The 71,738-nt window shown below is 48.8% G+C and overlaps 1 protein-coding gene and 3 long non-coding RNA genes across 4 annotated transcripts; 2 read left to right on the top strand and 2 right to left on the bottom strand.

Moving 5' to 3' along the window:
* Positions 1 to 2,709: 2,709 nt before the first annotated feature.
* LOC144130296 (uncharacterized) lies at positions 2,710 to 6,867 on the top strand. Its single transcript, XR_013314057.1, has 5 exons — positions 2,710 to 2,848; positions 5,783 to 5,914; positions 6,052 to 6,123; positions 6,245 to 6,312; positions 6,451 to 6,867. It is a non-coding gene; the product is annotated as an uncharacterized LOC144130296 (long non-coding RNA).
* A 9,541-nt stretch (positions 6,868 to 16,408) lies between these two features.
* LOC144109393 (uncharacterized) lies at positions 16,409 to 23,644 on the top strand. The gene is made up of 2 exons (XM_077642178.1): positions 16,409 to 17,139; positions 23,237 to 23,644. The coding sequence occupies exons 1-2, from the start codon at positions 16,984 to 16,986 to the stop codon at positions 23,642 to 23,644; spliced, it is 564 nt and encodes a 187-aa protein (XP_077498304.1). The 5' UTR covers positions 16,409 to 16,983.
* An 18,086-nt stretch (positions 23,645 to 41,730) lies between these two features.
* On the bottom strand, positions 41,731 to 45,019 carry LOC144130287 (uncharacterized). Its single transcript, XR_013314050.1, has 3 exons — positions 44,977 to 45,019; positions 44,005 to 44,275; positions 41,731 to 41,986 (listed from the first exon to the last, which is right to left on the bottom strand). It is a non-coding gene; the product is annotated as an uncharacterized LOC144130287 (long non-coding RNA).
* Positions 45,020 to 47,163: 2,144 nt separating this feature from the next.
* On the bottom strand, positions 47,164 to 50,253 carry LOC144130276 (uncharacterized). Its single transcript, XR_013314043.1, has 2 exons — positions 49,664 to 50,253; positions 47,164 to 47,430 (listed from the first exon to the last, which is right to left on the bottom strand). It is a non-coding gene; the product is annotated as an uncharacterized LOC144130276 (long non-coding RNA).
* Positions 50,254 to 71,738: the final 21,485 nt, after the last annotated feature.

The raw sequence follows: 71,738 nt of genomic DNA, 5'->3' as shown, positions 1-71,738 counted from the left end.
ACACAAGACAGAGGACAAGATCAAGGCAGTGATACGTGCCCCTACACCCAAGTCCACGTCTGAGTTGAGGTCATTTCTTGGCCTTGTGAACTATTACGGGAAGTTTATTCCAGACAGTGCTAATCTTCTCAGACCACTGCATGCACTTCTGGAGAAATCATCACCATGGAAGTGGACAAAAGAATGTGAGGTGGCATTTCAGCAAGCAAAGAAGATTATAGCCTCAGAAACTGTCCTTGTGTACTACAACCCGAACCTGGAAGTACGTCTAGCATGTGATGCTGGCCCCCACGGACTCGGAGCAGTCCTTTCGCACAAAATGCCTAATGGGAGTGAAAGACCCATCGCATTTGCATCTCGAACCTTGAAGGCTTCGGAAAAGCAGTACTCTCAGATAGATAAAGAAGCACTAGCCATTGTCTGGGGTATACAAAACTTCTATGCATACCTGTATGGAAGACACTTCAAGCTGATCACAGATCATCAGCCTCTGACACATATCTTTGGCCCAACCAGCAGTGTTCCTGCGATGCAAGCTGCACGCATTCAACGTTATGCCTTGTTTCTAGCGGGGCTCGACTACGAGATTCAGTACCGCAAGTCATCGGATAATGCCAATGCAGATACATTGTCACGCCTTCCTCTTCCGGACAGTCCTGAAGACAAACCAGATGAAGCTGAACTTTTCTACCTGAACCAAATGGAGCAACTACCTGTAACAGCTCATCAAGTTAGACAAGCCACAGAGCGTGACCGTCTGCTATCGAGAGTCCGCTACCATGTTTTGAACGGGTGGGACTCGTGCAAACAAGACAACGAAATCCTTCCATTCTACAGGCGTAGAGATGAACTCTCTTTACACCACGGCATCATCGTTTGGGGCATAAGAACTGTCATTCCAGCTGTATTGCGAGAAACAGTCCTCAACGACCTGCACTCTGGACATCAAGGCACTGTGAAAATGAAAGCGCTTGCACGTTCGTTTGTGTGGTGGCCATCTGTTGACACCGATATCGAAGCCATCACTAAGAAATGTGCAGGGTGCTCCAGCGAGAGCAACATGCCACCAAAGGTCTCTCTGCACCCGTGGGAAGTGACGAGTGGACCATGGCGCCGAGTTCATTTAGACTTTGCAGGGCCATTCCTGGGCAAAATGTTTCTTATTGCTGTTGACTCATTCTCAAAATGGCCTGAAATACATGTGATGAGTTCAACTACGGCAGAGTGCACCGTGGATGCACTGCGCGTTATGTTTGCATCTCACGGCATTCCAGAACGCATTGTCACGGACAATGGTCCTCAATTCACATCGGAAGAGCTTCGGACCTTTCTCATGCAGAATGGTGTGCGACACACATTTAGCGCGCCATATCACCCGGCGACGAACGGTCTTGCAGAAAGGTTCGTGCAGTCCTTCAAGCACAGTATGAAGGCCATGAAAGGAGAGGGATCCATCATCAAGAAGTTGACAAACTTCCTTTTGGCATACCGTACGACACCCCACTGTGCTACTGGTGAGACACCAGCAAACCTTTATCTCGGGCGCGAGCTACGCACTCGACTGGCACTATTACGCCCACAACCCGGTGGACGTACGTATGAGAAGCAAGGGTCATCTCAACCAAGTAAGCCTCAGCGCTCCTTTTCTGAGGGGGAAGAAGTTTCTGTGCGCTCCTATAGGGGTACAAGTAAATGGGTGCCCGGAACAATCGCAACCAGAACAGGGCCTCTATCATATGAAGTGGAAGTTGGGGGAACAACCTGGAAACGTCACACTGATCAACTGCGCAAGGGTCACACCGACAACAAACGCCATCTGGATTCGGAACCTGAATTCCTACCCAGTATGCAAACCTCCCCGGACAGCGAGACATCACCTGCTTGTGTTCCAGATGAAAACAAATCTGCATCACCTCGACGTGATCCATGTGTGAGTGCACCAGAAGACAAACTTAATACTCCTCGGGTAGCAGTTCCCGTGAGCCTCCCTGATCCTATCACAGGTCGCCCAGTGAGGGTACGTCGACCACCATCGAAACTGGACTTGTAAAAAAAAATTACAAGGGAGGAAGTGTTGTGTGCCAGAAGCAGCGGCGTACCGTGCGTGTGTTGGCAACTGTGGACACAAGCTGCATGCGTGGTATTGACGCTGTGTGTGTATGTGTGGTGCCGGCGGCATGGCTTTAATGTTGTGTGTCAGTATTGTACCATGTTCTTAGTTGTGCAATAAATGAAGTGCAGACACAACAGATACCAGCCCCCGTGAAGGCATCCGGAGCTTGCGGCCATGCTGGTCTAAAAAAGTCTCGTTGCCTTGTGGCGGCGCATTAGTAGCAGAGAACCCAATGTACTTCTGTGGCGTAGGAGAGTCAAGGGAAGGTGTCGAACCGGTTTTTTAAAGGGACACTGAGGAGAAATTGAAGTTGGCTTGTATCCATAGAATACCAGCTCCTGATCACAAAAACGCCACTCTTCCTGAAAACAAAGCTCTTGTAATGTAGAAAATAGCACGAACCAAAATACAGGTATCGCCGCCACAGGCCAATCTCGCAAGTACAAGCGTGATGACTTCCTAGGACAAGAGGCGCCACATTGGAGGAATTATCCTTACTTCGCGGCGGGGCTTGCTCCGGCCGTCCCATTCAGCGCGCACCCCATTGGAGAGGTGTAATCGGAGAAGTTCCCTCGCGCGCCGCGGAGCGGCGCTGTTCGCCCACTCCTGCCGACGGCGTGGCGGCACGGCACATGTTTGGAGAATCGCATGCATCGGAAGGTGCACGTGTGCAATCTGGCGTCAGCTTCGCTCTGAAATGTGTTGACAGTCAGAGGAAACCGCAAGGAAATCAAGGTAAGTCTCTGTATATCCTTACATCAGGTTTACACAGTGCACGTTGTTTTTTTGTAGCATAATACGATCGAGACGCAGCTAAGGCTGCGTTGATGCATAACTTGATGTGCCGCATTGCCCGTGTCTTGAAATATCTATTCTGGCGAGTGAGCTGCCGCTGCGCCTAAACGCTGCCCCTACAACGCTCGTCTTCCTTTCTTTTTATCTCTTTTCCCTTGAAAAAAAAAAACATTACTCTTTCCGAGCTTTCCTTTCATCGTGGCCTCTGACTGCATTCTGGGTTTGTCTTTTGAGGTACATTTTCTCAAGCCTCGTGCTGGCCAAATAATAACATACTCGGGGCCCTTCCACGCATGGCTTTTATTTTTTTACATTGTGTAGCTTCAAGCGAACTTGAGTGGTGTTGGGAGTAGGCTTCCCAGCCCTCAAGTGCTGCGGCTGAAGGGGCAATGCTGCTATCAACCATGTATTATGTATTATCGCGTTGTTCGAGTCACTTCGATTCAGACAAAACATTATTTTGATAATCAGGGACTTTGACCTCATGGACAATTTCCTGTATTTTCAGGAACATGCCACATTGCTGCGTGCCGTGTTGCAAATCCAGCACAAAAAAAAAGCTTGGCTTAAGCTTCCATCAATTCCCAGCAGATGAAACTCTCCGGCACGCTTGGCTGAAAACTATTTCGAGGAAAGACTTTACTCCAAATGATAAGTTCGCCAGCAGTGTCGTCTGCTCTTTGCACTTTTCGAGCCATGACTACACTTCTGAATCCGCAAAGATCCGGCGTCTGAAGCGGACTGCTGTACCCAGTATTTTTCCTGGATACCCGAGCTATATGCAGCCGCAGATAGCAAAAAAAACGGCGAAAGTTGGAGCGGGAGCAACCACCTTGCGCAGTTCCTAAACAAATGATGCTTTCAGTCCAATGAACTGCATTAGTGAGGAAAATTGGAAAACAACCGAGGGCCATGAAGAAAGCAGCCATCTGCTCTTACCTGCTGTAAACAGCCAAACACTGAATTGTGTTCTTCAGGCTAATCCTCAAGACTTTGAAAATCATCGCCCAGCTACTTCAATACTTGAATGTGCTACTCAAACAAGTGATGATATTGTCCCCCATAAACATTCAGATGTAAGAGAAATAAATCGGTTGAGGGTGCAGCTTTTCAGGAAAAATAAAGCAATTCGAAAACTTCGCACAGAAAATGAAAGGTTGAAGAAAAAACTGAGTGATTTTAAGTCGAATACAGTGCAGTCTGCATTGAGGAAATGCTTGCAAAAAGTGGGCACAGCAAAGTTTTGCCTGGAAGACTGTATTGTTGAGCAGTAAGCAAACGCTTCAAGGCAGCGTCCTTCTTGGTCATCGGATTTTGTGAAGGAGTGTGTAGTCCTATACTACCTATCGCCAAAGACCTACCGTTACATACGTAACCGTGGCCTTCTGAAGCAACCCTCAAAAAATGCTTTGCTCCGGTATGTTGGGAAGTCCAACAATAAAAGTGGAGTCACACCGCTGATGAAAGAGCGTCTCATGCAAGAAGTCAAGCAGCTAAAAGAGCAAGCAAAGATGTGTTCAGTAATTATTGACGAAATGGCCATAAGCTCAAAATACATATATGACCGCAAAATGGACTGTTTCTTTGGTCATGAAACAACAAAGCCGGACGCCATCAGCCAAGAAAATGTAAGCAATGTTGTAGTTGCTAATAAGGTGTTGTGCTTTGTGGCTGCAGGGCTGTCAACATCTTACAAAATTCCATGCGGCTTCTTCTTCACGAACCGGCTAAGTGGTAAAATGCTGCACAAACTGACAAAGCATGTGATCGAAGAAGTCGAAAAGTGTGGTCTTCATGTTGTACGAATCGTTACAGACAACCACAAAATTAATGTGGCTATGATGCGCCATTTTGGAAATGGATCGCTGAAGCCAGCTGTTAGTCACCCATGTGACCCAAGCAGGCCACTATTTTTGTCCTTCGACCAATGTCACATCATAAAAAATGTGCGAAATCTCTTTCTTGAAGGTGAAATGACTGATGGAAGCCTTCCAATAACGGGATTATTCATAAAAAAGCTCTATGAACTCCAGCAGAATGAGATTGTGAAGCCTGTTCGTTTTCTAACTCAAAAGCACGTGGAGCCGAGCAATTTCGAGAAAATGAATGTTGGGAGGGCAGTGCAGCTTTTCTCGGATGAGGTGATTGCTGCAGTTTCCTTTCTTATGGAGCTCCCCACTTATCACCCAAGAGCTGAGCCCTTCAGAAATGCTGGTGCAACTGTGCAGTTCATGAAGGCAATCCAAAAGTGGTTTGCTATCCATAATGTGGCCAACAAAAGAGCCCACGTGCACTTAAACAAGCCCGACCAGATGCATTTCTTCTCTGCGACAGATGGACGCTTGAACTGGCTTGAGGACGAATTCCCGCAGTACCTTGAGAGACTCCACAGTGCCTGCAAATCAAGTGGAAAAAAATTCCTAAGTGCAGAAACTTACGAGGCACTGCTGCTCACAAGCAAGTCTTCTGTTCTTTGTATTAAGTACTTGCTGGACAGTGGGTTCTTTTATGTCCTCACGAGAAATCTGTCAAGTGATCCGGTTGAGGTCCTCTTCAGTGCTTTGCGTCAAATGGCTGGTTGCAATGACTGTCTAGACGCTAGAGCTGTCGCCTTCGGCCTTGAAAAGTTACTGCGGACTGGCATCCTGTGTGCATCGCAGGCATCAAATGTGGGAAATGGTCAGAGTTTTATGAGGTAAGCACGCAAGTTTTGCTGCAAAATTAAGTGTATTTCGCTGTATGTCAAGTTCTTGTGGTTTATTTTCACTTGTTCACTAATGGTACTCTGTGCTGACCATGCAAGAAAATTTTCCTGGCATTTTCTCCTTCGGATGTCATTTCTGTCGTATTCGTTCTTTTTTTTTTGTTCTCCAGCATGTACAGTCCTTCTACATCAACCCAATTGAGCAGAGTTGATCCAGCTGTGTCGAGCGGGACATCTTCAGGACTGAACACATCGAGCATTCCTCAGAACACCTCGGCTACAACCAGTAGTGCACTACTCAGGTATGCACATCCGCTGCAGCACCATTTATGTGATGTCAGTTTTTCAAAAAGGATGCCCACTTCCTTTGATTCTTTTACCTCTGTACACCACATATAGTGGTAACCAACTTCTAGTTTTTGCACTGTTTGTTTTTCAGCTTGTCTGAACCACCCGATATTGCGGATGATCAAAGCAGTGTATCAGCAGCAACTAACGATTCCCTACCTAGGTATGTATAAGCCCCAGCTCCGTTTAAAAATGTTTTTGAAGCTGGTGCTGTTTCCCCGTGCTTTTGTACCTTTGTCGTGCCGGTCAGTAATATATAGTTTCTGTACCGTCTTGTTTTCTAGCATTTGTGAACCACCGAGTTTCGTGGATGATGTCAACAGTTTGTTGGCGCCCTTGAAAGTGATGCCTTGTAAGTAGGCGGACTAAATGTATTGCGCATGCAGTTTAATAGCCTTTCAAGCTTATTACTTTTTCAAGCCGGGATTGGAGCTCCATATTCTTTAATTAGTCCTGATATGAGCACTTTGTTCTTACCTTTATTTTTCAGTGCAGCGGCCACCTTCAACAGTAGAAACCGCTGCAGTAGCATACGTCGCTGGCTTTGTTGTGAAAGCGATAGAAGAACAAAGGATATGCAGTGCCTGCCCAAGACTGAATGATTCGGGACCATCTATATCACCAGTGATGGGACTTATTAACCACCAAAATAGAGGGGGTTTGGTGTTCCCAAAGGCCGAGTTTGTGGCTGTTCTCGTAAAAGTTAAGAAGGCCATCGACATCGCAGTGCCACATATTGGCAGAAACGATGTGTGCAAGACGATCACGGCAATGATTTTGCCGCATCTGGAGAGATGCCCTCTTTTTATATGCGACGCAAGACAAGACCATGCCTCGATCACATCCTCAATAGTGGCAAAAAAATTCATCAAGCCCCTCCTATCAAACATTGCGGCTGTTGTTACGGACAGAGTGGCTTATCGAAAAAAATTAATCTTCAAGCCACTCAGTCGAAAGGTTTTGCGTGTTTGGACAGCTTGAGCACGCGCGAGCTGACTATTTATTGCAAATAAATTCCTGCATACACTGACTCTGTGATGCTTGTAATTTTTACCATGAATACAGCCATGATATTCAGGTATACAGATTAATCAGAGCCACTGGACGTTCCTCTCCACGGCTGTCGACTCAGGTGAGCAGATTCTCTCGTACAGGAGGAACCGTGATGAGCTTGGCTAATGAACATAAAATTGACAGCTCAGCGTGCAACATCGCCTGCCGATTTTCATCATAGTACAATTGGCATTTTCCTTCTAGGCCGTATTTTGACCGGTAAACGCGTTCTGACAGAGCTAGTACGTCATGTAAAAATTTTCACGAATTTACAGGAAAAAATTTATTACTGCGTTGCCTCGTCAGTCGTGGCACTTCTTTTATAAAGAAGTAATGCCTTTCCATGCTTTCATTGGCCTGCTGCGCCCAAACCCGCAGATATGATTGTTTTCCGGAGAGCACTCGTTTCGCATGGCATCATGACTGCCCGCGTCTGACCACATGCGGCCGTAGCGTCTGGAGCTTAGTAAAAAAAAATACCTAGCCGCAGGAGGCATTGGTGTTCTTGTGTAAATTTTCTTCATCGTAGTTTTCCACCACTCTACATCACGCAATACGTCCAAGGCGCCGCAAATCGCCTCGTGCGAAGCCGTAGCAGGGGAGGCGAGGGGTAGGGCACGCGCGCCGCGTGCGGCGAAAGGAGCGGCCACGCCGCTCTCCGCAATTACGCCCTCTCCGTCCGAATGGAACGGCCGGAGCAACCCCCCCGCGCGCGCCGATCCAGGTGGCCGTGACGTCACGAACCTCTGAGGCTTGCAAAGGAAGGTTGCACACCGCACCGCTAGTCGGCAGAAATCACGCAGTTGTGTTTACGTCACGATTCACGTCGCGCCGTTCTGTGACGTCATAAGAGTTGCCGTGGCGTCATAAGAGTTCCCTGAGTTTGAATCAGAGGAGCGGGAAAAACTTTTTCAACTATGAATCCAAATTTCATTGAAATAAATGCATCTTTCGCGCCCGGACAAGCGGCAACAAAACCATGAAATGTCGAACTACCAGATTTTGCTAACAAAAAAAAAATGCTACTTCTCCTCAGTGTCCCTTTAAAGCAGTCATCATCATCATCAGCCTGACTACACCCACTGCAGGGCAAAGGCCTCTCCCATGTCTCTCCAATTAACCCAGTCTTGTCAGCTGCACACGCCCTATGCCTGCGAACTTCTTTATCTCATCCGCCTAACTAACCTTCTGTAGCGCCCTGCTAAACTTGCTTTCTCTTGGAATCCACTCCGTTACCCTTAAAGGCAAGCGGTTATCTTGCCTTCGTATTACATGCCTTGCCCAAGCCCATTTCTTCCTCTTGATTTCGACTAGCATATCATTAACCCGCGTTTATTCCCTCCCCCACTCTGCCCGCTTCCGGTCTCTTAACGTTACACGTATAATTTTTTTAAAGGAATACACACACAATTTTGGTGGCATGTTTTCCTTGACTACAATTATGCGGAAGACACTACTATGCATGAATCACTATGTGATATTCGCATACGGCCGCTAAATAATTCAAAATCGTTTACGAACACCTTCCACACAATAATCGTCACATCTGTTTTATTCGTTTACATGGCCACGCTGTGGCCAAAAATGAGTGTTAAGGCGAGGAAAGGACCTCGTTCAAGATGGATACTTACTGGCATCAACTGACTGAGAACGTCCTCGCTTGGCAAAGGCCTAAAGAAAACATGCGTACAAAAAAAAAAGGTCGGTGCCGCGCACGTGTGATGCGGTGAAAGCGCATTCGGTAGTGCAAACCCCATGACACTGGTAGTGAACTTTCAAAAAAAAATTTTTTTTGCGGCACACAAAATTTATTCGAACAAAAGACTGTGGATTGCAAGCTAATAAGTCTGTATGTTTAAAGAGTAATCTCAAGTCTTTTATCTCGATGGCCTTTATGCTTAATTTTGGTCTCAATCTAAGAAAAGCATCACTTTTTGCCAACTTTGGGACTGATTTTCTAAAAAAATACTCTTTAAAGAAAGATCAATATATTTTTGGCAGACGACTACTATTAAGTGGACGGTAAAAATTTTATTGTGATTGAAATATGAACAACGTTTATAATAACAAATTCTGGAAATGCACAATTTTTTGCTGCTTTATTGTACCGAGAAAAAGCAGCAATGTCTTATATGGGGGCAATAATGACGTTGCATCAAAGAACGATGCGTACGCGATAATATAATGAATTTGTTCTTTAATCTGCTTTCACGCCTGATTCAAAAATATTCACCTGCGAGCAACTTTCGCGTGTTCGCAAAAACTTCGAAAGGCGCTTACGTGAGATATTTTTTCCTCGAAAATACTATAAAAAAAAAGGTATTCACATACTCGACAATTAACCGAATTTTTTTCGACAAAATCAGTCACGGTCTTTTTTGGACCCTGTAACGTTTCCCATGAAATGACCCACAGGAAAAGGGGCACCTCCCCCTTTCCTTTTCCAACAAGGATGCGAGATTGCCATCTTTGACGTAGTGTTTTCGGTTGGAAAACGTAAGATGTCTTTCCTGAAATTTTGAAAGTTAAGAAAGATTAGTGCGAGAAAGCCCACTACTGCCAACACGAGAACCAAGGCCCATTTCCTGCCTAGCCCCTACTGTCCCGCTCCAGGGATCCCCTCTATGGTTTGTTGTGCCCTTGTACTCTTTCCACACCTTCCTCCGAACGATCTTGAAGTCAATTGCCGCGGCACTCCTAAGTTTACTCTGAAGGGGAGCTTGACATTTTTCGTTTCAACAAAGAATGTTTGACGGTCGTCTGAGAAACCACATCTTTTTCTTTTGGAAAGCAAATCTCTAAAATGCTGACTCATTTCCGCTAATGGTCCCTATACTGCTCGCTGGAGTGCTTTTGTCGCAGGGCAGTACCAACCAATTCCTAGCAGTCGCCTTATTGGGCCCTAAGTTCCCGCCAACCCCCTCTCCTCCCCCCTTCTCACTCCCTCCAGGCGTAGTGAACTGGTATCGCCAGGTATAAAGGACAGAGTCTAGAACTGGCTAAGCACAGTGCGTCTCTTCATCGACGTTCCAGGTACATCCTCTACGGTAGTTTTGAGTACTGCCAGCGAAGGTGTCCACTCAGTAACAGCAGTTCTCCACTAGACCTGGACTCCACGAGAGTGCGCCGAACCTTCAACGTCAGCGGCCAGCTGTGCGGTTATTTCTGATTTTTTAGCATAGTGCTGCTGAGATTGCAACCGTGGACTCAGTCAGTGGCGTCATTCAAGAGACATCGTTCCTCGAGCTCGTTGTTTCTCCTGTGGGTTTCTCAGTAGACACAGGCCACTACCCACCGCGGGTTCGAGCTTCGCGCAAGCCAAGGGCCCCGATCAGCCGTCACCACACGCACCCTGGGGCACCGCTGCGGCGGCGTTCAACCTCTGCAGAGAGGAGAGCGGCTCGCCGCAAGAAACAGGCCTCCAAGTTCACAAAGGAGACGTTTATTGACGCCGTCCTCCAGCGGCACACACACGCGCTCAACAGTCACCCCGTCCCGGGGCGCGCTCAGAGCAAGGCTCCGGTGCGCGCTCGGGGCAACAAGAGAAATGCGCGCCGCTAGCACGCCGCTGCAGGAGATTGTCCCCGCGGCAGTGCTGTGATCTCTCTCGTGTCGGCCGTTGGGCCGTTTGCGAGAGAGAGTGGGCAGTCAACGCAAGGTGCGCCTGTCAGAGGTCGTTGGACCCCTGGACAGGTTCGAGCCGCGGCGGATCAAGGACCCACGCTGGCGAGCTCGAGTATGAACTGGTCCGAACGGCAGAGGCCGGCCCGGACGAACAGTAACGTACGCACCTTACGCTGTCTCGGAGGGGTCTCTCTCTCTCTCTCTCTCTGGGCCCCGCTCGGACGGTCGCGCGCCGCGCGACCACCCCAAACGGGTCCCGAATTCCCGCCAAAAGTCACCAATGGCAAAGGCCCTTGGGAAGCCGGGGGCGGAGCTGCGGCCGAATGACAGCGATTAGCCACCATCCGTCTCTCCTCCGCCCGAGGCGGGAGAAAAGGAAAGAGGGCGACGCGGGATGCCGCGCAGACGCCACGGCGGGAATCTAGCAGGCTTCGCACATCCTCCTCTCCTTAAATGCCCTCCTACCCATCGGCGATTGCATGCTGCAAAATAATAATAAAAAAAATTAATCCATATAAAACTACCACACTTCAGTTCCAGCCATAAACTCAAACGACAAACAAATAAGAACAGAAAACAAACAACAATTGCATACGTTTCAAAGAGACAAATCTAACTACACTGTACACTGTACACAAGGCCAGCTAACAGGTGGCCTGCAGCCTCATAATGTTCGGTGGCGCGGCCCATTGGGCCTGTCGGCGGCCAACTCACGCTTTTGCTGCCTTCAGGGTCCCGGTGGATGATTTATTGACGGCGGTCCCATGTCCTCCACAAGGTCATCAAAGTTGAGCATGAGGACGTTGACGACGCTCGACGATCCCGAAGAGCCGCACGGGAAAAGGTGCTGTCCTTCCTGCCCCCCTCTCGGCGTTGCCTTTGATCTTGGGAACACGCACATAATCCCAGGCACGCAGCGGCACAGAAGCGGACATTGTTCATTGACAACGACCCGCTTGTCGGAATCGTCCCGAGGCGCCGTGGCAGGGGTCAAAGAACACACACGCACTCTTCACGCTCCCCATAGCCACACAAAAAACCATGCCGCGAGACACTCGCTCCTTAACGAGCAAACCACTCCCCAGCCGGAAGGGGAGACTTTCGCCGACCCCTCCGCGAACCAGCCGGTCCCGTGTTCGCGAGGAAGGCCGCACCCGTGGGGTCAGAACGTAAATGAAAAGAAGGCGCGCTGTACAAAAGAAGGCCATCTCTGCGCTACAAGAAAAGTGCAATCGCGAGTAGGCTGAAGTTTACATATGTACAAGTCTGGTTTAAAAAAAACTGAACTCCAACGCAAACGTATATTACATATGTACAGATCTCGGAACGTTAGAAGAAACAACGAATAAACTGGAAACAAAAACATGCCACAGACTGACTAAAACAAACAAACGACTAAATAACTGCAAAAGGCTGGAACTGAGCATGCGGCAAGCAAACAAAAAAAAAGAAACCGCCGTGCTTCACCTGGGGTAGGGCCCGGCGAGAAAGCTCGCCCGCTAGCTGAGGCTGCGTGCCTTCGGTTGCGGAAGAGTCCGCCATCCGGCATCAATCACATCGGTGACCGTCGCCTCAGATTATACCGGTGCTCGGTACGGTTGCGTTCCGCAGCACCAGTTGAGCCTTTGCGCTTGCTTGTGATACCAACGGGTACCGACGCAAGCTCGTCAGACCGTGACGCATAGGCCTTCAGGTCTGCGATGTGGGCACGGCTGGATTTTCCCGTAAGGGGATCCGCCAGCAGGTACGCGAGCGGCGACCAGACTGACCACTCGGTACGGACAAAGCCACTTAGGAGCGAGCGAAGCTGAGAACCCCTTGCTCGCATCACTAAGAACGTGGTTGCGCTTCAGGACAAGATCGCCAGCCTGAAAAGTCAGGCTGCGGTGCTTGCGGTCATACTGAGCCTTCTGTTGAGCTCTGGCTGCCGCTAAACTCTGCCTTGCTCTGTTGAGAGCCCGACCAAGCCGGTCCCGAAGCGTCGACGCATAAGCAGAGCAGTCTGCCCGCGTCTGCTCATCCCCGTGCTGGCTCTGCACGACGTTTGACATCGGATTCTCCAGCTCCCTCCCGAAATTGAGGAAGGCGGGAGAGAAACCAGTTGAAAGATTCTCAGCTGTTCGAATGGCGAACGCAAATTCGCTCAAATGGTCTGCCCATTCCTTTTGACACCCGGCAAAGGCCGCCAGCATTGGCTTGAGCGTTCGGTTGACTCGCTCGGTCAAGTTGTACTGGGGATGGTAGAGTGAAGTGGTGTAGTGCTAAATTCCGAGGGAACGGCACGTGTTACCGAACACCCGAGCGGTGAAATAGGACGCATTGTCCGTAATCAGTCTTTCCGGAGAGCCGAACCGACAGAACACTTCCTGGAGTTTATCCAGCACCGCTCGTGCTGACACTTTCCGAAGCGGGTACAACTCGACCCATTTGGAAAAATGGTCAGCTACTACCATCAGGTGAATGAACCCCTGCTTACTCCTGGGGAAAGGCCCCATCAGATCGCAGGTGGCCATCTGCCACGGACGCACACTGTCAATTGGTTTCATCATTCCGGGCGGCTTGCCGCCCCTTGACTTCACCGCTTGACAGACATGGCAGGAACAGCAATAGCGGATAATGTCACGCTTCATGCCGGGCCACGTCACCGATTGACTCAGTTTTGCAAAAACTTTGGAGCCACTCAGGTGACCGGCCAGTGGTTCGTCATGAGAAAATCGCAACAGTGCGCCTCTCAGACTTTTGGGGATAACCACCTTCAACGGGTCAATGGACTCATCATCGGTGGCTATGTATTTCAGCACGAGCCCGTCATGGTCCAGCAAATATGAATCCCCCGGGGCTCGCCGCGACACACGCTGGCTTTCACCCCCTGCGCCCGCTACAATACAAGTAGCGTCCCGGCGCTCCGTCTCCCTGAGACCATCGCTCATCTCGCGACACATGGGGTCATTTTGCTGGGCTTTCAGCAGCTCTTTCCGGCTGAAAACAATTCCAGTTACCCCAGAGGGGGGCCTGGTCTCGTCCCCCTTCAGGTTTGCAGCCAAAATTTCCGCTCGCGACGGCGTCTCCGAGGCGCTCACGCGGAGCTTTGCCTCTCGCCCGCTTTGCGAAGCGCTGCTTGCCTGGTTAGCGGAATGGGTTAGCCCGTTTGCGGGCTCCCCCTCCTTGCCGCCCGGCGGCTCGTCCGCTTTTTCGCCCGCTCCGCCTGCTGGCGTCAAGGCGCCGCTGGCGAGTGGGGCACGGGATAGCGCGTCAGCTACCACGTTCGTGCTCCCCTTTCGATACTGCACCGAAAAGTCGTAATGCTGTATCAGGAGAGCCCAGCGCGCCAGCCGACCCGCAGGCTCGCGGAGCCGCATCAGCCAACTGAGCGCACTGTGGTCTGTCTGCACCACGAATTGCGTTCCGTCAAGGTAGACGTCGAATTTCCGCAGTGCAAACACGATGGCGAGGCACTCCTTCTCGGTCACGGAGCAATTCCTCTCCGAGGGCAGCAAGGAGCGGCTGGCAAAGGCCAGCGGCTGCAGCACGCCATCGAAATCCTGTAGGAGAACTGCTCCTAAACCCAGATCGCTCGCGCCAGTCTGGACTACGAACTGTCTGGTCAGGTCGGGTAGCCTGAGCTGCGCTGTCTCGGCAATGGCACTAGACAGGAGGCGAAAGGATCGCTCTTGCTCGGGCCCCCATCGCCACGCGGCAGTCTTTCCCAAGAGCTTGGTCAAGGGTGCCTGCACGCGGGCACAGGACGGGATAAACGACCGATAGAAATTGGCTATTCCCAGAAAACGGCGGAGGCCGCGTACGTCCTTGGGCGCGGGAAACTCGAGTATGGCTCGGAGTTTGTCCGCATCGGGCTCAATGGAGCCCTCGCCCAGCGTGAACCCTAGCAACTGAACTCGGGTCCGCGCTATTTGGGCTTTCGCAGGATTCAAAGTCATCCCAGCAGCCCGTACCCTCGCGAGCATGTCGGCAATGTGGCCTAAGTGCTCATCGAAGGTTCGTGAATAAATCACGATATCGTCCAGGTAGCACATGGCATGAGACCATTTAGCTTCCCCTAGGACGCGGTCCATGAGCCTCTGAAAAGTCGCAGGACCATTGCAGAGACCGAAGGGCATGCGAGTGAACTCAAACAGCCCTCTGTGGCACGTGAACGCGGTCTTACACCGGTCAGCGTCCGCCATCTGGACCTGTAGGTAACCTTTGGAGGCATCTAGCGTGGAAAAGTACCGCGCACTGCCCAGGTTTTCTACGATTGAGCTGATCGTCGGGAGCGGATCGGCATCCTTTCGAGTCAGCGCATTCAGACGGCGATAATCCATACACAACCGGTGGCGCCATCTTTCTTAGCCACCAACACAACCGGAGACGCCCAAGCGCTGGACGAGCGACGGATAATGTCCGCCGACAGCATCTCATCCAGCAACCCATCGACCACCTGCCTTTCCGCAAGGCTGACGGGTCTGGGGTTGCAATTCAAAGGAAGCGCATCTCCAGTGTGGATCTTGTGGCTCACTAGATTAGTACAGCCAGGTTGATCCGTGAAGAGCTCATCGTACTGACGCAACAGTGCTGTCAAACGAGCCTTCTGAGTGTCATCCAACGTTACCGCAAAGGCGGCCAGCGGATGTGGTGCCTGGTCGTGCCGCGCCGCTCGGTCTCAAAGGGGAGCGTGAACGACGGAACGCTCGACACAAGAGCTTGGCCCTGGTCGCTGAGCGTGGCACTCTCCGAACGCCTTCACTGCGCAGGCAGTTATTGACGCCAGTGGGCAGATGAACAGCTTCAGCTGGGAAAATGGTCCGTCGCGATAGTCGCCATTCGCAATGTCCACCACGATCCCGGTTTTCAGGAGAAAGTCCCTTCCGAGAATCACGGGCACACTGAGGCCGGGGAGGTGGATGAAACGCGTGCGTCTCGTCCGCTCTCCCACCTGACAGTCAGCCTCGCGGCGCCAGCCGAATGGGCTACGCCTTTGGCAAGGTTGAATGTCGTACGGCAGTCCCGCAAGCGCACCAAGTGCTTTTGCAAGTGGGACAACACCTCTTCACCGAACAAGGAGGCAGTGGCTCCCGTATCCAGTAACGCCAAAAATTCGAGGCCAGCAATGGTGACCGGAATAAACGGCGCGTGCGCATTAGCAAGGCAGCTTGCTCTGTACGCTGAGGGGATTAGCAAAGATTGGGCCGGTCGTCCCTTTACGACCGACCCGCGCCGCCGTTTCCCTGCCTCAAAGGAGACCTGGTTACGGGGCATTCTCTCGCTAAGTGCCCCGTCTCTTGACAGCGGAAACAGCGCACACCGCCGCGAGCTTGGTCGAGGAACAATGGCGCCTCTCCCTGCCTGGTTCCGCCCGTTGCACGGCCAAAGGGCTGGCTGATTCGGGTTTCCCCCTCCGCTGTGCGTACGGGCACTTGGCGTCCCTGGGCAGGCGGTCCAGAAAACGGTGCAGCACAGGCTGTCCGTCTCCTGTAAGGCCCTGTCACACTAGCCCGACACGCCGCCGACGCCGACACGACAAAGACACCAAAGATCGGCCAACCCGGTCGGCCGACCTTGTCTGTGGCAGACCGAGCTGTCACACTAGGCCGACTACGACACCAACGCGGCCGACGACCGGATGTCTTCGTAGTGTGACAAGCTTTGACGACCGCGACGCCGACAAAACCAGTCTGCCGACAGTGTCGTCGCGAGATCGGTCGCCGAGCAAAAACATTACCGAAACAAGGCCCTGCTTCCATATCCAGCCTGCGGAGAATAAATTTCGGATACATTTCGGCGCGCACAAAACGTTCAAATTATTATGACAGCCGAATTGACATCGTGTCCACATTGCTTTAACCCTCCTTTGGTCAGGTTTTTAAGCGTGCGCTGGTCATTTCAATCGCCACCTCGCACGAGAATGACTGCTGCAGCATTTTCTTTGGAAGTGGAGACGGAGCTGATCTCCCTAATAGAAGAGCGTCGCCTGATATGGGACGTTAAACATCCCCATTACCACCGCCGCGACTTTAAAGAAGTAGCATACGCGGAGGTATGCGAGGCACTGGGAGGCCAATTCACCGGTACGTACGGGAACATACCACGTTGCGCGGAGTATCGGAGACTATATCTGATGCTGTGGTGTCTGCTGTTTTTTTTTAGCACTGCTTATGGTTAGTGTGGCGTCGTGACTTCCCGACCGTCGATTGCATTAACTATGTGGCTTGGCGTCGTCCGCACGAGAAGTCAAACAGCAGCCACAAAACTTTATTTGACTGCCACGCTGTACCGATGCTCCCTTTTCTGACGTTACTTTTCAGTTGCCCAAGTGCGCGCGCGGTTCGCTAACTTGCGCACACAATTTATGCGCGAGAGGCGCAAGATCAAGGCCCGCTCCGGCGCAAGCCCGGACGAGCTCTACCAGCCAAAGTGGGCTCATTACAAAAGCCTGATGTTCCTGGATACCTCCTGCTCCTCGCAGCCAAGTTTTTCGACACTCCACACGCAGGAAGAAGAGGAGGTATGTTGTGTTTATTCCTTGATAGCTGGCGAGTATGCAGGGGCATTTCTAAATGTGTTGTATTGAAGCTGCATTTTGAGTACAACATCTGTTTTTTGAGCATCCAGGATAAGGTGTTATGTCACCGAATCTTTAAATAATGTTCAAAACTCATTCTGATAAAGCATGTTACAGGATGAAAACTGGCATGCTTTTTGAAATCAACAGTGCATCACATCTTCAATCAAGCTGGCCTGAAGCAAATCGTGGCCTACACAGACAACCGAAATTTGCTGCAGGCCATATTACATTATGTCTACACTGGTGTACAGTTGTGCCCCATCAATACAATATTCTTTAACATGCGCGGCTCAAGTTATGAGCATTTTCTTAAAAACCCAAATTTTTGCATTCATTTTAACCTTGTTAATGGAAACTCATTGCCCAGACGGTAAACAGGGTGAAAGTGCGCACAGCCTCTTGGAAATCTTGTCACATTAAAATTAATAGCACTGAGAACACAATATCGACTTCCCCTGACAAGTATTTCTATTCTTGTGTTTTATTGCTGAACACCACCGCAAAGGAGTAAAAAAGCTAACATGATGGCTGTTCTTTGGTTTAGTGCTTTCCAGTATCATGGTGCTTGGCCGGAAGGCCCCATCATTTGCCATGTTGCATGAGTTACTGTCCTCTGTGCTGCTTTGTTACATCAAAGCCTCCTTCAGGAGCACATCGAACTGTATCTAAATATTTTAAAAGTAATGGCAACCACAATAACACACTTGGAACTTCCCAGCTTTTGACTAATCACCGCTTCACTGCCGTCCCCTATGCACAGAAACAGATATTGGGCTAATACCCCTGTCACACGGCATTCCTCGAAGGCCTTTCCAGCAAAGGCACCTTTTTTCACCAAAGGAGCGAAAGCTTAAAGGAGCAGTGACGCAGCTACACGGTGCAGCCCAAAGGTGGAACAGCCATTCAGACTTAGCACCCACTGCTGTGCTCGAGGCGGCTTAAGTGAATGTTTTAAAATTAAAGTGGGGTATTCTGTTCATTCGTTGAGCTCAGGCAATTTTTTTTATTCTGATTGCTTCCTTAAAAGGACTGCAACAGCTACTCTCATCAGCAGCAGCAGGTTTTGTGCATTGCCTTGGCCACCAGGGGCACTCGGTGTTCTGCAACGCTTTCACTGTCTTGAAATCTGGGCATAAAATATAAACACCCGTACAAAAAGCAAAGCCAGACACACCTTTCGTATTTCTTGAAGATGTTTTCAAACATTTTTGGCTGCATCTACGTTCTTTTTTAATTTATTTTACTTTTTCACATTGGATGGCACTGCGATCACAGGTTCTCGAAGGCCGCGCCTTTGGGCTCCAAAGGTCTTGGACGGGCCAAGGCCCTTAGCAGCAAAGGCACAACATTTGTGCCGTGTAGCTGCACTCCTTATGACTTTGGATATAAAGACCTGACTCTCAAAGGCCTTTGCGGTGCCCGTGTGACAGGGTATAAGTCAGCAACAGGGCCTGATAGAGTGAGAAACAGAATGTTGCGTAATTTAGACGACAGGTCTATCTCCAACCTCTCAACATACATGCAGGACTGCTGGGAGAAGGGGACGATACCGCAGGAGTGTAAACTCAGAAACCTTCTTTAATTCCCAAGTCAGGGAAGAAACCGGGCTCCGAGAACATCGGTCGGACCGATATCGCTAACCTCCTGCATGGGTAAGCTTATGGAGCACATCTTTCAGACTCGGCTAAATAAGTATACAGAGGACAGTGGGCTGTACCCGGACACCATGATCGTTTTCAGACCAAAGCTGTCAGCATGCAACGTGATGCTGCAGCTCAAGGAGCAATTCATAGACAAGCAAACCCGAGACTCGAGTGGTCGTGGTGTTGGATGTGGCAAAGGCATTTGACAATGTGAGGCACGTGTCGGTCTTGGAGAAGTTGAACTCACTTAATGTCGGGAGGAGAGTGAACAACTACATCAAGGACTTTCTTACAAACAGGAAAGCCGCTCTCAAGCTAGGGGAAGACTCCATCGAGGACATTACAGTGGGTGACAGGGGGGGCTCCACAGGGTTCGGTGTTATCACCAACCCTCTTCAACACTGTAATGTTGAGACTCCCCGACCATTTGGCGGAAATTGGAAATCTAAACCACACCAGTTACACAGATGACTTAACATTATGGATAAACAAGATAGGCGACCGGCAAATTGAAAGCTCTCTACAAAATGCAATTGACATCATTGAAGAGTACCTGAAACCTAAAGGAGTTAAATGTTCAGCAGAAAAGCCGGAAGCATTGTTCCTCATGCCCCTCGGAAAATGACGGCTTCACCAAAAGCACGAGGCAGGCATCCGCTTGTATGTCAACGGCGGAGAGAACCTCGCGGTCGTCAGTATCCACGTCCTCGGGCTTAGAATTCAGGCGAACAGAGGAAACACGAAACGCTTGCTAGGTTAGAAGCCAGCACAAATCAAACACGTCATCTTATCAGATGAATAGCAAACAGGCACGCTGGGATGAAGGAGGCGAATCTCTTGAGACTTGCACAAACCTTCGTATTCAGTTAGATAGTGTATGTGGCAGCCTACTTCAATCTGAACACAGTGGAACGGAACAAGCTAGATGTTATTATCAGGAAAAGCATCAAGGTGGCACTCGGATTCCCCCCGAACATGTCTACTGACAGACGTGAAGCTAGGGGTCTCGAACACTCTCGTGGAGCTGACTGAGGCTGCCGTTACAGTGCAGCATGAAAGACTACTCGGATCTAAAATGGAGAGGAAAATTTTAGACAGATTGGGGTACGAGCTTAAGCAGTAGCATGTGCACTCAAGAGACATACCGCGACAAATCAAGGACAAGGTTAAAATCGCTCCGCTGCCCAAACATGCACCCTGCCTTTCACAAAGGCAGATGTAAAGACTGAACAGATGCATTACAAACTAGGTATACAGGTTGGCAGGATGTCCTGTATACAGACGCTGTAGTATACGAGATCAAAGTGGCATACGCGCCTGTGGAGGAAGACTGAACCCTGGTGGCATGCTGCACAGTTTGTGGCGCTGAGACCGCAGAAGCAGAGGAAGTGGCCATAGCCTTGGCCATGAGCTAAGGGGGTTTAGGGTGGTCATCAGTGATTCAAAAAACGTTGTAAATGAATTGGGGACGGTGATGGAGACTGCCGTCCGTATATTAAACAGGGAAGGAGGACCCAGAGAACTGGTTCTGCTGGTTTGGGCACCAGCTCACCAAGGACTTAGAGGAAACGAGGAGGCTCATTTAGTCGCCCGAAGTCTCAATTGCCGGTTGACTCCTGGAACCTCCCAAGTCACCGAAACTATAAACAGCAGAGAGGATATGCGCTCGTACCAGGAAATCGCACTATACTACAGACTAAATCGACAAATTCATCCGCCAGTGGACAGAAAGCTCAATAAGAAAGAGGAGGTTGTGTGGAGAAAATTACAGGCGGGGTTTTTTCCCAACCCAGTACTATACAGCAAGTGGCACCCTGAAGTCTTCAGATCACAGTGCAAATTTTGCGACTAGGCAGCAACATTGGTCCACATAGTGTGGACGTGTCTGGCTAAGTACGAGAGTTCGCGCACTCTAGAACCCTTGGGTGGCTTTGCTCTGTAGCCCAGACCCTAACTTCCAGCAGGACATCATTGGTCAAGTCTTTGCTGCTGCTGTGTCCCAAGGGATTCCGGCCGACGGCTAGGGGCGATGGACTTCTCTTGGCGTTCATTGGCTAGTGTTCCATTCACTTATGGAAAATTTGCAAAACGTTAAGTTGAACAGAACAAAAAGTGTGCCTTTTAGCATTATTTCTTAAAAAAAGCATCAGAACAGGCATTGCTCAATATGAAAAAAAAGAACTTGAATATTCAACATACTGGTGTTTCTCTACGGCATTACATCCTCAACGAATGTGACCACTTGCACTATGACATTTTCACATGTGTCCAGTGACACTGCAGTAATCATGCCATGTAGCTATTAAAAGCCTTTGCACTGTGTTTTACCTTTCTGCGCTTGAGTAACGTTAGCGCAAGGTACATCTTTGTTTATTGCAATTATGGTGTACCAGTCACACACATTCCTTAAGATGTACTGATAAGAATTCCACAGTCTGTAACAGCAATGGGACACTCCATTAAAAACCACAAAGAGAACATTGTGTAAGGAGAACAGCAGATGCTTTTTATATAATCAAGATTGAACAACTACAGTGCACCTCAAAAACAAGATCTCAGCAGAAGAAAAGAAACACAGAAAATATGGATATAACAGTGCATAAAGAAACTTACACCCAAAAATAAATGCACAAACAATAGTGAAGGAAACAAGTTTAACAAAGCATAACCAGTCAATACTCAAGAACTCTATGAACTGTAAAAAAGGGTAATGAAATAAAGACATGAACGCATGAGGTGCAACCGAATCTCTTACTGTTTTGCAAAAAATTTATTCATAAATGATTGTTTCAACGCCCGCATCTAACAGACTGTGTCTTGCATTATACTGTAGCTCACTTCAGAAACAAAAGCCGTACTCCGGGTACATTAAAATAGGTGGCAGAGAGCCAGGTTACTCATAGTAAGAGCTTTTGTCACAAAGGATTACAAATGGATACAAAAGACATTGATGTCTATCAATTATCAACTCATTGTTCCATAGATGGCTTTAATGTTCAACCTTTTTTCTTTACATCGTACAGTTTTTCCATGACTACATCCACAGTATTCATCTCAATATCTTTATCAGTGGCAAATGGCTGCTGAGGCCAATGATGAAGGATCAAGTTCTGGCCACGGCTGCTGCATTTCGGGGAAAGCAGCACATAAAAATGGCAATGTTACTGGGTTATACTAGTGCAGAAGAGCTCGGGTGGTCAAAATTAATTAGTAACCCTACAATAGACCATTTCTCATAATCGATTTGTGTCACGAATTTCCCCGGAGAACACTCGGACCGAAAGAATGGACTAGGCGACAGCTGTACCCACACAGACGCACATTTAATACACCCTACATGGCATGCACACTAGCACGCAAAACTAACACAAAACAGACTGTAAATACACACGACCCGGAACCACTGCTACCAGCGTCAACTACTAGCACTCTACTGTTAACGGTCGGCGTTCGTGCTCACTGTTCGTTCTGTCCGGATGCGGCGTTGCATGCGTCCAGTAGCCGGCTTCTAGATGGCGTTCGACGTGCTGAGGCTGGCGTCGGTGTCGTATAAGCTCCCGGTCCAAGCGTCCTTGGAGGTGATGCCAGTGTTGTTGGCGTTGGGGGCACCACCCAAATGGGTGGCAACAGCGCTGGAGACACACTTGGCTGTAGCAGGTGGTAGCGTCCTCAGTTAACTCCCCAGAACGGGCTCACGAACAGCAGGAAGCCCACGATGCATTGCCGTAGAACGCGAGCTCACCGGAGCAGTAGCCTGCGTCGCACTATTCAAGCCAAAGCGTCCCTGACCCGCCGGAGCCTCCGCTTCTCTGTTCTTCCCCCTTGTGCCTCGCTCTCCGTCGTCCTTTTATAGCCTTGGCGTTAGTCCATGTAAGCCTTGTCGTCTTCTTCTCTTCTCCACCAATCATCTCTCTCCACCTTACCGAATGCTTCTTCATCTTCTATAGTCTTCGGTTAATCCACGTTATCCTTATTGCCAACCTCTTGCCTCCATAATTTTATTTTAAACTGCCTATGAAATGTGACAATGTGCAACTTTGAGCATTGGGGATTACTGTATGGGATAAATTAGTCATTAAATCCTAGTACTGCCATGATGGCTCAGTGGTTAGGGTGCCCGACTGCTGAACCCAAGGATACGGGCTGAATCCCAGCCGCCATGGCCGCTTTTCAATGGAGGCGAAAAGCAAAGCAGCTGTTTACTACAGTGACAGTGTACGTTAAAAAACCCAAGGTCGTAGAAATTTCCGAAGCCCTTCACTGTAGCGTCCCTGAGTCGCCTTGGGAATTTTAATACAAGCATAACTATGTTTCAATTGTGGCCCCATACGTTAAATAAGATACAGTTTAGCCTGTGTAGTTTTGACTTAAGATTTTGTGTCCTTTTGTTTTAGGAGACTGAACGGCAGTGCGAGCACTGGAACAACGAATCCGCAGATCAAGAAATGGATTTTCCTTGTTCGTCACAAAATTGTGCAGAGCCAAGTCTGTCAGCACAGCAGATTGGAGTGGGGACTTCAAGGCCTGGAAAAAAGAGAAGGCAAAATGATGACGAGACAGAACAAAGGAAAGTTCTGCTGACAACAGCAGTGGAAACATTACAGAGAAGTCAGCAACGCCTGGCGGCCAATGATGAATGCGACGCATTTGGCAGCATGATGGCGCATGCTGTCCGCCAAATACCGCCAGGCCCAGACCGTCAGTTGGCCATGTTAAATGCCCATCAGGCAATTGTAAAAATTAATTTATCTAGACACAGTGTTCCAGTGGAAATGTTAAACGTCCTCAACATGCAGGAATAAAAACAGATTTCTATTTCACCTGGACACAAGTTTCCACTGCCAGCTAACTTGGCCTTCATTGCAGAAGTAGCTCTTGAAAACTTCTCTAGTTTCCCGAGCACTCCTGCTGCAGTTCCCGCCAGTTTTTGAGAGCGGCTTCATGGCACCACAAGGGTCTGCCCGGTCGCGCCAGGATCCTTGATGGACATGTCCTGCGCATGAGCAAAGAATGCAATGTACGGCAGCAGCATGAAGCATTTCTTGTAGCATAAGAACACAAAACTACCTTAGGCAAGGCTAATAAGAACGTCCATATGATGGTGCATGCTTTGTTTCAAGGGACCCACCTTAAAATATTTTTGCAATACTTAAATAGCAATTTAAGTGCACCAAGTCAACGTTATTCTTTCATAAAGTGTTTTTATTTCTTTTCCTTTATTAATACCCCCAGGGCCATTTGGCATTACAGAGGGGAATGTTAATGTGACTATTTGCATAACTAATGACATTTCTAACACACGCATAATCTCCATTTTAAATGAAAGCATCATCCTTCCGTCTTTACACATGTTAGGCCATTTGGTCAGAAATACACACTGCTGTTTTTAGAGCTCAGCTCTTAGGTGCCGTTCCTTAACTCCTGCTGTATTTAAAGCGTAGCTCAGGCTTCTTTTTCTAGATTCCTAGTCAGTGGCCTCACACGCCACCTGCCAGCTGTGGCAGGTAGTAGCAGAGCGAAATGCCACGGCGAGCAGGTGGTAGATTGGAGAGATGGAAATCCCCTCCTTGAATTTGAACCTGGCAGTTTTGGATCCCGAATAAGACATGTAACCCTTAGGTCATGCATGGACATTAGGACAGCTTAGTTAAAGTGGGGCATTATATCTAGGTCAGGTGGTCTTTCACACAGTGCGTTAGTTTACGAGTGTATTCAATGTATGTTTCAGATAATGTGTAAGATGAGAATGAGCGAATTTGAATGCGTAAGCATTTTATGGCTATGTTTGCGGTTTTGTGCCCTCACGAGCTTCTCATCACGATAACGTTCGAACAAATTGAGTTATAAGAAAAAGTGGGCGGGGCCACAGCGAAAGTGGCGCCAAATTTGAAAGAGAGGTGACGAGTTGAGTAAACAGAGGCAAGGAGGTGCGAGGAGGAGTCAATGTTTGCGCATTCCTCCAATGCAGGTGCCGCAGTGATCTCATACTTTTTAGAGGGAGTTTAATGGTGTAGTGATTATGCAGGCAGCAAAGTGCATTAAGGTGAACGTAAATCTGAAAAGAGCCGTAGACAAGAACCATTAACGCGATCACAATGTAAGGACAACTCAAACTTCGCATTACCGAGTACTGTAATCGTCAGTAAATTTCTTTTGAAAAAAAATTCAGACTGTCACACTGCACGGACAGGAATACAGTCAAGCCTTGTTAATGTGAACAATTTGGTTGCTGAGCAAATCTGTTCATAGAGCAGCCAGTCCAGTGAATTGTGAAGGGAAAAAAGCTCAGGAAAAAGAAAACAATTCTATGGTTAAGATCTCCAGATCACCAATTGTAGTAACGAAAGAGCCGTTACACTAAATTAAAGTGGTGCGGTTTGAAGCACCTAGTGGTCCATGAGATGTGTCTCAGAGTGATAATACACCTCCTACTGTGGCTGCTGAGATCTCTCAAACCACTGTGCACATCTGTACTCAGTCAGTTCACAGCTGCTAAAAGCTAATTTATATGCAGCATATAAAGTAGACAGAGATGTCTTCACAGCCATTCAATGAATATAGCAGACAGTAAGGGGTGTCAACTGGACTCTTGGCACCCTAAAGCATGAAACCACAAAAGAGAAGCCGTGACTAGAAACATTTCCCCTTTCTCACTGCCATTCAATAGTACCCTGTGGTCAAAATATTGGAAAGCTCCAGATTGAACAGTCAACATTCTGCTACAGCAGTGGCTCGTTAATATGGATAGTTCAGTTCTATATTAGCCGGCAAAAGTACATGACCTGCAATGGGCGCTATACTTCCCCCCGTCCATTGCCTGGACGAGCTTCCATATTAACAAGGCACAAAATATACTGAAAAACCTTGGTCCCCAGAAAAGCTGCCCATAGTTTGAATCGTCCACATTAACTGGGGTCGCATTAATAGGACACAACTGTACTCAACCTACACATTGGCAAAGCTCACACAGCACTTTGAAGACTGGCACTGCTGATCTGACTGCAGAGTAAATGCTTGGCAGTGGCCCTCCTTTCAAGACCTTGCAAAACGAATAAACGTTCCAAAGTAGAGAAGACAGATATAACAAATTCAAATATTGAACGAGGCACTGCACACAGCAGTACACAAGCGGGAGTGATCTGTTGGGTTGAAAGTAGTTGTTCATGACGAACCGAAACACTGAAGCGGAGGGCCGTTCAGATATGCAATCTTGACAAACCAGACCCATGTATGTTGCATAAATAGAAAAAGAAGCTGGGAAAATGTTGCGTGACATCTATTCCAAGTCATAAAATTATTGTAGGCACAGCATTCCTGCTCTTTGTCCTGATCACTTGTAAAAGAAGGAGAGCACTGTATGCAGCCATGATTACAGATATGCACAGGTTTCAACAGAGGTGAACAGGACAGGCTATTGGCCTCCTTGCCTTTTTCACACATGGTCTAAAACTGGCAGGTATCAGATGCATAGCCTGGTAGAGCCTGCTGGTGCTGTTTGAAGAGGCGAGCTACGATCACACTTGCAAAAGGGTACAGTGCTCCATTTACTGATGTCTGCCCCTGTGCATACTCTCATGATCAGTATTCCAAATAAATACTTGGAAGCGCATTAATAAACTGCTGCTTATAAGAATGTGTTCTGTCAAGTCATCAACGGCATACACAGTTATACAGACTAGGCAGGCCTTGTGCGTTCCTAGCAGTGCAACAGCTTCAAGACACAAGCCAAGATTGCCACGAATTTCGCAAAGTAGGAGAAAGTGGTGTCTTGCCTGTTAGCACATCTTCCACATCAAGGCTCTCGGGTGGAGTATACAGTTGTCTTGATGCCCCCCTTGACCGAAGATAATTGTGCAATGCAACTGTGGCAAGCACAAGTTGCACTGCCTTGAGGGGCTTGTGTCGCATCGGCGCCCTGTATATCTGCCAGCGGTTGGCTAAAATGCCGAAAGCGTTTTCTGCAGTGCGCCTGGCACGAGAGAGCCTGAAATGAATGGGTTCAAGAATGAGGACAAAAGTGAAAAAAAAAAAACCCTTTCATAGCTGCTTCATCCGTTCATGACACTGTGACTGGGCAGTAAATGCTCCTATTAAGTACATAATATTCCAATGGAACAGCGGAAGCATGGTTTACTGCATTACAAGATAGTCTGGATGCAAGAAAGTTGGTTACAATGCAAATTAAGTAGGTTGCAAGGCCACCACTCCCGAACTGCACCCGGAAAAATGGAGAATCAGCTGGATGAAAGCAAATTCCATCATTGTGCAACCCGCACCCTGACCGTCATCATCCTCTGCCCGAGATCCAAACAATTCCCACACCAGGAAGGTACCTTTGCTGCGAAACTACTTTTGAAAATAATTGTACGCCTTCAAAAAATAAACTTAAGTGACCAAAACAGATGCAGGAATGGATATTGTGTACGATTTTACGCAGGCCACACATGTAGTTAAAAATCCTCTTCTCGTGCTGCAGCTCGGCGACTGGATATGGCCGCATGAGATATGGCTTGAGGCCAAATCCCTCGTCTCCCACAATTACATAGGGAGCACTGGTACAAGAGTTGGGCAGCTGCTCAGGAGGGGGAAGGCATGTTGGGTCTGACTCGATTCTTAAGCGCAGCTTTGCCTCGGTCCAGACCCCACTGTCATTTAGGCGTCCGTTTTTGCCAACATCAGCAAAGATGAAGTTGAGGTCAGCATCCACAAGTGCCATGAGAACTATACTAAATGTTCCCTTATAGTTCCTGTATGCAGCTCCACTCCCTGGTGGTGGCGTGATGACAACATGCTTGCCATCCAGTGCCCCTATGCAATGTGGGAACTGCCACAGTTCTTGAAAGCCTTGCGCTATTTGTAGCCATTCGTCGTGGCATGTGGGTGCCTGTAGAAGGGAAACAACCAAAAGTGCAACGTTGAGACATGCTTTGCTCAACTGTATATTAGTGGACGCACACAATTTCACTGTAAAAATTAGTGTACTCTCCATGACAACTTCTTTTAGTGTAGTCCATAATTTATACACCTGCACTTTTTTATTGCTTGTCAAGGAACCTTTGCAAAGCACTGTTTGCGGAAATGAACTTTTCTAGTGCCATACATTTATGTCGAGCAGTATTTTGATTGAATGTGTACATCTGCAGATTGCCTGCAGCATTACATAAACGACAACACTTCAGCATTGGTTTCCATCCTTGATAATGTGTAAAGTGTTGAAAATTACAGTAAAGTGCACATACCTTCAGCACTTTTGGCTTCAGAACTCTGTATATTGCTTGAGACACCTCAGATATAATTCCGGATATGGTATTATGTGCCACATAAAATGCAAACTGCAGCGACATTTCGCTGTTTCCTGAAAGAGAGAATGTGGACATTAGTGTAATGTGGACAACTACATTTTCTCCAGAAGGGGATTTGAATATGTGGCATACACACACGGCAAAATTATCTGTTAACCCAGCTTGCAAAACACACCAGAAAATGGTTAAAAAAAAACAAACTTCCCAGCTGTCCTTGCAAAGAAGTAGCATTCAATCACTGCACACCAGAGACAACTTTAGGTGCGAGTGCTGGCAGGTGCAGATGCTGAGATGCCATTTAAAATGTAACCTGCAGAAAACGGCAAAAAAAAAATGCAGGCAGCAGATGCTTTTAACGCCAAGACTATGTTGCAGTGGTGAGTCCCGATCGAACTGTCAAATTCGTCTGCCTGGCTTGTTTCCCTAAACACAATTCAGCCCTGTTATTTTGTATCTCCCGCCATGATATTCTGCAGTAGGCCCTATAAATGCAGTCTATCGCACTGTTTGATTTTTTTTTATTCGCCACAATCGCTTTAATTGACTTCAATTAACTCACTCAGAAAACGTAATTAAAATGCTAGGCTGGTTCACACTAATTAGCATTAACAGCAATAATTAAGATGCTTAAATGCACGTGATGATCACTGTGCGCACTTATTACAGGGAACCGATTGCTGCTGATGCGCAAGTGGAAGCCCTTGAGAAATTTAGACATGACAGCGCTTGAACGGCAGCGATCGAGCAGTATGCTGCAAATCATGTCATTCAACTAAATTTCTTACGCGATTTTAGACATAAAGCGCAAATGGTAATAAACGTCGCCTCCAGCTCCGGCACCTGAATCTCTGCCGAGTTTAAAATGTGCCGGATGTCATAGCGTGCGACGCGCTCGATCGCTCACCTGTTGCAAGGTACCGTAGAGTAATGGCCAGCCGTTCTCCTGCCTGAATAGCTTCCCTGAAAGGCGTATCTTTCTTGATGTGCGGCCTTACTTCACCAAGGAGCTCTTCAAAGGTGGCCGTGTCCATCCGTATCCAGCGGCGATAATTTTCGCTGTCTTCAAGGGCCAGCTCCCGCATCAGATTTTCATAGGCGCCCTGCTGTTTCCTGCGCTGCAGCCACGGCGACACCCAGGAAGTCCGCGGCTTCTTTGCAGGCGGCTCCTCCAACAGCTCCAGTATTACTAGAGCTGCTGTAGCAACAGCAGCCGCCGATTCAGCTTCCATTTCAGACGCGCGGAGATTGCCGGAGTGTGGATGCTTTGGTCGATGCCGAAGCGCAGAAGGGCGGCAGCGAGAGCGGAATTCCCCCGGGAAGGTCACGTGACAAACTACCACTGCGGCGCGCCGTTTTCGTGATAACGCGAGAAGAGAGGGCACTGAGTCGGCCGATGGTTTCCGAGCGTTGTCTTGCTAGTGTGACATGGGAGTTTGCAGACCATCGGCCAACACCTGTTTGGCGAGCGAGAGGGAGCCGACGCCGACAGTCGGCCGACTGTTTTCGTCGGCGCAGTGTGACATAGAGCCAGACATCACGACGACATGGTTTTGGCAGACCGAGTCGGCCGACTGTTGGCCTAGTGTGACAGGCCCTGTAGGAGTAGGGAACGGGAGCTCGTTCGCTCAACTACTTCGTTTTGCCCGCTAATGGGCCTGTCACACTAGGCCAACAGTCGGCCGACTCGGTCTGCCAAAACCATGTCGTCGTGATGTCTGGCTCTATGTCACACTGCGCCGACGAAAACAGTCGGCCGACTGTCGGCGTCGGCGCCATGTCTCCCACAAGACGGCAGTTGGCCGATGGTCCGCCGACTCCCATGTCACACTAGCGAGACAGCGTGCGAGACCTCCCGCCGACTTGGCCCTTTCTCGTTCTCACTCTTTTGTCATTTCCTGCTATGCGAAATTCATGGGCCGGGATGCTTCATTTTTAACTCTTTTAAATAAATCCTACCATAGTAAAACAAACTCTTTAACAATCGTGATTATGAACCTAGGTTGAGGGCAGCCCAGTACTGAGCGGCACTTATTGCTGGGTCAGAAAGGCATGGCTCGGAAAATAAATTTAGTCGCTCGCGGGTAAACAGGATGGGAGAGATTATTTAAGGCTAAAATAATAAAAGAAAAAAATTCCGGCCATGCGGATTCGAACTAGGAATCTCTGGAATGCGAAGCGACTGTCATACCCACGACGCCATGGAAGATGACAGAGTAATTTTCCTCCTTCAGAGGTGCTGATAAGAAGCACTCCGCAGTGTTACACTCGCGACAGAAGTAAAGCCGGCGACCCATGTGCGAAAACTCGGCCGGCGCGATGCACCGGTCGCTGCTCTCGCATTGCAGCCCCACTGCAAGCAGGGACACACGAAGCAGCAACCATCGTTGCGCCGCTCGACTCAAGCACTCGAGCTCAATGTGTACGCTTTGCCACCCGCAGCGGTCTGATTACTGCGTGTTGAAGTTCGCACCAGAAAAGACGAAATAGCCATATTATCAGAAAGACCCCCTGCTATACACGAGCAGCGACAAAGCATGCTTGCGCTAGTAGCGAGCTTTCGGCAACGGCACCGGCCGCGGTCCCGCCAGGCGACGAACTGCGCTGCTGCCTGGCGCAGCGGACGCCGCTTCGCAAGTAGCCTGCGCTATATCTCTTAATATCGCTTGGCTGTTAACAGTATAATCGCACCATGAACTAAAATTATGGTCAATTTCCGCGACACCTTCGGCTGCGGAGCTAGCGGACCGCTGCGGGCGACAGGCGAGCCGGACCACAACGGCGGGCCAGCGGCAGCTTGCGGGGCGATTCTGGCGAGAAATTTTGCTCTTATCAAAGTTGTTGCTTTCACCAGCAACTCGGTGTTGATCAACGATCCTCAGAAATGATACATTTGTCACATTTTTCAGTCTCAGCGTTTATTGCTTACGTCAAAAACAATCTTAAGCTGATTTTTATTACGGCGGCGGACGGGATCCATGCTGGCCTGCCGGCGAGCAGGCTCGGTTTACTTCACGTTCGCACAAGAAAAAAAAAACGAAACAGCCATGCTATCAGAAAGGCCGCATGCTATATTCGAGCAATGACACCATGCCTGCGCAACAGCCGCGCTTTCGGCAACGACGACGCCTGCGGGAGCGCCAGGGCGACGAACTGCGCTGCTTCCCGGCTGCCGTACTCGTCGCTAAGCCTAGCTGGTTTCGCATCGATGCCGCAGCTCAGGGAGCTTTGGAACTAGCCAGCGCAGTAATAAAGGAACTCCTCTAGTCACACCAACCTGTCCGATAATAAAATAAAGTTATGCTCGATTTCCGCGACGGCTTCAGCAGCGGATCTAGCAGACGTCAGGCGAGCCGCACGAAGCAGCAGCAGCAGCAGCAGCACCAGCAGGCGGCTATAGGATGAAATTTGCTTGTATCGTAGTTATCACTTCAACCAGCACCTTGTCATTGGCCAACAATCCTCAGTAATGATACCTTTTTGGATATTCATCTATCCCAGAGCTTGTTATGAACATAAACAAACAGTACTATAGCGAAATCGTGTTCGTGGCTCGTGAATGTTTTTGCTCAGCGACCGATCTCGCGACGACACGGTCGGCAGACCGGTTTTGTCGGCGTCGCGGGCGTCAAAACATGTCACACTACGAAGACATCTGGTCGTCGGACAAGTTGGTGTCGCTGTCGGCCTAGTGTGACAGCTTGGTCTGCCACAGACAAGGTCGGCCGACAGGGTTGGCCGACCTTTGGTGTCTTTGTCGGGTCGGCGTCGGCGGCGTGTCGGGCTAGTGTGACAGGGCCCTAACGGCTGCAGAGGCAGCGAGTACGGGTGGTCGCCGATTGGGTCGGGGCATGGCCCCTCTCCATGCACAGCGTGGCTCGAGGGCCTCGCTTGCCGGCGGTGGCGGACGATAGGCGCGCGCGGCGAGAATGTCGCCTTGAATGCGCTTTGCCTCGGCGGCCAGCTCCTCAAAATCTCGGAACCGGCCTCCGCGCAGGTATGCCGAAAAAGTCGGATGTGCCTGCCTGATCGTCCTTTCCACACGTTCCTCGTTCGAGGCTCTGGGCTCGGCTATTGAGAAAAGGTCCTCCATCGCACGTACGTACTCCAGGAGTGACTCATCCGGAGCCTGTGAACGGAGCTCCAACTCTCGCCGCATCCTACGCTCATAGTCAGCGGGCAGGAATTCGCGCAATAATGCTGCACGGAACTCCTCGAGAGTCGCTGCCCGGTGGCCGGAAAGCCGATGCCACCTAGCTGCGGTGTCAGTCAGTGCTGCGGGGATGATGTGTGCAAGCACAACCTGATCAGTGAGACCCATAGCTCTGTGGTAATGGGTGAGGGACTCAAGGAAATCCCGGGCACTGAGGAGGTCATAATACCCGCGGTATGTTGGCATGGGCAACTTGACAGCGGGGTGAGAAACCTTCGGCGCGGCCAAAAGCGTCTCAACCGCCCTTGACAGCGACTGAATCATCTGGGCAGCACTTCTTAGCAGCGACTGCGGCCCGGCTTCAGAGGAGGCTTGGGCGGGCTCCACGAACGCAGGAGGCAAGGCGCCCAGTTCGATGAGCGGCGCGGTTTCCACAGGGAGCCGGGCCAGCGCCTCACCGTTCCCAGAGCAGAATTGACTGCTCGTGGGGCACGGCTGCTACTGTGCAGGACGGCCGGTTGCGGCAGCGTCGCACGCACCGCTTTCGCACTGGGTGCAAAGCACGCACAGCGGAGGCATGTGATTGACGGGTGCACCGCAGGGTGCTCCCGATACAGCTCCAATGGGAGCTGCGTGACCGACGTTGGGGGTTGTACCGCCGTATGCCCCAATGGGGGCCGCGGCCAACAACGGTGTTTGGCTATTTGAAGAAACAGCCGCCAACGGATCAAAGGACGCTACGACTCCTAGGGAGCCGACACGTAGCTGCCGAGTGCCCCGATGGGGGTGGCAGACATGGTGCGCAAGCGTGATCGTCAAGGCGACCTGCTCGGCAAATGTGCTATCAAAGGCCAAGAGCCAGTGACTTAGCACGTTGTGCGCCAGTTGTGGGTTTCTCAGTAGACACAGGCCACTACCCACCGCGGGTTCGAGCTTCGCGGGAGCCAAGGGCCCCGATCAGCCGTCACCACACGCACCCTGGGGCACCGCTGCGGCGGCGTTCAACCTCTGCAGAGAGGAGAGCGGCTCGCCGCAAGAAACAGGCCTCCAAGTTCACAAAGGAGACGTTTATTGACGCCGTCCTCCAGCGGTACACACACACACTCAACAGTCACCCCGTCCCGGGGCGCGCTCAGAGCAAGGCTCCGGTGCGCGCTCGGGGCAACAAGAGAAATGCGCGCCGCTAGCACGCCGCTGCAGGAGATTGTCCCCGCGGCAGTGCTGTGATCTCTCTCGTGTCGGCCGTTGGGCTGTTTGCGAGAGAGAGTGGGCAGTCAACGCAAGGTGCGCCTGTCAGAGGTCGTTGGACCCCTGGACAGGCTCGAGCCGCGGCGGATCAAGGACCCACGCTGGCGAGCTCGAGTATGAACTGGTCCGAACGGCAGAGGCCGGCCCGGACGAACAGTAACGTACGCACCTTACGCTGTCTCGGAGGGGTCTCTCTCTCTCTCTGGGCCCCGCTCGGACGGTCGCGCGCCGCGCGACCATCCCAAACGGGTCCCGAATTCCCGCCAGAAGTCACCAATGGCAAAGGCCCTTGGGAAGCCGGGGGCGGAGCTGCGGCCGAATGACAGCGATTAGCCACCAGCCGTCTCTCCGCCGCCCGAGGCGGGAGAAAGGAAAAGAGGGCGACGCGGGATGCCGCGCAGACGCCACGGCGGGAATCTAGCAGGCTTCCCACACTCCCAAGCGCCCTGCGACGGAACAGACCACAAAGTGCCATCGTCAGGTGAGACTTCTTTCTAATCCGTCAGTTGTTAAGGCCTACTGTCCGTTTGTTACGAGGGCAACGAATAATGGCAACATAAATATCGAAGCGACCGCTCAAGCGCTAGAGTAACAGGGCGAATAAACATAAGCAAACATGGAGCCGTACCTGCATCTTTCCTTCGTAGTATGTTTTTAGCCATCGTGCATGTTGGTGTTCATACGAGTGGCGAGATGTCTGGGCCTTTCTGTTTTGGCTTCCCTTCGGTGCGAAACGACCTTACGTCTCTCACTGATGGTCCGCTCTCACGAAAGACCGACCGCAGCGGCGTGTTTGCTTTGGCTTCTCTTCATTGCTTGCCGTTTAAGTTTCCTAAATTTATATTACTTACCAATGTAAACTACCGCTGACACTGTGTAGCAGTACACCTTAAGCATATTTAACTCCACCAGTGAGCTAAATAGATTTACCGTATTCATTGCCACAGATAGCTTCGCAATGTGCAAACCTAACTCACTCTGGAGGGACCATCCATAATGATCCGGATGGCGACGGCAACTCGGCGCGCGCGACACTTAGTTGAGCAGCATTTTCAGGTTCGCTGTTTTCTTTTGCGCGCGTATACACCCTAGAAAAAGTAATGCTAAACGCTGTGTTGTGTACTGCCACAGCACTGATATGAATTTTGCACGCACGAACTTGTACCGTTTTCCGTCGAAGTGTAATTGGAAGCAGAAGCGGAGGAAACGTAGGATTTAAATCGTTCGCAGTCATGAAGACGCTCTTCTTTTATACCCCCCGCCCCCCTTTTTTTGGCGGAGTTAGTTTCTTCACTCATGCGTTTTTTGTTGTCTTACACTAGCTGTAAAAGGCTGCCTGCCTGTTTCACGTACTTTTTGGAGCGATGCAATGTAATAAGAATAATGCGGGGAATAACCCCATTGTTTCCTTTCCGGCGCTTCGTTTTTCATCGGCATGTGGAAGACGGCGTCACTACTTTCCTTCCATTTTGTCAATGGTTCTCTCAATTCATAGACGTGGCCGGATTGAGAAAGCTTAAAGGAGATGGACACCTACCTTTTCGGTGTGCGTTTTCTTGTTGGTAATGACGCGTAAGGCATTATGATACGTGAATTACTACTTGGGATTCTCCTAGGACGGCTAAATAATTGATAATCGCATTTCTGCCTCGTGCTCTTTCGGTTTTAACAGTCGAATGAGGACTGTGACGTCAACGTGCGCGTACAGGTCACGTAAGAGATAAAAAACAGCAATAAAATCGCTACTTCAACATTCACTGTTATTCCGGGTATTGAAGAAGGCTAGCTTCAACCCTGCAGTAAATTAAAACGATTAATCACCGACTATAAGGACGCTTTCCAACGCCTCACGTGACACAAAAGCGCACTCTGAGGTCACAGCCACCGTTCTGCTGTTGAAACCGAAACAGCACGACAGAAAATATTCGATTAAAAATTATTAACGGTCACAGGCGAATATCAGGTGGTGGTTCATGCGTAGTATTGTCTTCCGCATCATTGTGGAGAAAAGAACATGCCACTAAATTAAGGTGTCTATACCCCTTTAATGCCTTTAGTGAAGTTCTCACCTTGGGAGAACTCGTCAGGGTGTTAGCCGGCCGAAACCTTGGTGCGTCTACAAACACAGGAAACTCTCCTCTGCACCGTCATCTGCGATGATGCGTGATTTGCTTTCGTTCGCTTATCATGCCGTTTGAGAACGGCTTTTCGTGTAGAGCTTCCTAGGCTGTGCGGTTTTTGAACGGTATACAGGAGGTCACTGCATGTCGGACTCCGCGAAAATGTTGTGTGATTCGTCGAAAGACCAGTTTTTAAGGGTATGTCCGGGTTCACAACACATATTCATCGTGAAGTTGTGTAAAGATCACTTCGAAATGACACTGCATACTTTGTCACAGTCTTCTTCAAAGCAGTGACCGACTGGCAACGAATGGCTGCTCCCAGGGGTGCTGTGCGAGGCGAGCAGAACGTTTCCGAAAGTTGTGTTTACGTGTGTTTTTAAATGTCGCGCTCCACTACGGTACATGTCAGCCTAAAGCCAGGGGGGGGGGGGGGGGGGGACTACTATACGCGCATGTTTTGCGTGTTTCAAAAATTGAGTGCCTTTGAAATGACGTTTCAGACTTTCACAGCCTGTTCTAGGAAGTACGTTGTCCCAAACTTTTAACAGTAACAAAGGTTGCTCCTTTAAATGCAACGTGTTAAATGCTTCTCTTGGCTAGGCTGGTTGTTCGTTCAGCGCATGATGTGGCAACCAATAACGTGGCAGAGCGCTGGACAGACAGGTGCCTGGCGGGCGCACGGTGCCTGAACCAAATCTTCCCTTTGACATGTACCTGAAAATACCCATTTTTAATGCGAAAGCATTAACTTTGTTTCAACTGCGGTAAAATGAATTGCAGGAATGCGGAAGCATTGACGCCTGCTCGTTTTTATTTGCCTCTCTTTGCTTCACTTGTCCCTTCTCGTCATATTTACTCTATTAAGCACGGATTTAAATTCACGCCGTGTCTAAATTACCACAGTTAATTGTCTTACTTATTGAAGTTGCATGAATTGCCCATTTTGGGTTTTCAAACTTGCTGCCCAAAGTTGCCCTGGCTCCGCTCACTTTTTGGACATTTTTGGCTCTATTTAATTTACTAATGAACTTTTGGACACAATTCTTTATTCGACATAAACCTCACATTATCCTCTTTCCATTACATCCATCCCTTTGGCACTACTTCTAAGCTCCTCACAACTGCTGCGGACACGATCATGTCCACATGACCTAGTAATGCTTTCGCATTAATAATATTTTCACCACAACGCCACTGATTAAAGAACAAAACGTTTGTGCAGACATTTGTTTTCAACTGCTGTATTTCGGCACCGCTCTCGGCACCCGCTCAGACGGTATATATGCATATATCGGAACGCTAGCAAAGGCAGCATATCGGCGGCCTGACGACTGCGCGCGTGCGGTCACGTGATGTGGGTCACATTTTGCACGGTGCTGCAGCAATTTGATCACATGACCATCCGCCATCTTGAAATCTCGAACGTTTAGGAAACGTTAGAATGCGAGTACTAAGAGACACGTCTCTTAATAGGCTGGTGCGACAGCTTCCCTTGGGTCCACTGCGCCACAGAAGAATCTGGGGTTGTTTGCGACTACAGCGCCGCCGCAAGGCAACGAGACTCCTTTAGACGGTCACGAATAAAGCGAGGTACCTTCCATCTGCAAATAAACGCAAGTTTATCGTGAAATTTAAAAACAAACGTGATTTAAATAAGCTGACCACGAAAGCAGCCCTCAGTGACGCCGACATATTGAATCGGTACAGGCGCCGCTTATAGGTATTGAAAATCACCAACACACGGCAGGATGCACGCTGCAATGCTAACTCAGAGAACACTGCCGGCGCCGCAGGCGGAGTATGCGGAAGCGGTGATATATTCTCTAAATTTTGTTTTTTGCAGCGATAGCTCTATCTCCCGCGCTTTTTCACAACACGCGCCGACCGCTTAACACAGCTTGCGGCGCGGGTGTGTGAGGAGGAGCGCAGCCATCGCTACGAATCAGTAGGACAGGAACGCCACCTGCGCGCTAACCAGGCCAGTCACAGTCATAAATATGGTCGGTGAGAGGGAGCACCAGCTGCTGGCCAAGAGGGCAAGGGCAAGCACAGTCAAAGCTGCGGAGACAAAGGCACAAAGTAGATAATCACGATTTTTGCCGGTCGCTGTCAGTAGAGGGCGAAGAGTGTAGCGGATCCTGTGACATTGTAGACACGGGTTTCCCGAAAAATGTATAGGACAGAAGACACCCGCGTCCATGAGAAAGCATCTACCGCGGGTTACCCTTAAAAATGCCGCGATTTTCGCAAGTATCAAAGGTGCCAAGCAGGATGGTGTTTTGTACTTCCACGGCCGGACTGTAGGAGAGAGTCCGCGAAGCTCGCGCTTACTTCCCGTCTATACCGGCCACGTTACTTCGTCTCATCTATCTCATCTCCGCTGTCCCTGAGTTGTTTCTTTTGACCGAACCGGCAGTTATCGTTCTACCCGAGTCGTTCACGCCCACGGCGACAAAGGAGTCGCCTCCTTCGTATTCCGCCGCATCTGCAAAGGTTGTGTATTCCGAGCCTTCTAGCTTGCCTTCGAGGACATTTGGTTTTGCTCTCCTCTTGCCTTCGTAATAAGCAGGGTGCATGTTTTTTTGGAATGGGTTTACAAGTCAGTCATTTTCTCAATTCGATTAGTAACTTTGCCCGCGCGTTTCTATTCGGGATTCTGTCATGTAGTCTTAGGTTGCTCAAGATCTTCCACTCCGCTGGTGTGGTTGCGAGCCTCCTTAATTGTGCAAATATATGTACCTCCCATAGTCTCGTGGTGGTGTTGTTGACCCCCAGTTTAAGAAGTCTTTCCGTAAAGGTGCAGTGGGGCATCCGCGTGGCTGCTTTATAAGCCTGCCTTATGATCTCCTCTGTTTTAGATAGCCGGACATTATCACGTTTTATGGAGCTGAAAAAATACGCCGCCACCTACTGGCTTAGCACAAGTTCCTTCTCTAGAGCGGTGGGAGGCTATAATGGCCAGCTCAGACGCGTTGACGTAAGTGCGGGCCACTGAGTGGGCTCACAAGGCCGCCAAGAGCAATTACCACTAAGGTTCAGTGCTGACAGTAAATGCTGTCTATACAATACAATCCCTCATGGCTCAGTTCGGTTGTCTACTCAGATGTATGACAGTTACTGCGCATTTCCTTTCTACAAAAAAAAACTATTTTCAGTTTCATCTCATCCGTTCATCTGTTCACCCTCGGCGCCGTTGAGGTGTTGAGCAGCAAGCAAGAGTGAGAAAAGTTACTGCATTTATCCTTTATCATAACCATTTTGCAACCTACACAGCTTACTCGGAGCGCAACTGTTGTGATTTATTAATTTAATATATTTATAATTGCCTTTGAGGAAAGGAAATGAGCAGTAATTGTCTCACATATCTGTGGACATGCGAGCCTCGTTTCGCCTCCACCCCGGCAGCCGCGACAGGGTTCGAACCCAGGAACTCCGGCCCAGTTCCTGATAGCCCTAGTGACTAGGAAACGCATCGCTTTCCAAGGACACCTCAACCATGCCCTAAAGAAATGGATGACGGAGGTAGTTTAATAAGGAAAAAAGAGCTACAGTAGTGAGCTGCAGAAAATTCATCTGAAAGTGAAGAACAGCGTTCAGCGAACCGTTGCACCAAAACCTCTACCTTGCTCTACTAAATGCTGTCACTTCGCGTTCGTGGCTTAGTCTTCTGCAAGAAGTATCGAAGTGGACGACGGATATTTCATTTACTGACGTTCAGATCGCGTCAGTTATTCTAAGATTGTGCTCAGTTCAAAATTATGAAGCCAACTTTCACTGTAATGCATAACGCAGTGTTCCCCAAAACCGTCACGACGCGAGTGTACTCCACTGAAGGATAAAAGTCTGTCTCATTGGCATCTGATTAGCTACGTTCGGCGGCAGCCGCAGTCACGCTAGCTCAACAAACGTTCATTTCGCCTCTATAGCTGAACCTCGGCCACTGGGTTTTCTGTTCCTGGTGTTATCTTTGTAAACTTGACATAACATCTTTCACCCTTCACCACTGTTTAGTTTATAACACTTATATAATTTTTATTTCTTTTCCAGTCTTGAAGCTGAAGCTTGTCCTGCGCTGGAATCCCCACACTGAACCGAAGCACAAGTCCCTTCCGCTAAACACGCCATGGTTACTGCAAAGCCATCCGTGTTAGAAGAACGTACGCCATTAACCCTGCGCTGCACCAGAAGTAAAGCGGCACCACTGTGTAAGCTGGTTCGACGTGTCGCCGAGTATAACAAGGTTCTCTGGAACTTAGGCCTTGGGATAAGAGTGGAAAATGGCCTGGGTGAATTCGGCATCGCTATTGCCCCGGGAATCGTAGTCATGGACCCTTGGGAAGACCCAAGTATTGACTGTGAAAGCCTAGACTTCGCCATTATTTTGCAGGTCGACGTCCTCGCCCATCATCACTGCATTGTGGCCGTCGAGCTGACTTTCTTTGTAGCGAGCAACCCTTTCCTCCTCAGCCTTCTTCAAGACATGTACAGCGTCCGTAAGGTGACCATCTCAGATGTACCGTGCTGTGAAGCGAAACTTCTTGAAGCCCTAAAGAAGCTTGCCAACCCCTCGGAGCAGAATTATTCAGGCGCACGGGAACAATTTTTCTGCTTCTCTGTCAGACTGCCACTGTTTGTAATCCCTCAGGAGCAGAGCAGCGTAACCCTTACTGCGCTGGTTGTCGTCGATCTGGAATTTAGCACCAGCTGCGCACGACAGTTGATAAACATACTCTTGCAGAATAACACCATAAGTGTCTTAACCGTCGGCTCCTGCGTGTTCACTTATGACTGCGTCGACCTCCTTCATGGCTTCGTCCTCTACCTGAAGAAACACCGCTCGCCGCTCAAGAAGCTGAATGTGCGAACACCCGAGGCCAGCATGCACGCACTAGAGTCTCTGGTCAAGGCCATTGCACAAACGACGACGCTAGAAAAGTTGGCCATTGATATGGATATCTACGATGACGAAGACTAAGCCCTCCTATCCGAAGTAATCGCCCGGAACCGTACTCTGCGTACGCTAAGTGTTACGTGGACGAGAAACTGCCTCGTGTCCACCATCTTCTACGGCTTCGACCATCTCTCCAGAGACGCAGCCACAAGGATCGAGCCTTGGCTGTTAGCGCTGCCAGAAAACGCTACACTTTTGGCGCTGACCGTAGACCTCTTTGGTTTCTCAGAAGAGGAGTGCTGCGCGTTTTTTCTCGGCCTGGCACTCAACAAAGCTCTCCAAAATGTCGACATAAGCCATCTTCCAGTATGCGCTGACCTCAGGGAGATATGCCAAATCATTCGTGATTCCCGCTTGGTGAAGGCCACTCACATTGAAGATCACCACCTGAGCATCGGTAGCCTTTCCATGCTTCCCGAATGCCCCGAGGCGACGTCCCTCACGGTCATCTCTTTCCACCTCAACAATTCGGAGATTTTGCGCGCAACCTTCGAAATCCTCGCCTCCTGCAATCACTTGAGTTCACTTCGCGTGTGCGTGCAATACTGCTTCCTTGATAAGATCCAGTCTGCCATGGCGGCCTATATAATGGACGCAAGCACACTGAAGGAGTTAGAAGTGCGAAGTGTGCGTCTACGTTGATGTACCCGAGGTCGAAGAACAGCAGCATGACCCTGACACCGAAAAGCTTCTGGCGAAAGCGCTGGCTTCCAACGTCAACCCCACCAGAATCACACTCAGAGAGCTGCGTCTGAGCGAAGACCACTGTGAGTTCCTTGCGAACGCTTTTGTCAACAGCCAAAATCTCTCCGCGCTCTCGTTCGCGGTGCCCAGCCGCGATAGCAACACTGTCTTCTTGCAGACGCTGGTGTCGGGCATCGAAAGCAATCACCACCTGCTCCGCGTCGATCTTCACAGTTGCAAAGGCCGTGATGCAGAGCTCGTCGTCATCCGGAACATCACGAGGCGCAACGCCAGCCTCGTCGCCAGAGCAGCCCGCTTCGTGACGGGTGACACGATGCTTACAACGCACGCGCGGCCGATCTGGTGTCGGGACATGGAAGGATCCTCCGCATTGTTCAAGAAAATGTTGGCGTCGAAGCCAGTGAAGCGGCGACAATGCTGAGGCGCGCCTTGGGGCTTCAATGTTTGACGGACCTCGACGAGCACATGAGACTGGCTGGCGTTGGCAAGCGACGGGTGCAGTGCATCGGAGGACTCTGGAGCTCCGTGCAAATCGACGACCTCAGGTGCCACTGTTGGATTCACATCCGGACATTTCTGATTGTGGCCGACGTTGTGGGCGCTGACTGCTCGTGAAGCTGTGATCGGACCTAGTATGGAGATCACCTTGCAACGTTGTTCTTTACCTAGTTTGTATGAAAAAAATAAACATGATTTTAATTAGTAAACATTTGTCTCGCTTGCATGTGCGCCACACTTAACACTAGGGGGTTATGTATGAAATGAAGGCCTCGAATCGGGCTAATGCCCACGCATGTGTGGTTGTGCGCAATAGACTTAATTGCTCTCAGATATATCAAGTGATCATAGTGTACAACTAGGTTACGAAAAGCATGACATTGCGGCACTACACCTTGAACGAGATCGAAATGCATTCTGACCCGCAGATGGTAATACAAGTGAGGACTGACTGCACCTCGAGAGGAATTAGACCGGCAGCGCACCTTCTCACATTTAAAGAGATATAGGTAACGTGCAAAAAAATGCGGACAAATTTTGGATAGCAAATAGTCAATAAAATAAATATAGTGATAGCCCGCAATGCTCAAAATCTCGCAACCCTAAATGTGCGTGGCATCCAGGCAGGGAAAGGACCACGCTTAATGGTTGCATAAAGGTGGATTTATCTGATCATATGCTGTGGCAAATACACCGCTATTCGCGTAACCTGCAAATAACTTTCAAATAACGTTTATTTCTTAATTTCTGACATCTTCGGGCGAGTAAGACTTGATGACTTAGACAGCCACAACTTTACGTGTCACAGAATTAGTAATTATTTTTTCAGGCATTTATCTGTTCACAATAATATGTGGAGACCTTCAGTGCCCTATTCAGTAGACATCACTTGAAATTGTATACATGAAATAATTAAATCATTAAGAAGTTTCTAGTTAAAAAGACTCACATCCAAGCTTAACCTCGTTCATATGTGTCATGGGCGACAGCCATGATATCAACGAATATGTCGCACCACAGACCTGTTTAGATCAGTGTATCAAGAGCTTGCGCGAACAACCTTCGTGGTCTTCTTTTTGAATGTCGTTTTTTTTAGCTCCATCACCAGAGCAGCTTCGTTTCGAAGTATGAGTATATCCTGTTGCCTATGCGGAATCTTGGGAACGAAAGCATCGCCCATGAATCCTGGCGTTTTTTACCAACAACAGCGCTTCCAACTCATGAGACCAGAACTGCGAACTGAATGGTTCGTACATCAAGATTTGGCATCAATCAACGTGCGGTGACTCTGCAAAATGAGAATTATGAAGCAGTTTTGGCGCTGGCGCACGTTAATAGCTATATCGGCTGCTTAGAAAATATGTCATGCTAATGCTGGTCTCTTCTTGACGGCAATTTTCAACCAGAACGCTTTCGAGGAGTTCGCACGAAGCTAAGTAGGGTGCCAAGTCGCCACATACCGTATTCTAAAATTCCAACAGTGCAGCATACTGAAAACATGGAGATAAAATCACATTGAAATAAAAACAAAAATCTTGCGAACAGAATTCATTCGGTTAGCCACCAATGAAACTATTTCCACACTTGCTAAGACATCCCTGTCTTCAAGATACAGCAGTTTCTGCTCAGTGCAAATGAAGGCTTCCTTGTGCCAGATGGAAGTACCTTCTCATTACTGAACGTTACTCTCCACTTCCATGTGTACTGGGCAATTGTCAGCAACACTGTACGTTGTGAACGCCAGTGTCAAATGTTCCGCCTGTGTGATCAGTGGTGCTCGCATTATTTTATCACTATGAAATTATCTTCCTTCTGGCCTTCATCCGTTGTTTGCGCTTCGGGAAGCTACGTTTTCAAGGCGTATGATAGCAGCTCTTATTGAAAGCACTTCTTTTTTGGTTTTTTTTACAAAGGGCATCTGTTTAAACCTGATATTGAAAATTGGGTTGAAAAAAATGAAAATTGGTTTTTGCCGAAAGAAAATAGCTCAGTATCTGTTTCGCATATCGGCGGACAGTAAACTAAAATTGTGTACTGTACCGAGATACAGAATCTAAGGGAGATACAGCATCGCCCTCACACTAACCTTTCCCCACAAAAGAACTAGCACGAAAAAATTGGATATCTGATAAGATTCGATGTCAGATGACCCTTTTTCAAATTATTCCTACAACAGAAGACCCACCAGCAAGGAGTGCCTCCATGGGTGACGTGTCAGTAGCAAGCAATGCTAGCGCCACTGCGTGAAAGGCGCCGTTCCGAGTGACTCCTTTGCGCCGCTCTGCCGTGTAGCGCTTGTAGAGATAGACCACAGCGGCGATGTCGCCCCAGATCATCTTTAACATGCCCAAGATCACGAGCACTGCCAAGCTCAGATCGCAGACCTATACGCAGGCCCCGAGAGTGTTGTCACGCACGAAGTTCCACATGTGTGGTTCGTACTTCTCGTGGTGCATCTGAAAAAAAGGGATGGCGCACAAGCCGATGCAAATTGTCGATCCTTGGTGCAATGACCATACAACGTGATATTTTTAAACTGTTACCTTTCTTCTGTTCATTGATTACAGGAACGTTATTGTGCAAATGTCTTGATTTTATAAGGTAGACAAAATGACTGGGTATGTGCGTCTTATACCTGCCTGGACAAGCATCATGCCTCCCGATTAGGATCTATAACGCTGTAAACAACGATGATCGTTGTGCTTAGCACAACCACGGAGCCTTTAAAGCATGGTGTGCGTGTCAAATACCGCAAAAGAGCAACCATTAACCCTCAGCTTGTAAGCAAATATGTACACAGTGCGTGCAGTGTGTGAAGCTCAGTATGTCAGCATCCGCATCCCCCGATGCTCCTTGAGTTAAAAGCAATTGTTCCCTGCCACCTCGGTTTTACTCAAGCGCAAGAACTACCGTGACATTTTTTATTTCTCAGCACTGAAAGTGAAAATTTGGTCGTCGGTAGGCGCGTCAAAGAATTCAATCCTCGCTTAAACTCCGTTTGTTTCACTTTGTGCTTAAGAGGAGATTGGCGTAGGGCCGAATTTTTACTGTCAGCAGCTTAAGCTCTTAGCACAGAGATTCGCAAACCCGGTAACCTAGCATGCATTGCGCAAGAAAACATTCTCCGACCACAGTGGTGCATATATATATATTATACCTGGATAACCTCGGCGTGCTGTGACATGGCCAACATATCATAGAGATATATTCACGCCTCGAAGATGTCTTCCTTCGACCGACCCGACGGCTTCCGGCACCACGTGGGAAGTGTACAGGTCTCCGAGCCGTATAGGTACGACAGCGTGCGGGGCAGGCACACGAGGTACTTGCTGTAGCCGTACTACGCGTACAAGAACGCCGCCATAGCAAAAAGGTCTCGCATCATCTGAAGAAGCAACCAGCGCAGCATGGCTTCATTAGGTAATGCCAAAAGAGCACCACTTATTCAGAGGGCCGCAAAGGTTACATCTCTCAGCAAAACTTAGTAGTTTTGCTGAGAGATGTGACTGTCCGTTAAACTTAAGCATAAAAGAAAGCAGGACATTCCAAACAGATTGGCTCACATATTTTGTTCAACCCTTCCTGAATGATTGAAAATCCAGCTTCTTCCAAAGCAAGGTCGCAGTACAAACGTGATATCACAACAGTCTCTGTAAAGGTAATCTCACCAGGATAGCTTCCAGGTCTCCGGGAGTGCCGTCGCTTAGGGTGGAGACAACCGCGTCGTTACCCCTTTAGCGAGTTCCCTTGCGGCGCCCGCCATCATGGAGCCCGACGCGCAGGCAGCACATGGGCAGAGCGCAACTGCATGTCGAGTTCGAGGCGAAGAAAGGCATGCCGCGCTGAGAAGATGATGATAACGTTTGTTGTGCACGGTTGGCCCTTTGGCCTAAGATGAAGAAAAATATAATTAACCATCGGCAGTGTAAAACATAACATAGGCATCCTATAATTTGCATTTGCGTCGACACATGCACCTCAAAGTGGAGCATTGCTTACTTAGAAATTAAACTAGCTGTGCACGCACACATATACACAAAGACCCAGAACAACTAAGCGATAAACTCAGTGGCTATGTACACGCCAATCAACTGTGAACCTCGCAGAAATGGTGTTACTCGCACAAAACACATCAACTGACCTTGGGCTGTGTCTCAATAGATTAATTGCCAGAGGGAGCAGTAGACGTTTGTCTTCTCTCGTGAAAACAAACACTCCTCAGCCATGTGTCGAGCGTTTCGTGAACAGGGCCACACAGCCCTGAGCGTTTTGCCCAAGAACGCCGCGCACACGTCTCTCCCACCCGCAGCGATGAAGCGTGCGGAGCCCAATGGCCATCGCCGCTTGGGAGGCAGCGTTGACCACTTCACAGAACGACACCGCACTTCCGAGGGGGCGTGCGCAATCAGGAACCCTAAAACTTTCATTTAAGCAGCCTCGCCAAAAGGACGAAAGTGGAGATTCATAAAAAACCGATAACAACACATTGCACAGTCATGCTGTGGCGTAACGATTAATTTCCTTGTTGCTGGACGTCGAACGGACCTTTTCAAGCTTTTTCAAGTCCGCTTTTCAAGCTCACTTTCTTTCATTTTCTTTTTTATGCTCAAAATAGCTTGGAAGCAAATTATTTAAGATCGCTCGTGGATTCGTGTTGTCATTTAGATAGGAATTTTGGATGCGTGAGCTAACAATACCATTTAGAGAGATGCAAGACGAGCTATTAGCCCTAAATAGAAGCTGTCGTTTTATGCCGTTGAGAGTTCGGAACCACCCGTAAAAGCGAAAATTATTTACAACTCGCAAAAAGTTCTAAGCTGCTGTAAATAGCCATCCAAATGTAGCCGTGCAGCTATATGACACGTCGCACGCTTGAATTATTTTGAGCGCTTAAGTCAAGGCTTCCGCTGGCACTAAGTCCGGCTGCAACGTTGTCGCGTTGTGAGCGAAAAAGCAGATGGCCCACTTCTCACATAGGTCACGAGACATTGTGATGTCATCACAACGTGCTCGACCTGTCAGGTGGCAGCTACATTAATGACTGGTCGTGAGAGATGGCTGTGTTTGAAACAGCTACCACGCCATGTCAGGTTGCGCGTCACTTAACTCCTGCAACTATGTGCCAGGAGTTATATATGAGGACTTACCGCTTTATATCAATCTAAAGCACATAATGACCACGTCTGCGAAGCGATACGCAAAGAAGACTCCAAGCCGCTGAAGGGGCTCATTAACGCTATCGCGTCATATCCTCGAGGCGGAGCTTCAGTGTTTTCTCAAGCCTTTGCATGTAAGTTAGGTCTAGAAGAGCAATGCGAGCCAGTTTTGCCACTCTTACCGCTAACTCCCATGCCAGCAGGGGACCACTCGCCCTGAACGAGACGGCCAGCCACACCGTGTAGAGCAGCCTGGTCAGGACTAAGACGGCAAATGATGCACTGTGCCTCCCCTTGTGTAGCGCCTCGAGACTCAAGTGCAGTACAACCTAGGGGCCGGCGAAGATTTAAGACTCGATCACAATCAGCGCTGGCACCTTCAGGTCGGTGAACAGCGGCAAGGCGGACTGTCGGTGGCGCATCATCCCACCCAGGAACACCACAAGAGGCAGGCCCTGTAGAAGTCGTAATAGGCGAGGCAGATGTGCAGCGCTGTTCCAGGGAACTGAAGTTCCCAATGAGGATACATGCAGGGCGTCAAACGAAACCGATGTTCTGAGTGGAAATCCTAACAGAAAGTGACGGACTGCGTAGAGTTCAATGAGAACAACTGCAAGGCAGAAACTCACCATACCTAAGTGTCACCTCAACCACAGGATATTTAGCTTGCATGCTAGCATTTCAATCGTCGTCGTACGTGGCTGTTATTCTGTGAAACACAGGCGCCTTTTAAGACGTGAATGAGTAAAAATGAACCACTGCAAACCTAAGATTGATCCAGATTATGTTTTCGGACAAGGTGTGCAAGAAAAAAAATTCTTTGCTGCTAGCCTGCGCGCTCTTCTAGCCACGTCAGTGTGTTGACTAGGGCAAACAATTCGGTATCTTTACACAAGGCTTCTTCGATATCTTCAGAGAAGCCTTCTTTGTGGTGTATTTTTTCTCTCTTTTGCAGTCTTTTTTTTTTCAGGAGATGAGAAGGATTTAAATTACAGAAATTTTAACACGGTATTGGTTTGGAGGCCAAGCTAGAGGGGAGCGGACTAGGTTTCAACCTATCTTTTTTCAAGCAAGGGGAATTGATTAAACAGACATTACCGGGACTAATATATGCGGACGATATAGTGATAATGGCTGACAACAAGGAAGACCTGCAGAAGTTGTTAGACATATGGAGTACAGAGGGAGATAGATTAGGCTTCAAGTATAGTAAGGAAAAATCTGCAGTCATGACATTTAATGAAGAGGGCGGCGAGCATAGAATACAGGAGTTCGTGCTAAAGGTAGTGAATGAGTACAAGTATCTTGGGGTGTGGATAAATAACAGTGTTGAGTATCTGACAGAGCATGAAAAATATGTAATGAATAAAGCTAGTAGGAATGCAGCTGTCATGAAAAATAGGGCACTGTGGAATTACAATAGGTATGAGGTGGTAAGAGGGATCTGGAAAGGGGTGATGGTCCCTAGCCTGACCTTCGGGAATGCGGTCCTGTGTATGAGGCCAGATGTTCAAGCAAGGCTGGAAATTAGGCAACGGGGAGTAGGGAGGTTAGCTTTGGGAGCACATGGCAATACACCAAATCAGGGGGTACAGGGTGATATGGGATGGGCGTCTTTCGAGAGCAGAGAGGCTAGCAGTAAGATAGCATTTGAGGAACGATTGAGAAGGATGGAGGAAAAGGGGTGGGCTAGGAAAGTTTTCAGATACCTGTATATAAAGAATGTTGACACGAAATGGAGAAAGCGAACTAGAAAATTGACAAACAAATATCTGGACAGCAGTAAGGGGGCAAATCAGCAATTATCGGTTAAGAAAAAGGTTAAAGGAACAGAGAGAGCTTTGTGGAAAACAGGGATGCTGACGAAATCGGCACTAGAAACATACCGGACTTTAAACAGGAAATTGTCAAAGAAAATATCTATGATAATTGTAGGGGAAGTTCTTTGTTGTTTGAGGCCAGGACTGGAGTTTTGCGGACTAAGAAGTATAGAGTCGGGTACCAGGAGATAGACACTTTGTGCGTTGCGTGCGGAGAGGAGGAGGAAACGGCTGAACACTTGATACTTTTCTGTAAAGGGCTTCACCCTACAGTGGAAGGCAGCGGGGCTGACTTACCCAAGGCATTGGGGTTTAGGGATAGTGAAGGGAAAGTGGATTTTAAGAGGTTAGAAGTAACCAAGCGAAGGTTATCTGATTGGTGGCTAAAAGCAGGACAGGAGTAAAATTTCACAAGACATGGCTAGGTGGCTTGAGCCACCGCCCGATGTAAAGGGTTCAGCCGTATCCATCCATCCATCCATGGTGTATTTTTTCTCTCTTTTGCAGTCTTTTTTTTTCAGGAGATGAGAAGGATTTAAATTACAGAAATTTTAACACGGTATTGGTGACGCAGCTAGGGGAGCGGCAAGTCTAAGGTTGCGAACAACATGACACACACAAGGGTTCATGGTATACGCGTGCACTTCAGGTCGCATTGTAGGCCAGAAACTAAAGGCGAAATAGTTAATCAAAGTCAAAGATGAAAAGGTGAGAACACTGCACTAAAAAACCGTGAGTACTCTTATCAGGATATCAAGCTCTGGCGGTGAAGCACTTAATTCCACTGCGTCATAATCTAGCGCAGCGTCCACATGTGTTAACGCGAGTTGGCAATAGTGGTGCGCTTTCCATGCCAGAATGAACTCACCACGAAGGCGATGGCGGATGCCAGGACTGTTGGCGTGACGGCCCCGTCGAATTGCAAGGACATCTTTCCGCCCAGGTGCACCATGTTACCTGAGCATCCTTCGGTGCGATTACTCCGTTCATCCCGGACCATACAGCAGCGCTTCTGCAGAGCCTACAACGCAACCTGCTTCTTGCTGTCAGCTCCAGAACACCCCTCCTGACGAGTCTGCGGGCAGAAGATGACTGCTTTTGGGACAAGACCACGCCCTTCATCGCAGTCCTCGTAAATTCCGTCGAAGACAGTCTGTAGCGTACCCAGGCTTTCAGTGACACCCACTTCCATACAAGGCGTGGAAACATGTGACGACCCTCCCTGACACATGTCGGTCATGACTGGCACGTCCATGCTTGTGTTCCTTGAGTCCAGATGGTACGGCTTCATACGGCAGCGAATTTTGAGCAGATGACGGCAGGGAGGGGGGCACTAGAGTCTTATCCACTTTCTCTGGCACTCGTCGCCGCTCGCACACCGACTGAGCCTCTTTGCTCTTCTTCACTGTTGTTGTTGCCCTCTGTTGGAATGGCACATACCGTCGGTGGAAAATTTGCGGGGTAAATTAACTATGGAAAGAAATATTTGGGTGTGACGATAAGAGACCGGAAGCGGGCGGAGTGGGTGAGGGAACAAACGCGGGTTAATGACATACTAATCGAAATCAAGAGGAAGAAATGGGGTTGGGCAATTCATGTAATGCGAAGGCAAGATAACCGCTTGTCCTTAAGGTTAACAGAGTGGATGCCAAGAGAAGGCAATTGTAGCATGGGGCGGCAGAAAGTTAGTTGGGCGGACGATAATAAAACATTTGCGGGAATACGGTGAGCAAAGTTGTCATATAACAGGGTTAATTGGAAAGACATGGAGTGCCAAGCCTTTGCTCTGCAGTGGGCGTATTCAGGCTGATAATGATGATAAACTCAAACACGAGGTATATGTTTACTCACTTCTGTTAGGTAAGCATCGGTAAACTTTTTTGGATTCAAAAATAGTTTAATCTAGAAATGCATAACGAACAAATGAACCTACATTACGCAATGATTTAATAAGGTACAGGTACGCACACTGGTTTCAGAACGAGACTCCTGCAGGACGTTTCCACCAAAGGAGAGGAGAACATGAATACAAGGATGAAGCCCTGATCGAGCGAGGGGATCGCCAAATAAGTTCTTATCCGAGACGAAAACCTGCGGAAGCATAGGAGGAAGTATTCAAGTGATTCAGATTTTGGACTTCGTTCACAAGGGTTCGACGATTGCCACAAAGATACAGTCTCGAAAATATCGTGAAGCAACCTTGCTCTTTCTCTTATGTTTCATAGCAATGCCTATGCTTGAAACCATTCACAGATATTTTTCAGCGAATGGTACACCACTTTATTTTACATTTTTTTTAATTACGAATCCAGACTGCCATGTTCGCTTGCTGGAAAATGACACTTTTATCTAGGAGGGTTTTAATGTGGGCGCGGCACATCGATGTGTAAATCTTCGAGCCACTGACCAGAGCACTGCTGAACCTGCAGCAGTGGTGTAAATCGGGGTGGGGGGAGGGGGCAGGGGTTCCTGGCCCCCCCTCTTCCCTTCGCTTAGGGCGGGGGGGGGGACACGGCATCCGAGTGCCACCAGGATAAGAAATTCAGGTTCTGAGGCACACCATGGGATCAGCTTGTTGCTGTGTCATGTAATGTAACATGTAACAAGATTGGTGTAATGTTTACGGCATGCATGGTTGCTAAACAGCATTGTACCCTCTGGGACAGTAGACACCACCATAACAGCAGAAACCTCCATAACGTGTTTACCATTAGATTGCGTATCTGGAAATTCCTGTGATCACATTGACTTCACCTGCTCGCACACAGGGATTTGTGGGTCCTATCTTCACTTGCATTGATCCGATCTTTCAGTTCTGACGTAAATTGTGTCAGCTGTACAAATAACTGAGCATTCTATAACTGATAACTTCGCATGCACGGTTGCAAATGCATGGCCGGATAGGACTACTGCGCGTGCGCAACAGGCATACAGCCTGCGTCAAAAATGTACATCCCAAGAAGTTTGCTTCTAAGCTGTTTAACGCGGCTCCCTAGAACATTTAGCAGTCCAAAGCTTGGGAGGATTGAGAGCATGAAGCCATTCTTCTTTCGAGATGTGACGGCCGCTGCGGATGTATAACTAAGCACGCTGCAGGCCTCGCAAGCAAACGCTTTGGGCTGTATACTTTTGACGGGGGCTGTACGTTAAACTGCTATACTTCTACGCTGGTATGTCTCCTGGGTGCTATATCGCTCTGTTGATGAACTGAACATAACCACCAGAATGCAGCAGCAAGAGCTTCACATACGCGTTTGCCAGCGAGAGCGCCTAGAAAACAGGCGGCATTACGAGAAATTCGGGGTCGGGTTCAGAGGGAGGCACTTGTGAAATATCTGCCGTGGTGAGCGCCACCGCTAGTCTTCCCTAGCGGCCGTCAGCTCTGTCTGGTGCTGTAGTGAAATCACGCTTAGAATGACTTGGTTTAGGAACGCCCATTTTATGAACTGTTAAAATACTTATGAAAAGCTTCATGAGGAATCCTAAGTACCTGCTAAAACTAAGCGCGCAAATTATCCGATCATTGTTTATTTTCTATAGGGAAAAAATTGCTGCCCAAATCAATCCGCTTATTATCCCTGAAATGCTACGACATTTATGAGCTCGTTGCAGGGCTGACCGCGGCGCAACCAATGTGGAAGCACTAAGTGCGCTACATCTCTAAGAAAGCCGCGTTTTGGCGGAATTGCTCGGCCAGCACTGCTCTTGACGCGTTGCGAGGGTGCGTGGAAGAAATGGTGCCGCTGGCATTGTAGAACAAGCTGCCACTTCTCGTTTGTTGCCACTTTGTTTCGATACGATCTCTATAAGTTGTTCCGTCGATGGCGTTTACAAAGACAGAATCACTCAAAAAAGACACGAAATAGTACATGGAGGCACTGTTTTCTTGAATGTCAAATTTGCCTTTTCTCTAATTGTGTTGTCTGCTCATTACAGTTTTTTTTAACAAGGCGGGTTCTGAAGATGGCATTTGTGTTTCCGGCTTCGAATTTTGTAGCGTGAGCTACACTGGCCGAGGTTAAGCAGTTTCGCGTGGTTCCTGGAGAGCCGTGCTGCGCATGCGCGAGGAGCAGTGACGTCACACGGCGCACAGCTGGCGCGTCGGAGCCGCCACCGCGCGCGCCTCACCCGTAATAGCCGATGCAGAGGCATTGGCACCGGCGCAGCCCAGCTGTGCGCCTCCGTTGCACAGTAGCCATCTGACGCACCCCGGAGCTGCTTAATAGCGCCTCTCATTTTGTGCGCAAGCACACAGGTGTCAGTGGGAGTGTACATATAGCAGGGCGTTTGCCAGTGTGGTATAGTCATGAAGAAGGAGAGCGAAATTGCTGCTCAGCGGCAATTGATGCTCAGGGGATCAGCGTAGCTCACGCTACGTATATCCTGGCATATTCGAGCTAAGCCACTGCTAATTGGCTGACTGGAGGCGTTTATTGAACCCAGCACCGACAGCAGATCCGACGTGAAATCTGATACGATAAAGTTATCGGTCAGCTTCTTCCTTGTGACACGCTCGTTGAGGGCGAGGACGAAGCCGACATACTCCATGTACACTTCGCTCTCGGTCCAGCGTGTCATGTCAGCCGGCGTCAGTACGCACGGCTGCGGCTCGGCGTACATAGGTTCTTCTTCGCTTTCTGACATCTTGTCAGTAGCAATGCTTCGACGTTCAATGGCTAAGAGCGCCTGGCTTCCCAAGCGACCACCAGACAACGAATCGTCTTCCTCGTGACTCATAAATCTGCGCTAGTGATAGTGTTGATGGCGATAAGCCCAATCGCACAAGAACTTTCTGGCGTACGCAGCTGACTTTGTCTACGAAGAATTTTAAATCCTCAGTAGAGATACTTAAATTTTCGTTGCGCATTTTATTATTTGTAAAGATGCGTAAGGCATTAATATACACGGATTACCACCTGGTAATCACGTACGGCAGCTAAACAATTTATACTCTCATTTCTTTTGCGTGCCGCTTCGACTTCAACAATCGAATGAGGACTGTGACATCAAATTGTACTACTCTAGTCATGTGAGACACAAAACAGTTTCCGATATAACCAGTCGCGACGGCTCAGTGTTTAGGGCGCTCAGCTACTGAACCGGAGTACCCGGTTTCGAACTCCACCGATGTGGGAGTGTTTCGATAGAGATGAAACGCAAAAGGCGCCCTTGTGCTGTGTGATGTCGGTGCACGTTAAACATCCCCAGGTGGTCCAAATTATTCCGGAGACTAGGGCACCTCCTTCCTTTCTTCTTTCACTCCCTCCTTTATTACTTCCCTCACTGCACGGTTTAGGTGTCCAACGAGATGTGAGACAGATACTGCGCCATTTCCTTTGCCCCCCTTCCTCCCGCCCCAAAAAAAACAATTTTCAAGCCATCTGATGCTTCCTCAATCGTTGTCATTCCGGCTCCTGAAGGAGGCTGGCTTCCACACTGCAGTGAATTAAACGATGAAGCAACGATTTTAAGGCGATTTTTCATGACGCACGAGACACAAATATACTCTGACGTCACAGCCATCATTCGGCTGTTGAAACCGAAACAGGACAACGGAAAAAGTCGACTATAAACTTTTTAGCAGGCGTAATCGAATATCACATGGTGATTCATGCGTAGTAGTGCCTCCCGCATCAATATAGAGAAGAAAACATGACACCAAAATTAGGTGTCTATACTCCTTAATGTTGCGCTTATCTACCATATTATACAAGCACAGATTGATGAGTGCTGCCTGTCAGGAGGCTATGCTGGCTGCACGCATGTCGAGTAGCGTCTTCGCCGAAAGTAAGCGACCAGCCGCGGCGGGAGCGGGCTCGCAGCCGAGTGGCGGCGCTGCGGTCTCCGGCGCCGGCCGCTGCTCCCGTGTACTTGCAACCATATAGTTCCTTAGTGAAGCCTTGAGGGTAAGCTGGCGCCTTTTCACTTCATCCACCATGGACGCCCGACGCATGCTGGGAAGACAGATGCCGGATTGACATCTTTTGCCCTGTTGACTGTGTCTACTGGTCCACAGCAGGTGGCGAATTTCCGCCTCTCCAGCCGGTGTGGATTATTTCGGGCAGTCATGAGGGAAGGGGAAACTTCGCAAGGGAATGAGGCCGCGTGTGCGTTTACTTAAAGGGGATGCTAAGATGGGCTGAGCGGAGCGGGCGTTAGAAGGGTGCCTTGTGAGGGATGTCCGGACGAGGTGTCTGAGAGAGGGTATAGTCAGTGTGCCCTGCTCGGCAGGCATATTTTCGAGCTAGGGCGTCGGTGCGTAGCTATGTACCTGGACCTTCTGTACCTGTATCTCAGCAGAGAGGGCACGATCTGGTGGGGCGCAGCCTTAGCAACGAGTGGAAAAACAAGCAACTAGTTAGGCTTTTAAAACTAATTGGAGCCGTTCGAGAGGTTAAATTTGGCTTTTGTTCGTGATGAGAAAAACCGATTAAATTGCGATCTTGTCTGATGTCCGAAGAAAAAAACAACGCCACTATTGTATTTTCGTCAGCAGCTATACCGTACCCTCAATACTGCGGCATCCTCCCTTCGTTTTCTTTGATGATGTAAGCTGTTTGCACTATCCGTATAGTCCTACACTTCCGCGCGCAATGTAAAGCGTAAGCCGTAATAAATAACACTTACCGAAATTTAATTTACATTACCCTGATATATTTAAATTAAACAAATTACAAAATGTCGCACAAAATGTCCTTGAAGGCGACTAAGAGGTGTGCTAAGGTAAATTGTTCGAGAGAATGGGGGAACATCAGTGTGGTATCACGATTTTAACAAGCAGTGCTTTTACATAATCGAAGAAACCAGGAAGGGTCGAAGACGATTACCCAAGGCTTAGACGAAGTGTTCACTTTGCCTTTTCTTTGTCTTCAGCATTATTGACATGGAATTAAAGGTCCGTGAGCCCACCGTACAAGTGTGCCTGTGTGCAGCCTAACTACGTGCGTTTCAAACTGCAATTCATGCGGTTCACCGGTTCGATAAGGACCAGTAATTGTTTTCCCTTGCTTTAAACACCAGGCGCTGTATTTTTAAATCTGTTGAGGGAAGGGTTATTCTAGTGCAAACAACCACCCATGCGTTGGCATAACCCTATTCGAGGCCTACATTTCATGCATAACCCTCAGTGTTAAGTGTGGTGCACATGTAAGCGAGACAAATGTTCACTAATTAAAATAGTCGTTATTCGCTTCATAATAACGAGGTAAAGAACAACGTTGCAAGCTTACATCCAAACAATGTCCGATCACAGCTTCACAAGCAGTCAGCTCCCAAAACGTCGGCCACAGTCAGGAATTTGCGGATGTGAATCCAGCAGTCGTAGCGGAGCTCGTCGAGTTGCACTGAGCTATCGCGTCCGCCGATGCACTGAACCCGTCGCTTGACCACGCCAACCAGTCTCATGTAGTCGTCGAGACCCGTCAAACATCGAAGCCCCAAGGCACGACTGACCATCGTCGCCGCTTCCCTGGCATCGACGCCAGCATTTTATTGAATGATGCTGAGGACCCTTTCATGTCCCGAGACGAGCTCGACCGCGCGTGCGTTGAAAGGATCGTGGTCACCCATCACGAAGCGGGCTGCTCTGGTGACGAGGCTGGCGTTGCGCCTCGTGATGCTGCGAATGACAAGGAGCTCTGTGTTACGGCCTTTGCAAATTGGAAGACCAACGCGGAGCAGGCGGTAATTGCTTTCGATGCCCGACACCAGCGTCTGCAAAAAGGAATTGTAGCTATCGCGGCTGAGCACCGTGATCGAGAGCTCGGATAGATTTTGGCTGTTGGCAAAGCCGTTCGCGAGGAACTCACAGTGTCTTCGCTTAGAGGCAGCTCTCTTACTGTGATTCGGGTGAGGCTGAGGTTGGATGCCAGCGCGTTCACGAGAAGCTTTCCGGCGTCAGGGTCATGCTGCTGGTCTTCGAGTTCGGGTTCATTGACGTAGGCGTGCACTTCTAAGTCCTTCAGTGTGCGTGCTTCCATTATATAGGCTGCCATGGCAGCTTGGATCTTATCAAGGAAGCAGTTCTGCAGGCACACGCGAAGTGAAGTAACGTGATTGGAGGAGACGAGGATTTCGAAGGTTCTGCGCAAGATCTCCGAATTGTTGAGGTGCAAAGAGCTGACCGTGAGGGGCGTCACTTCGGGCATTCGGGAAGCATGGGAAGGCTACCGATGCTCAGGGGGTGATCTTCAATGTGAATGGCCTTCGCCAAGCGGGAATCATGAATGATTTGGCATATCTGCTTGAGGTCAGCGCATGCTGGAAGATGGCTTATGTTGATGTTTTGGAGGGCTTTGTTGAGTGCCAGGGCGCGAAAGAACGCGCAACACACCTCTTATGAGAAACCCAAGAGGTCTACGTTCAGCGCCAAACGAGTGGCGTTTTCTGGCAGGGCTACCAGCCACGGCTCGATCATTGTGGCTGCGTCTCCGGCGAGAAGTTCGAAGCCGCAGCTGTTCACGGACACGACGCAGTTTCTCGGCCACATAACACTTAGCTTACGCAGATTGCGGTTCCGGGCGATTACTTCGGCAAAGAGGGCTTTCTCTTCGACATCGTAGATATCTATATCAATGGCCAACTCTTCTAGCGTCGTCCTCAGTGCAATGGCCCTGACCAGAGACTCCCGTGCACGCTTGATAACCTCGGGTTTTCGCACTGTCAGCTTCTTGAGCGGCGAGCGGTGTTTCTGCAGGTAGAGGACGAAGCCATGAAGGAGGTCGACGCAGTCATAAGTGAACACGCAGGAGCCGACGGTTAAGTCACTTATGGTGTTATTCTGCAAGAGTATGTTTATCTACTGTCGTGCGCAGCCGGTGCAAAATTCCAGATCGGCGACATCCAGCGAAGTAAGGGTGATACTGCCCTGCCATTAGAGATTACAAACAGTGGCAGTCTGAGAGAGAAGCAGAAGTATTTTTCGCCTTCGTCTGAATAATTTTGATCTGAGGGGTTGGCAAGCATCTCCAGGGCTTCAAAGACTTTCGTTTCACAGCCCGGTACATCTGAGATTGTAAGCTTCCTGACGCTGTACTTGTCTTAAAGAATGCTGAGGAGGACAGGGCTCCTCGCTACAAAGAAAGTTATCTCTACAGCCACAATGCAGCGATGATGGGCGAGAAGTTGCGCAGCAGAATCCTGGCGAGGGTTTCACAGACAATCCTTGGGACTTTCCAAGGGTTCATGAGCAGGGCCTTCGGGGCAATAGCGATGCCCAATTGCCCCAGGCCATTTTCCTCTCTTATCTCAAGGCCTACGTTCCAGAGAATCTTGTTATACTCGGCAACACGACGAACCATCTGACACACTGGTGCCGCTTCACTTCTGGGGCAGGGCAGGGTTAATAGCGAGCGTTTGTCTGACACAGATGGCTTTTCAGTCGTCATGGCACTTTTAGCGGAGTGCTCTTCTGCTTCGATTCAATGTGGGGATTTCAGCGCAGGATACGTTTCCGCTTCAAGACTGGAAAAGAAAGAATAAATATATGTACGCGTTATAACGAAACTGTAGTAAAGGGTCAAAGATGTTATGTCAACTTTACAAAGATAAGAGCAAGAACAGCAGACGCAGCTCGCAGTGGCGTAGGTTCAGATAGAGAGGCGCAATAAGCATTTGCTGATCAAGTGTGACTGCGATTCTCGCAAACATGGCTAATTAGATGTCAGTGAGACAGACTTCTGTCCTTCAGTGGAATTACACTGGCGTTGTGACGGCCTTGTCGAGCATTGCGTTGTGCATTACGGTGAAAGTTGGCTGCCTGATTTTAAACTGAGTACAAACTTGGACCTTACTGACGCGATCTGAACGTCAACGAATGAAATACCTTTACTCCACCTCAATACTTCTTGCAGCGAACTGTAAGCTACGAACGCGAAGTGACAGCATCTATTAGGGAAAGTTAGAGGTTTGGTTGCTACGGTTCGATAAACGCTGCTCTTTACTTTCTTCAGCTCACTACTCCAGCCTTTTCTTTATTGCTTACTCTTTCTCTCTTATTTCACTCCCTTCGTAATCCGTTCCTTTAGGGCGTGGTTGAGGCGTCCTTGGAAAGCGATGCCTTTCCTTTTCTGAAAACTAGTTTTAAGAAACTGGTTAGAGCGTTCGGCTACTGAGCCGGGGTTCCCGGGTTGGAGCCCGGTCGCGGCGGCGACGTTTCGATGCAGGAAAAACGAGGCTCGAATGTCCACAGAGATGTGAGAAAATTACTTTGCATTTACTTTCCTCAAAAACCAATTTTAAAACTATTTTTTTCTTTCATGGGTATGAATTCTTGAAGGGTTCCCCCAAGAACCACATCATTGCCGCATCACACCAGTTACGCTCCGAATAATTTGTGGAGTTTAAAAATTTAATATAGAGAAAAAATAAAGGGCCGTAACTTTCTCACTCTTGCTTGTTGCTGGACACCTCAACGGCGGGAAGAGTGAACAGATGAAGGGGAAGAGATGAAACTGAAAACAGTTTTAGTGGAAAGGAAATGGCGCAGTAACTGTCCAGAACTGCGCCACGAGGGGTTGTATTGGACGGGAAAACATTTATTGTTAGCACTAAAGTTCAGTGGGCCTGGCTCTTGGCCACCTTGTAAGTCCACTCAGTGGCCAGGATTGCGTGAACGGATCTGAGCTGGCCATTATATCCTCCCACCGCTCTAGAGGAGGGACTTATGCTAAGTATGTAGGTGGCGGCGCCTTTTTGCAGCTCCATAGAATGGTATCGTATCCGGCTATCTAAAATAGAGGGGATCATAAGGACGGCATTTAAAACAGCCATGGGACAGCCCCAATGCACCCCGGCGGAGAGACTTCTTAAACTGAGGGTCAACAACACCAATACGGAACTATGCGAGGTACATAGATTTGCACAAATAAGGATGCTCGCAACCATACCCGTGGGGTGGAAGATCCTGAGCAACGTAAGAGTACATGACAGAATCCCGGATAGAAACGCGCGGGCAAAGTTACTAACCGAAGTGAGAAAATTAGTGACTTTTAAACCTATTCCAAAAAAAAAAACATGCACCTCGCTTATCACGAAGGCAAGAGGAGAGCAAAACCAAAGGCCCTTGAAGCCAAGATTGAAGGCTCGGAATACACAACCTATGCAGATGCGGCGCAATACGAAAGAGGCGACACCTTTGTGGCCGTGGGCGTCAACGACTCGTGTAAAACATTAACTGCCGGTTCGGTCAAAACGAAGAACTCAGGGACTGCGGAGGAGGCAGCTAAAGGACTCCAAGGTCGCTGTAAACAATTTCGCGCGGGGTAGGATTTCCAAGGAGACAAAACGAATCCTAAGACATCGAGATAGAACCAAAGTGAGGTGTAACTACTATGGGTGCCGGTACACTAAGGGAACAGGGAAAACCAGTTGTCTCACAGTATAGCTCGTGTTTATGTCAGCCGAACAGTGAGCCGGGTTGAGTCCCGAAATTTCACGATATATGGATTTATATCCTTTCACGACTACGACATACGAATTTATATCCTTTCACGACTACACCAATTAGTTTAAACTGGAAAGGAGAATCTATCTGCCATCAGACGCGAAGCTCGACAAAAGCGAGGAGGTAAAGTGGCGTCTGCTGCAGACGCCATGAGGGAAGGAAGTGAAAGAAGAAAGAGAGAAAGAGGTCCGTAGTGGAGGGCTACAGAATAATTTCGAACACCTTGGGGTCTTTAACGTGCACTGACGTCGAACAGCACAAGGGCGCCTTTAGCGTTTCTCCTCCATCGAAGCGCAGCCAGGGAGTGAAAGAAGAAAGAGAGAAAGAGGTCCGTAGTGGAGGGCTAAAGATTAATTTCGAACACCTGGGGATCTTTAACGTGCACTGACATCGAACAGCACAAGGGCGCCTTTAGCTTTTCTCCTCCATCCAAGCGTAGCCAATGAGTGAAAGAAAAAAGAGAGAAAGAGGTCCGTTGTGGAGGGCTGTGGAATGATTTGGACCAGCTGGGGATATTTACGTGCATTGACATCGCACAGCACAAGGGCGCCTTTGGCGTTTCGCCTACATCGAAGCGCGGACGCCGCGGACGAATCCGAAGCCGGGAACTCCGGCTCAGTAACCGAGCACTCTAACCAGTGAGCCGGGGCGGATGACGAAAAAAAGCACCCATGCGGAGGGCTCCACTTTATTTTACACTCCTTGAGGTTCTTTAACTAGCACACGAAAGTCTTTGGCCTCCATGGAAAGCGCTCGCTGCCCCTGGTATAGTGAACAGGTTGAAGGGGCACCCTCTTTCTGTTGGACCAAGCTCTGAGCCACGGCGCCGGCCATCTCAGTCGACGGACAGACGAAGATATGGCAGCGAAAGACGGGGAACTCACCTGTTTCAGCATCGCAGAGATGAACTCCTTCGGCTGAGGGTCGGCCAACAGCAGCTCGGGATGCGCGCGCTTCCAAATAGCTCGTGGAGCACCCGCGCGAGTTAACGCGTCGTTTTTTTCACAACCAGCGCTCGGATATGATGCGTGAGAAAATAAGAATGGCAAGTAGAAAGAGAAATGAAGAAAACACTTCAGGGAACTCACCATCATCGAGATTAGACGAAGTTACGTGGCCGGTATAGACGCGAATTGAGCAAGCGCGAGCCTCGCCGAATCCCTCCTCCAGCCCGACCGTGTAATTAAAGAACATCTCCTGCTGTGACACCTTTGATACTTGAGACAGTCACGTCATTTATGAGGGAGATTCCGCGGCGGAGAGAGAGAGGGGGTTTAGGTTAAAGCAGTTAGATTGGCCTGAAAAATATATGTACACTGGTCTGCTAATCTGCACTGGGGAACGGGAAGAGGAGAAAAAAGACTGTCACGATGGGGAATGATGATGATGGGAGGAGGCAGATGAAAAAAGACAAGGTACACTTTCTAACATTACAAACTGCAGTCAATGCCTGTGTCGCTTAAAAAGCGTCCGAGCGTTCGCGTTGCCTGTAGAGTTTTCGAACTATCCGGCGAAGCGCCGAGGATGGAATCCTCTGAGAGGGGCCTAGTGTCCAAAGACTTCAAATAGATGCTAGCATGAGTCTTTCTCGTGCATATGCTGGGCACACCACTAAAACATGCTCTACTGTCTATAGCTCGCCATATGTGGAACATTCCGCGGAGTCGTATGTTTTTTTCGGGAGACCCGCGTCCACATTGTCAAGGGACTCGCTGCACTCTTCGCCCACTACCGACAAAGCCGACATTAATCGTGGTTATCTACTTTGTGCCTTTGTCTCTGTAGCTTTGACTGTGCTTCCCCTCGTCCGCTCGGCCAGAAGCTGGTGCTTCCTCTCACCGACCGTATCTATGACTGTGACTGGCCTGGTTAGCGCGCAGCTGGCGTTCCTCTCCCCTCGCGATTCGTAGCGATGGCTGCGTTCCTCCTCACACATCCCCGGCGCAAGCTGTGTTACGGCGCGTGTTTGTAAAGGTGCAGCGGATACGGCTATCGTTTTTAAAAAATTGGCAGTGGCTTAGCTTGGCTACGCCAGGATATACGTGCCGAGAGGTACGTTTACTTGACTGAGCTTGTTGTGGTCACTCTATTGTTAGCAATGAGAGACAGTGGGCTGCATCTCGGCGGCTATGCGCCGTCTGTTACGCTCGGCAGTTGCCATCTCAGTTTGGCAAGCCGTACCTCTCTCTGTTCGGGCGTCTCCGGTGCACTCTTCGCGTTCTTACCCTCTTTCTCTCTTTGTTGGGCAGGCCAGGCGGCGACCTCAACATCAGAAGAGTTCATCTTCTCTTTTTCTATACCGCCGCTTAGCAGCTGCCGGACTCTCCTTCTGTACATACATGTCACACGTTGTGATGCGGCCGCCCTTTACATCTCCGCCTTTTATACGCAATGCTGTGCATGCGACGCGCAGTTCGGGTGGCAGAGGCGTGCGGCGAGGCGGCGATGATGCGCGCGCCGCTCTTTGTTCCGACGGTAGAGTGCACGCCGCACCTGCTGCTAATCTCCGGTTTCCATAGTAACGGCGCATGCGCACTACTGGTCTCTCCCAGCCACCGCGAAATGGAAAGTGTAGCTCTCGCTACAAAAAATATCACCGCCTGCGTGCATGCTGCAGTGTATTGGTGATTATCACTACCTAGAGGGAGGGCCTGAAAGGATTCAATATGGTGGTGTCACTGAAGGCTGCTCTGGGCCTATGTGAAATCGGGTTCGTTTTTTTGTAATTTTGCGATAAACCCTTCTTTGTTTCCCAGTAGATGGCATCTCGCGTTAATCGGACAGTCTCTGTTCACAAAGGTTTAAAGGAATGGACGAGAAACAACTGAGGAATTGCTGCATGACTGGTGTTTGAAAACAATTGGCCGGCATTAAACTGGAGTGGTTGACGACCCACGCGCTCTTTGTACATATCTTATTATCATTGACATCGACGGTGAAGAAGTGCCTACAGTGCATGACCTACAAACACCGGGAGGTCAGGTAAGGGATATCCAGCGATTGTAAATTTGAACCCGATCGCGGCGGCTTCGTTTTTATGGAGGAAAAACGCTAAGACGCCCGTGTGCTGTGCAAAGTCAGTGCACGTTAAATATCCCCAGGTGGTCGAAATTATCCCGGAGCCCCCCACCATGGCACCTCTTTCTTCCTTTCTTTTTTCACGCCCTCCATTGTCCCTTCCCTTACGGCGCGCTTCAGGTGTCCAACGATATATGAGACAGATACTGCGCCATTTCCTTTCCCCTAAAACCAATGATTATTATTATCACCCTGCTTCCATAAAAAAATGCCGCCAGCGTCTTGAAGTAGTTCAAGTAACGAGCATTAGCTGCCGCCATCTTGGATGTAATAATAATATCATCAATTAATTAACAATATTGGCCGACATCTTGGATTTATAAGTGAAGTCTTCAATCAATCACCGATTGAATATAATAGTGAAGTCACCAATCAATTACCAATTGGGTTGCTATATCAATTTACCACGGGAGTCACCATCTTGAATTCCTCGGACTTGACGCCGAAGGAAGGTGGTAGCAGACCCCAAGAAATCAAGAAACGTGATGAGTAATATCTAACGTTGTTAAAACAAGCTATAAAAGTCTGTCAGTCATTGTGGCATCGACGTAGTGCACATATGTGCTTTCCTGCTCAACACCGGCGACGTCCCGCGCGTCCAATCTACAGTTATGGCGTGGGCGGTTGTCGGAATGACGCTGCACACTGTTTCTTGCACGGTCTCCAAAAATGATTAATCGTCTTATTTGGCAGCAGTGGAGACGTGTACGTCGTATTCCGTTTCATATAAGTTGTGAATTCTTCAATATGTTCTGCGCTGACACCAGGTACTGGCGGAAGTTCTCTTCCTTGTCTGTGTGACCACGGAATGGCAGACCCTGGCGCAGTAGGTACTGGGACGCCTGAAAAATAATCTTCAGAGAGAGCGCTTCGCTATCTCCTGCTGCCTTAAAGTTTGCGTGCTGACTTGGTTATGAACCGACGTCGACTGCAGGCTGCTGCGCTTGTAGACAGCGTTTTTATGCCCTCCTGACTTGTCGTGATTGGCAAATTTTTTCTTAGCCTCCTTCCAGTTCGTGATACCAGACGCCGTGAAGGCATCCGAAGCTTGCGGCCGGGCTGGTCTAAAAAACGTCTCGTTGCCTTGCGGCGGCGCATTAGTAGCAGAAAACCCCAGGTACTTCTGTGGCGTAGGAGAGTCAAGAGAAGCTGTCGAACCGGGTATTTCAAGGAGTCATCATCATCATCAGCCTGACTACACCCACTGAAGGTCAAGGGCCTCTCCCATGTCTCTCCAATTAACCCTGACTTTTGTCAGCTGCGCCCACCCTATGCATGCGAACTTTATCTCATCCGCCCACCTAACCTTCTGTCGCGCCCTGCTAAACTTGCCTTCTCTTGGAATCCACTCCGTTACCCTTAAAGACCAGCGGTTATCTTGCCTTCGTATTACATGCCCTGCCCAAGCCCATTCCTCCCTCTTGATTAAAGCAGCGAAGATATTGTTACGTGGCGGCAAGCCAAGGAAAGCACGACATAATGACAGAATGAAGATATGAATAAATAGCTCAGGGCCTAGCGCGAGCACTCCGTCCCGCGCCACTGCACTCTTCTTCGTCTTCATTACATGAAGACGAAGATCATCCTCATCCTTCCTGATCATCCTTCCTGATCATCCTCATCGTCACCTCACCATTCGTAATTCAAGCAATCGATCGGGACGATCGCTCTGAGGACCGGGGTCATGTAATGAAGATGAAGAAGAGTGCAGTGGCGCGGGACGGAGTGCTCGCGCTAGGCCCTGAGCTATTTAATCATATCTTCATTCTGTCATTATGTCGTGCTTTCCTTGGCTTGGCACCACGTAACAATATGAAAAGTGCAAGGCTAGACAAGCGCCTGAAACGCCAGAATCACGAGAGGCACGCCTTGCTAAACGGCGGCAAAAGGGCGCTGAATTGCGCCGTGTGGCTGCGTCAATTGAGAGTAGCCAGGTGAGCGAAGACTGTACTTCGGAAGACGTCGAGCTGTTTCGAAGAAATAATGAAAAGGCCAGAGCTAAACGAGCAACCGAAACGCCCGAGAACGAGAGGAGCGTCTCGCTAAACGACGACGACAAGACGCTCAAAAGTGGACCCGCGCCTGCTTCCAGTGTCAGCAGCCAACAGAGTGAAGACGACGACGACGACGCTATGGAAGAAGAGGTAAAGACTCGCTGTTACACAGACTACATGTTGAAACACGGTGAAAGTGCCAGCGCAACCAAGGTCTTTACGACATACTTTGTGGACAACCCGTTCGGCCACGTGTATGAGGTTTGTGAAAGACTACGGCATTTGCGGGATCTTAGACAGTTGTACAAGCTTTGTATACCTAAGACAACACGTTTTGGAAAAGCTAGAAAAATATACCTAAATTGTAACCCTATGTATGAAACCTTAAGCTAAACCACAAGCATTGCCACGAAGCTTTTCGCTTCTAGATATCCAGGCTAAACACTTTAGCTAAGCCTCAGCCCATCTTTTTTTTCCACCTCATGATCCGGATCAGCGGTCACGACTTGCTCTAGGTATTCCTTTACCACTTCCAGCACCTCGCTGCAAATTGTGAACAGCTGTTCCCTTGCTAGACTATTGTACATTACTTTGCTATTCTGCGTGTTAATTTTTAGACCCATCATACTGCTCTGTCTGTCTACCTCGTTGATCATGCTGTGTTGCTCATCCCTTGAGTGATTAGCAGGGCAATGTCATCAGCGAATCGCATATAACTTAAGTATTCTCCATTAACTCTTATACCAAACTATTCCCAATTCAGGCCTCGGAATACCTACTGTAAACAGGTGGTGAATAGCATTGGCGATATCGTGTCTTCCTACCTGACGCCCTTCTTTCTCGGGATTTTATTGCTGACTTTTTGGAGGACTATATTGGCTGCGCAGTCGTTATAGATATCGTCCATTATTTTCACCTAAGACTCTTATACACCCTGATTCCGCAATTCCTGTATGACTGCTGTGCTTTTCACTGAGCCAAATGCTTTCTCGTAATGAATGAACGCTATATATAGGGGTTAATTATATTCTGCGTATTTGCCTATGATCTGATTGATAGTGGGAATATCATCTACTCTCGAGTATCCTTCACGAAAGCCTGCTTGATTAATTAGTTTATTGAAGTCTAAGGCTGTCCAGATTTTATTAGCGATTACCTTTGTAAAAACTTTGTAGGCAACGGACAGTAATAAGCTGATCGGTGTGTAGTTTTTCAAGCCCTTGAAGTCTCTTTTCTTATCAATTAACATAATGTTAGCGTTCTTCCAAGCTTCTGGTATGCTCGAGGTCATAAGTCATTGCGTATGCAGGGTAGCTAGTTTTTCTAGCACAATTTCTCCTCCTTCCTTCAAAGAATTTGATGTTACCTGATCCTCACCAGCTGCTTTTCCCTTTCGCATTGCTCCTAAAGCTTTCTTTACTTTCTCTCTCGTTACTGGCGGGATGATACATTGCTCTGTGCATCCGAGCCCACATGTGCCAGTACTTCCTCTGTGCTTTTCTCCTAATCTGTGTCAAGTGAAGCAATGCAGAGACTCCCATTAAGTAATGTGGCTAAATGCTAGGCGCGTATGTTTTACGCATGTGACTTTTGAGTACGTGTGTTATTTGATCTTTATTCTCATGTGAAATGGCGAGCCAGATATGCTATGGGGCTAGCTTTTGCAGCGTTTATAAAAGTATTCCTCTCTCTCCTCTGTAATTAGATAAAATTACACATACAGTTCTGTCGTCCTGAATGAAGTCAGATTACAGCTGCAGTGTTTTTCTTACATTGACGGCAGTGGAAAAAATTAAAGAAAGCCTCAAACTTGTACTCAATACTAAATTATTCACGGAGTTGCTGTTTTTCTTGCATTAGTATCACGAGTTCTTTTAATGCAAGGTCCTAAAGAGGATTATCGTTTTTGTGCATAAATTTTTAAGAGGAAGCCAGAAAAGAATGCATTTGTCTGCCTAATTACAGGCAGCCATCCTAGCCCGGTTTAAAATCACAAAGACTCCCTGTGTCAAGCAGCAAAGTAGGCATAGCCTATACTCCGTCATGTTTGCAGCACTACGAAAGGTACAGCTCTCTCGTCAAATCCATATCAGGATTCGGAGCCGGCACGCTTGCCGACATGCAACTTACGCCTCTTCTGCTGCTGGTTAGTCATAATTATTGAATTCTGGTTTGTAGATTACTGTGCGCACTGCCCTCTCCATATCCCATAAGTGTTGTGCCTGTCTGACGAAGGCAGATGTCGATTCAGCTATGTAACAAACGTTTCCGTTTAATTCCGCATAGGGTTTTGTACCTTGCTTTCTTATTACTGCTTTCGGGCGATGTTGAATTGAACCCCGGTCGTTGAATACCGATGAGCTTTAATTACTTCAAAGCTTACAAGAATGCCAAACTGCAATCTTGAGCAAATTTTTGAGCAAATTTTGATCCGACTAGTAAGCTATGAAGCAATGATGGCAGAAAATAATTCCAAAATACGCGTGACAGAAGGACAGATTGCAGTGCTCAATGATACAGTAAATGAGCAAGACAGCTTAGTTGGGAACATAACCAAAACGGCTAAAAAATTGCACGAGAGGAGTGTTGACTCAGAAAACAGATGCCGCAGAAAAAACCTAGTTTTTTTGTGGCGTCAAAGATAGCGAATCGAAAACGTCGGAGCATGTCTGAACAATTGCTCAAAAACATTTGCAAAGTTACTCTAGGCGTTCACTTGCAGTCAGTGGAAAGAGCGCTTCGTACAGGTCGCTATGACGAAATGAAGAAACGGCCGATCATCGTCAATTTTGCCTCCTACAACGAAAAATCAAACGTTTTCTCTAATGCCAAGAAGTTCAATGGAACTTCATACAGCATAGACCAAGATTACTCACCTGAAACAACAAAAATTCGTAAACGGCTTTTGGAGTATGCGAAGGTTAATAAAGTGGATGGAAAAACTCGTCAAACTAAGCATTGGTAAAGAGGTTAACAGCTAGACGTTTAACGCCACAAAGAAAAAGAAGAAGCTTCTAAATGTTCCCATGCATATTCTATGGACACTGTCACTGGTGAACCCTCCTAACAGACACCAGCGCAACGTACAAGAAAGCGAGATGGAGGTTTCCACTTACCCATGGAGCTGGTTGTGCGCATTTCCTTTCGTGAAAACGAACAGCTTTTGGAAAGTTGTCAACGGCAATGAACTGTATGAACGCCGTCGGCTCACTTGTTTTGCCTGGTTTTTGTGGAAAGGAAATGGCACCGTAACCATCTCACATATCTCTGCGGACGCCCAAACCACGCCGTAATGGAAGGGATAAAGAAGGGAGGGAAAGAAGAAAGAGAAAACTGAAAATATAGTATAAAGTAGGATTTTGAGGAAAGGCGTGGCGCTGCGCAGCGGCGAAAAACCTGTGGCTCGGTGCTACTAGTGGCGCATGCGCAGTCGTGACTAGGGAGCGAGAGAGAGAGAGAGAGAAATATCCGCGACGAGCCGCACGTAGTGACGTCATGTGCCTCCTCGGAGTACTGCCACTGCAAAATCGCAAGTTCCCGGCCAGTAGAGCTTTCACATTAAAAAGCACCTTTGTAACTCAACAAGCCTATTTTTAAAAATTGCGTAAAATCTTAGGTGAAACACCCTGTATGTCACTACCGCCACATAGCTCAAGGCGCGAATATTATTTTCAAGATAGTTAGCGAAAACTAATACGCTTGAAATATACTTGGGTATATTTATTTTGTGTTTTAAACATATTTTGTATACATGAATGCACAAAAAATATGCCGGGAATAGGTTCCTGAAATTTTATGCATGGTATACGAAATATATTCTTAAAATTTGCCAAAAATACGTCACTTAAAGTATGCTTCGAGCATATTTCAAGTGCGTGAAAAAATATGAATACAGTTTTAGCAGCCCCGGCGCGGTGGCTCAGTGGTTAGGGCGCTCGACTACTGATCCGGAGTTCCCTGGTTCGAACCCGACCGCGGCGGCTGCGTTTTTGTGGAGGAAAAACCCTAAGATGCCCGTGTGCTGTGCGTTGTCAGTGCACGTTAAAGATCCACAGGTGGTCGATATTATTCCGGAGCCCTCCACTACGGCACCTCTTCTTCCTCTCTACTTTCACTCCCTCCTTTATCCCTCGCTTTACGGCGCGGTTCAGGTGTCCAACAATATATGAGACAGATACTGCGCCATTTCCTTTCCCCAAAAAACAATTATTATTATTATTATTATTATTATTAATATTAGCATCTTGGCAATACATTTGGTTTGGTTTATGGGGGTTTAACGTCCCAAAGTGACTCAGGCTATGAGAGACGCCGTAGTGAAGGGCTCCGGAAATTTCGACCACCTGGGCATCTTGAACGTGCACTGACATCGCACAGCGCACGGGCATCTAGAATTTCGCCTCCATCGAAATTTGACTTCCGGGGCCGGGATCGAAAACGCGTCTTTCGGGCCAGCAGGGCATCTCCCAGGGCATCTCCCAGCAAGCTGCGCTGCGGTGTGATGACCCCCATATTGCGCAGGTCCACACGGGACGGAGAGGCAAAGAGACACCGTATGGCTCAGTTTAAACAAACAGGTATATTCAATAATTACACATGATTAAGGTTATACATCAGAGGCTGGGGCGCCCGAGCTCACGTGCCGACGACTTCATGGGGGCGATGGAGTGGCTCCGGAGTTGGGCTCGAGCGGTTGCTGGCAGAAGCTGCACGCCGTCGGGCTTCGGCGCTGAAGGCCCTCTTGGCGAATGATGTAGTCCTGAGCGTCTATGCAGTAGAATTTCAATAGTCGTCCGTTTCTTCGAGGATGGTTCACAAAGCCTTCCTCTAGTGTCGTTCGGCTTGGAAGATGAACAGGAGGCGAGCTTGTAGATGATAACAGCAGAGCATATTTTTCAACATACATATGCAGAGAGTTAAACTGGAAAAAGCAGAACTGAATTTACAAAAGAACAAACTTTGCACTACTTTACTCATCGACCGGGCAGGTTAGTGCCTAAGTAGCATCACATTACATGCTAAGCATGGAGCCCCAGCTCAGACTGGACTGCATCCGTTTACATGTGCTTTTAAGCACTTGATTAACAAAGGACTAAGGGCGGTCATTTCCACTGGCCCGCCCAAAGCATCAATTCTCCAATCCAAAATAACATGCGAGATGGGGACCACCCCTTTGGGTTGGGCTTAGCCTCGAACCCAGAGTCTGTTAACAATACAAACTAAATAAACAACAAAAACGCCACCACTCTCTCTCAAGTGAGAGTATACACAGGCTCTCTCTTCGGAGCTAATTCACTAGCGCCTGTCTTTCCACATTCTTGGCGAGTACTGCCTGTCCGCCATGACAAGTGTCCGTCGCGGCCCTTCTGGGAAGCTGTGGGTGCCTTCCCGGCGATAGCCCACTACAAAGGGGGGGGGGGGAGGGAAAGAATGTCGTCTTCGCGGTAGCGCATAGCGTCGGCTGTGGTACGGCGCGCTCTGGCCCGCTGACAGCTCCCTTGTCCTGGAATGTAACCGGAAATTGGGGAGGATAAAGCCTGTTTCCCCGGGGCGGCGGCGGGTCCGGTTTTTCTGGTCGTCACTCAAAGAGCATGGCTGGGTAATTGATGATGCCGCTGTCACGGGTCTCCGTCTACGCCGCGCCGTCGAACGTGGATCCTCGTAGCACACACGGAATGTCACACTCGCTCACCCTCCAGAAGAATGTTCTCCGAACATTTGAGTGCACGCAGCTCCCCTTGTCTTTCTGAATCGCCTCGCACAGTGCGTCCGACAAAACACTTTTCGCTGCACTCAACACCACTGCACAACACCATATGCCTCAGCTGTCAATACTGGCGTCACCAGGGGCAGCACTGATCTTCTTTTACAGATAAACATGAAACTCAGCACCCAAGCCTCTCCTTTCTAGTCCAAACTGGACGAAATAAATTTACCACAGTTACAAAGGAGCTCCCACTCCTAGCACGATCACGGCACAGACAAAAATATAGATAACGAAAGGAAGTAGGGCAGGTTCTGCATGCGCTCCGCATGCTCTCCTGTGCAGGTGTTACTTAATGACAGAAAGGTTTAACTACCAACTCCGATAACTTAACACATAAGCACATAGCAATGTTATGAGCTATGTTATGTTATAGCAATGTTATGTTATGAGCACATAGCAATGTTATGGCATTAAACAATTCTAACCAGTTCACAACTCCGCTCTGTTTACGCCATTAGTCCGACTTAGCTTTCCGATTTCGCAGCGGATATCGGCCTTCATGAGTCATACTAAGTAAGTCTGTGCCCCTTTGTCTGCTTTGGGACTCGCGAGGGCTCGTGGCAGGAGCCTCTCCTGGCGTTATCTGCGCGGCAACCTCGCGCGCTTCTTCTTCTAGCAATGCATGAAGTAAAACCGGTGGCATTCCGGCCGTCACCTCGGG

The sequence above is a fragment of the Amblyomma americanum genome, chromosome 1, assembly GCF_052857255.1.
Source record: "Amblyomma americanum isolate KBUSLIRL-KWMA chromosome 1, ASM5285725v1, whole genome shotgun sequence".
Taxonomy (NCBI): Eukaryota; Metazoa; Arthropoda; class Arachnida; order Ixodida; family Ixodidae; genus Amblyomma; species Amblyomma americanum.
The sequence above is the reverse complement of the archived record's forward strand: the minus strand, read 5'-3'. Positions and strand labels throughout refer to the sequence as shown.

Coding starts and splice junctions, on each gene's coding strand:
- LOC144109393 (XM_077642178.1), top strand. CDS start 16,984: ATGCGCGAGAGGCGCAAGATCAAGGCCCGCTCCGGCGCAAGCCCGGAC. Junction 17,140..23,236: donor ACACGCAGGAAGAAGAGGAG/GTATGTTGTGTT, acceptor CTTTTGTTTTAG/GAGACTGAACGGCAGTGCGA.